Source organism: Phocoena phocoena, chromosome 4, assembly GCF_963924675.1.
Source record: "Phocoena phocoena chromosome 4, mPhoPho1.1, whole genome shotgun sequence".
In the NCBI taxonomy this organism is placed as follows: Eukaryota; Metazoa; Chordata; class Mammalia; order Artiodactyla; family Phocoenidae; genus Phocoena; species Phocoena phocoena.
The window spans coordinates 53747491-53819579 of record NC_089222.1 but is presented as its reverse complement, the minus strand read 5'-3'; positions in this window follow the sequence as shown (position 1 = coordinate 53819579).

Sequence of the window (72089 nt, the reverse complement as noted above, 5' to 3'; positions counted from 1 at the left end):
ACCTCAGCACACCATTTTTTTTTCTAGTTAAGTCGATAACTTTCACCTTTTCACTTAAAAGATGAAAAAAAGGCAAGCATTTTACAGCTTTTCTTTGGTATATCCAAATTGTCAGCATCATTACTCTTAATAATGGCACGTTGGGGCTATTATTAAGTAAAATAAGGGTTACTTAAACACAATCGCTGTGATACCAAGACAGTCAATAGGTTTGATAACCAAGATGGCTACTAAGTGACTAACAAGTGGTATATGCTGGACAAAGGGATGATTCATGTCCCTGGCAGGACAGGGGGGATGGTGTGAGATTTCATCATGCTACTCGGAAAGGTGCAAAATTTAAAACTTATGAATTGTTTATTTCTGGAATTGTCCATGATATGTTTAGACCAAGGTTGACCTTGGGCAACTGAAACTGCAAAAAGTGAAATTGGGATAAAGGGGGACCATTGTACTTTCAAATATTAAAATATTTTGGCAAAATAATTGATAAGGAAATGTTAAGAAAAGATTAAAGGTAAGATTCTAAAGGTATAGTTTTTTGTAAATGAACTAGCTTAAATAGATAATTCACTTTTTGCATTCACAAGCAAGTAATGGAACGGGTAAATAATGGGGTAGGACAGACAGTTCATCTGGATGCTGGCTACTGTTATTTTGATCACTTAGGATGAATTAATTAATGGATTAATGAACACATTTAGTCTAGATCTCACTGCCAATAGCCTCATGCTTAACTTCTTGTAGTATTTTAGCCCTTGAGGAGTTCCACAGGGATCATGGCGGTTATGATGGTAAAGAGGAATAGTTATGGAACATAATTTGGGTTCAGGGTTATTAATTTTCTATTATTACAGCATCCATCAGAATAATAGAACTGTAAGCGATCTCATCAAGGTCAAGGATAGCAATAAGCTGAGATGGAAACTAGATGTTAACACTGTTTTAACTGAGGATACTTAAAAGATTAATCATTCCAACCCTAAGTATTGAACAAATCTCAGCATAAATATATAGATGGACAAATAATCCTTTCCTTTAACCAATTCTACATTAGGAGAAAATTCTCTGCCTTACAATTTAGGTAAAGGAAAAATAAACCCTTACAGTATATGATCATGCAAATAGCCAAGAAATGAGTCAAATGCATTATCAACATCTAACGTCAACACAGAGAGAGCCAAAGTGCTAATGGAAGTTGCATTTACTCCTTGGCATATTAAGTGCTTCAAGGGTGCCCAGTGTTCTCATAGACCATCAAATGAGAAAATTTCAGGGTAGTAGAGACAGTATGTGCATGGACTGAACTGGGAAATACTGACAGATGCCTAATGATCATAGCTGGCCTGCTGACTGTTCATCAGCCACCCTAGAAAAGCCAGAGGTGTCCCATCTAGAGCAGCTGCTAAACCAAAAGAAAGCATAACTGGAGTTCAAGAGCTCAGGTGTAATACAATCAGAAAATTTTAGAGCTGGAAAGGCTCTAATAGACCATGTAGTTCAGTGTCCACAAATCTGTAGGTCATTGTTGTACCTCAGTGATTCCATGAATTTCTTGAAATTACATGTAAAGTTACATGTATACATGCCTAAGAACCACTGATCTAGTTCAATTGTTTCATTTAACAGATGAGGAAACAGTTCCATTGAAATTGAACCACAACTCACTAGTCCTAAATTGGAGATAGCATCTCTTGAGTCCCAGCTATTTGATTTTGCTATCACACCAAGTTGTCTAATATTATCAGTAAGTATTAAAAATCTTAACTGCAGCAGAAAAAGATAGACAGCCGGAATCCCTAATCCCTGATTCTCAAAAGATTCAATGTCTTCTGTGTAATCACTCAATAAGCTCTCCATGAGCCTATTTATACTGCCATTCCTTGTAAACACACCAAATATAACCTGTGTGATGTCTGCTTTCTGGCAGCCTTTGCAGTTGAAACAATATCTGACGTAAGTAGCTCATGAAACCAAAAGTAAGTCTGCCAGAATATGCAAGGGAGAAAACAGAGGATACAATTTTGGCTGAGAACAGATCCAGTCCTGCTTCACTTGCAAGCAGGCAGTACAGTCAGGTCAGAATCTCAGGCAGGTGTCTGGAGGCTGCACACACAGAAGGGACAGATGTTAGGGGGACGAGTGGGCCTTTCCTCCTTCGGCAGGTAAGGGCTCAGAGTGAGATAACTTGGCTTATCAAAGTAAGTGTGGCTTTACTAGTATCTGCATTGGTGAAAACAGGATATATTAGTTGTAGCAGACCAGAAACTCCAAACTCTTAACTCTCTTAATGGAGAACATCAAGGGAATATGTCTTTTTTTTCTACCTTCTCTGAATTTCTCTTATTTTTTGTTCTTATTATAAATGGAAAATATTGTTAATTGAAATTGAGAGGTAAATCAGGTCCCTGTTAAAACATCAATGGAAATATAAGAATTCCAGATTGTATCATTTATCTCCTCAGTTAATAGGATATTAAATACTATCAAGTTCAGAAAAAGGATTTGATTAAAAGGTCCCTATGTTTTTTTTCTCAGATAGAAAATTCTGTGCAAAAAATTGAAAAAATTAAAAAGGTTTTGAGAGACTATAAGTGTGCAAGGACAAGGCTACATAGTTACTTACACTGCCTTGTATATAAATGATTCTCAACAAATGTTTGTTAAACTGAATTGAATTGGTGTATAAACCATCTAACAAATGGTCACCCTGATGGTTCCCATTGGAAGAAGAATTGCCCCCCTTATTAATGCACTAAGGCTATTTTTTTAAATTGGCTTTCGTTAAGCAACTCCATATATATTTTGATCAATCTTTCAGTTATTCCAAAATGGCTCTCAATTTACAACTAGATGCCAGGACTTTTATATGTTCAATAAATTAACAAGATTTTCTCTCAATGTTGCTGTTATTTAAAAAAAACGATATCTTTCCAGTAAGGTATTTTGGCTAATGAACAAGAATCTCTCATTAAATTAATAACACCATTAGATTCACTTTCAGATGGTTTAACAGTGGTCTCCGGAGTCTAATAACACATTGCTGACTTAGGCACGTTGCCAACAGACTGAACATGAATTTGTACAAAGTAAATCTCCATCTCAAATCTAAACAAAGTGTTTCCCCCTGCTAAACCTGCTTCTTTCTCTATATTTATTGTGATTAGGAGCATTATAATTTATCTAGTCCCCAGTCCAAAAAGTTGACTAAACTTTCCTCTCCCTCACCTAAAACATGCACTGAATAAGGATATCCAATCAAATATATCTTATAAACGTCTATCAAATTCATGCCTTCCTTTTTCCCATGGTCATTACCTTGTTGGGGGCCCTCAACACTGTGAGCCTGAACTGACAGGTCCTCTCTACCTTTAACTGCTCCCATTCTAGTTTTCCTGGAATATGACATCAGAATTAGTTTTCTAAAAAGTAAATCTGATCATTTCTTCCTCCTGCTTAAAACCTATCAGCAACTTCCTATTGCATCCAAGTACACACATTTTTGCCTTAAAATACAAGGCTTTTGGTAATTAAATCTTGGTGTTCTTTCTATTCTTATCTCCAGCAACCCATAGCATCTCCCACAGGCTCTTTAAACCACCTGGCTAGAGATCTTGTCAAGTTTCCTTATGTCAGCTTCATTTCTTATTCCCTTAACTTTTAGCATATACCATACCCAGTCCAGGAAGTGCCCTGACACTTTTTCCATCTGGTACAGAAGCTAACCTTCCTTCAAGGTTAATTAAGGCTGCGAAAAAAAACATACCTGTCTGCCCCATGTGAAGTTAATTCTTTGCTCTCCAATCTAGCACACTTCTCCATATTTCTAGCATAGAACTTTTAAAACAATATTTTATGAAATATACATACTGAAGTCAAATATATTATCTGAACACAATGAAAGTTAATTAAAAATCAATACCAAAAAGATATCTAGAATCCTGAAATACCACACTTCTAAACTTCCCATGGGTCAGTAGAGGAATAACAAGGGAAATTATAAAACATTTTATACTAAAAGATTATAATACATGTTATATAAAGTACAAGAAATGGAGTGACATCCGTGAAAATCAGAGTGAAACTCCAAAAATTCTCCTCCTTAAAGCAACAAGAGAACTAGAAAAAATTGTTAGAATCAACTTTTTCAGAACTCTAGAAATTAACCAAACACTTGCAACATTCTGGGGAGTTTTTATTCAAGAGAAGTAACTGATCTCAGTAAAAATAGTGATCTTTGTGGGATTTGAATTTGCCCTAGTCCCTTACCCCATTAGTTGAAAATTAATACTGTAGTTCACATTTGTGGTGAATACCAACAAACCAGCAACTGCTACAAAAAGCAGAATGGGGCTGGAGCATCTTAAAAATCTCATTCCCAGAAAAATGGCATGATTTGGCCTATTTAGTGGTTTCTAAAAGACCTACTTCAAGCTTACCTGTATTTAACCTAAAGCACCTAATGGGAAAAGACTTTTTCCCAAAGGCATTTGTTGAAAATAATGACAGGCAATTTTTTTTAAACTTTACAGTTGTCTGAGGCAGTGCATAAGAGTGGGGCAAACAATTTTATACATGTAATATATATATATATATATATTATATATATATATAATCTCTTCAAGGCCACATACTATACCAAGCAAATTTTTGTGCCCACAGATGCTAATAAAATGCTCAAGACATAGTAAGTATAAATGTTGGCTGAGGAAATAAGTGAATGAATGAATGAAAAGATACAGAAGAACTAAGATCCCTCTTCTGTTGTATATGTAACTGGTTTGATCATGATTTTTTTTTCTTTTTTTACATATTAGAACTTTCAGAATGTACTTGTTCCCACATCCTTAGATACAATTAAATAAAACTCATTGTTTTCTAGGGCTGCCATAACAAAGAACCACAGATTTAATGCCTTAAACAATAGAAATTTATTTCCTCACAGTTTTGGAGGCTAGAAGTCTGAGATCAAGAAAGAATGAGCAGGGTTGGTTCCTTCTGAGGGCTGTGTAGAAGAATCTGCTCAAGGCATCTCTCCTTGGCTTTTGATGGCTGTCTTCTCTGTGTCTTTACATGGTCTTACCTCTCCCTCTGGCCATGTCTATGTCCAAATTTCCTCTTTTTACAAGCATATCAATTGATTTGGTTTAGGGCCCACCCTAATGACCTCATTTTAATCTAATCACCTCTCTAAAGACCTTATCTCCAAATAAGGTCACATTCTGAGATACTGGCAGTTAGGACTTGAACGTGAATTTTTGGGGAAACACAATTCAACCCGTAACACATATCCTCACTCATATAAAAAGGGTGAGTTATGGTTACGTTCTTCAGTCTTTTCAGAATGTTTCCAAATAATAAGCCAGATTTTTCAGAATATTTTCTATTACCTTTAAAACATTATATCAAGAAGAAATCCCTAAGGTCTCTAGCAGTGGTTTTGAAACCCAGTTGTTACATCAAAGTTGGCACTAGAGCTGAAGGAAGAACAACTGGACTAATATTAGTCCTGGCTCAGACATTAAACATTGAATTTACCCTGGGCACAGGCCTTAAATAATCTGTGCTTCAGGGATATCAGCTCGGTGCTTTGCGACCATCTAGAGGGGTGGGATAAGGAGGGTGGGAGGGAGATGCAAGAGGGAGGGGATATGGGGATATATATACACGTATGAACATAGTTCATTCACTTTGTTATACAGCAGAAACTAACACAACATTGTAAAGCAATTATACTCCAATAAAGGTGTTAAAAAATAAATAAATAAAATGGAAAGGACACTGGATGCCTATCAACTAATCATAATTTATGAATCTTGTTAGGATCCTAATCTAAGCAAAGAGAATCAAAATATTCATGAGACAATTGGGAAATCTGAACATTCACTGGATATTTAACAATACTAAGAAATTATTATAAATTTTTTAGGAGTGATGATGGTATTGTGCTTATGGTTTAATAAGAATTCCTTATCTTTTATAGATAGGTGCTAACTTATTTACTAATAAAATGATATGATGTCTGTCAAAAAAAAAAAAAATCTGTGCTTCAGTTCTTCACCTGGAAAAGGAAGTGTCTGGGCTGAATCCCTCTGCAATCCCACAAGCCCAAAGACTCTGATTCTACCTGGTCTTATTTTGCCACAGCAACTGGCACTGTTGGAGGTGACCTAGAAATAACATAAGAGTACTTATTTAAATGAAGAGATTAATATAAATTCAGTCGAGTTTGGAAATGTTTGCACAGCTGAAGACCATGAACCTTCCAGACTTCTTAGACAAATTCCATCCGTTCTCTGAGGACAAACTGCCTTTGGAATTATAAATGCACACAGATGTTGCTTTCAGCGCAAAAAAATACCTACGGTAAGTATCGCTCATGGCAGTGCCTTAAGCTACTCCAAAGTTATTTTCATCAAGATTGAGTATTCCAGCTGTCTTCATTTTCTCAAAAATTAGTCTTAGAAAAATAGAACTTATCACAACAGGTTACAGAATTTAAGTTATATATTAATTTATAAAAATTATCTTGGGGGCTTCCCTGGTGGCGCAGTGGTTGAGAGTCCGCCTGTGATGCAGGGGACATGGGTTCGTGCCCCGGTCCGGGAAGATCCCACATGCCGCAGAGCAGCTGGGCCCGTGAGCCATGGCAGCTGAGCCTGTGCGTCCAGAGCCTGTGCTCCGCAACGGGAGAGGCCACAACAGTGAGAGGCCCGCATACCACAAAAAAAAAAAAAAAAAAATTATCTTGGATTCTATGATACAATTCAAAGCAATTTACTAAATGGTATCCAGGTACTCTGAAATAGTAAATTTTTAAAGTATATATTTTTTAAATACGCCAAGTGACAACAGAATCAAGACAATGAAATGATCTTTATTGACACAGGAAAAACAAGAATGCATGTAGAAAAGAATTCATTTCTTTTGATAAAAGTACTTCTATAAATTGCATACAGAGTATAATGATCAAAAGTTTTGGGAAACTCTTTTTGTTGAAAGAGAATGACTCATACAAACATTTCCTTTGAGAAATAATCATGGCATATTACAACACAAACCTATCATATATGTTAGGACAATTTGAAGCAATATCAATGCTGGAAATAAAAAAAAAAAACCAGTACTTCAGAAGATTGTTTAAAACACAAAAGACTCCTTAGAAGGGACATCTACTTAAATTATCAGCTGAGACTAATTCTTGAGGATATCAGATATATATTAAACTGGTATTAATTTATTTAAGCATATAATAGATGTTAGAGAGTAACAAGTGAGCTGACATCGAAAATCAACTGTCTCAATAACCAATATTGGACAATAATAATAATGACAAATAGTTTAAAGAGTACTACCAAAATGAAACTTTTAAGAAAAGTAGAGTGTGTTTGGGCTTTTTTTTATAACTATGATAATGAACAGCGTGAGTCTAAGATGGTGCTTTGAATACCTTAAGCTTCTAAGACTTACAAATTTTACTGCGACTGCGGCTGTTCTGGATAGCCAAAAGGTACTACAGAGCACGGGGCAGATGGCTATATAATCATGGCCTACAGTTACGAGATTTAGTAATTGATATAATGGTGAAAAGTGATACAGGGTTGAAAAAAGAACACCAGCAATGTTAATGCACGTTACGGTGATCTGAGATTCATAATGTACTTTCTGAGAGTATACTGATCACCCAAAATTGATAAAGTAATTTCTTCCATTGAAGCAATATCCCATTCTACAAGTAATTTCTTACAAGATACTGAGTGTCTCAATGTTCTTATGTGGTTCATTCACTTCTATGGCTATGTGCTCCCAGAAAATGATTTATTGTTTCTGGCGACAGCTCTGGAAAATATAGGTACTACTTTATATACCTATATAATATTTTAAAAGTAAATATTTCTCCTTTTCCTCCCATGATGTAAACCCCACTGCAAATTTTAATTAAGAGTCGAAGTGGTACTAAATATGTGTGAATCTAAAGTATGAAGAGATTAAATGGCCAGCTTATTTTGCTAATCATGAAATAGAAACCCACCAACTCCCACTTCACTTAATAAGACACCCAGAAAAGGCTCTGAGAGGGCTGCTCTCTGAATAGAAGGGCTCTTCCCACCTGTAGGATGAGAGCTGACATTCCCCTCTACTTAATTAGTTCATTCCATTATTTTCAATTCACCTATGCTTTCCCTCCTTTTACTCTCCAGAGGCTTTTCAAATTATAAGACTGCCGCTTTCCTCTAATCTTGAAACCAGGAGTTCTTGACTTTTTAAAAAAATCATCCTTGAGATATAATTCACATACAATAAAATTCACCCATTTGAAATGCCCGAAGCAATGTTTTTTTAGTATATTCACAAAGTTGTGCAATAATCACCACAGTCAATTTTAGAACATTTTTATCCTTCCAAAAAGAAATCCCATACTTATTTTCAGTCACTCCCATTCCCACTCTCCCACCACTAGGAAACCAATAATCTACTTTGTCTCTATAGATTTACCAATTCTGGACTTTTCATATAAAAGGAATCACACAGTATGTGGTCTTTTGTGACTGGCTTCTTTGACTTACCACATATATATTTTCAAAGTTCAACCATGTGGTAGAATGTATCAATACTTCAATCCTTTATTGCCAAATAATATTCTACTGTATAGATATACCACATTTTATTTATCATGCATCAGCTGATGAACAATTGGGTTGTTTCCACATTTAGGCTATTATGAAAAATACTGAACATTCATGTCCGTATCTTCGTGTGGATAGACATGATCTCATCTCTCCTGGATATATGGCTAGCAGTGAAATTTCTGTGTCATACAGAAAGTCTATGTTTAATTTAAGGAACTGCCAAACATTTTCAAAACAGCTGCACCAGTTTACATTCCACTCATCAATATATGATGGTTCCAATTTTCTACATCCTCACCAACACATACCATTATCTGAGTCATACTAGTGGATATAAAGTGGTATGTTATTGTGGTTATGATTTGCATTTTCCTAATGTGTAATGATGTCAAGCATCCTTTCGTGTGCTTATTGGCCATTTGCATATCTTCTTTGGAGAAATGTCTATTCAGATTCTTTGCCCATTTTTAATTGGGTTACTTATCTTTTTAGCATTGAGTTTAAGAGTTCTTTATATCTTTTAGATACAAATCCTTTTTCAGATATATGATTTGCAAAAATTTTCTCCCATCATATGGATTTTTTCACTTTTTTGATGGTATAATCTGTAACACCAAGTTTGATGTAATCTATTCTTTCTTTTGTCATTTGTGCTTCTGGTGTCATATCTTTAAAAAAAAAAACTGCAGAGCCCAGGTCATGAAGTTTTCTTCGTATTTTTTTTCCTAAGAGTTCTATAGTTTTAGCTTTTACATTTAGGTCTATGACACATTTTAACTTAATTTTTTTGTACGGTATGAGGTAGGGCTATGCAACTTCATTCTCTGCATGTGGATATACAGTTGTCTCAGTACCAGTTGAAAAACTCTTCTTTCCTCCTTGAATTGTTTTGGTACTCTTGTCAAAAAGCAACTGACCAAAAATTTGTGTTTAATAATACAGAAAGAATTTAAGGAAAAAGATGACTTGAAAATTTCTAAAATCATAATCTGATGAGATTTATCCAGTAACCAACAATGGGTCGAGAAATGGCTGGTCAACATCCAGATGACAGATACAATGTGGCAATGCAGACTCTATCCACATCAGTAACAAAGTTGATAATGTGTTAGGAGGGGGAAAGGCTGAAGTATCACAGGTAGGCAATAATATCATGTGTTTATTACATCATGTCATGACCAAAGTCAAGTAGGTGGCTGTGATTTTATGTGATTCATCTAGTTTGAAGATGTTATAAAGAGCAGCCTCAAAGGGTGATGTGGGGTGTTTATAGGTGTGAATGGCAGGAACTAAGCAGGATGTGAGAACTAATTGCTCAGTAGGCTGGCTCAGAATAGGGTTTAGATCCAGTAGAGGCTGTGAATCAAGAAATGAAATTGAGTTATTTGTAGTGAGGTGGATGGACCTAGAGTCTGTCATACAGAGTGAAGTAAGTCAGAAAGAGAAAAACAAACACCATACGCTAACACATACATATGGAATCTTAAAAAAAAAAACTGTTTATGAAGAACGTAGGGGCAGGACAGGAATAAAGACGCAGATGTAGAGGATGGACTTGAGGACATGGGGAGGGGGAAGGGTAAGCTGGGATGAAGTGAGAGAGTGGCATAGACTTATATATACCTACCAAATGTAAAATAGATAGCTAGTGGGAAGAAGCCGCATAGCACAGGGAGATCAGCTCGGTGCTTTGTGACCACCCAGAGGGGTGGGATAGGGAGGGTGGGAGGGAGACGCAAGAGGGAGGAGATATGGGGATATATGTATATGTATAGCTGATTCACCTTGTTATAAAGCAGAAACTAACACACCATTGTAAAGCAATTATACTCCAATAAAGACGTTTAGAAAAAAAATGACACTGTCAAAAAAAAAAAGAAATGAAGGAAGAAACCAAGCCAGGCAGACAAGGCAAATATGACAAAAGTTTGGGGAATGCCATCAGATTGTAAAGAAATAGACTAAGAATTTACCCCAGGTACTCTAGATGAGAAGTTGAGAACAGTCTCTGCTCTTAGGGTAGAAAGAGGCTTTTTACATACTGCGTTCTTATTAAGAACTGGCTTATGAATTTGTAGGGATTTAGGCAGTATATCAATGCCTACAACTAAGAAGCACTTACTGAATCCTTGCTGTATCCCAGGTATGCTTCCAGTTGCTTTGCATATATTAACTCACCCGATTCTCATGAGTACCATAGTAGGTTAATCCTATTATATTAATAGAAGAGGTGACAAAACTAAGATTTAAAAAGGTTAAGTATCTTACCTAAGTCTCACAGCTATAAAACAGCTGAAACTAGATTTAAAACCAGATCTAGCTAACTCCAAATTATGTGGTCTTTTGATTAAAATGGTGAAGATGAAGAAAAACTGCATTCAGATCAAGCTTAGTCTTCTACTTAAGTAATAAAACGTGGTATGCGGCTTGCGTGCTAGAGGTTCACAGGGCTTCTAATCTTCATTGGTTACTAGTATTACCATCCAACTAATCATCTATATATGAAACTTCTGAGCTATCTCTGATTTCTTCTCCCAACATGTCACTTCTATCTGACATCCATTTTCCATTCCATTCTCAACGGATCTATTTCAAGTAATCATCTCTCCTAAACTTGATAATTGTAGTATCTTCCAAACTAATCTTTCTACCTGTTAGCTTCCCTTATACAAATCCAAGTGATTCACTACTGCAAAACTAATCCTGAGATGCAGTTCAGATCATAGTATATCTACGTTCAAAAATACTCAATATTCTCCCATCATGTTCACCAAATCAAATAGAGCTAATTGACCTTCACGTTCCTGGCTTCCACAATGTAGCCATGACTTCCCATTCCAGCCTAGACATTTTAGCTGCCTACAGCTAAACTGTATCGTTTACTATTGTTGAAAACTACTCCATACTTCCAAACTTAATGCATTTATTTATTCTTTTCTCTGGGCATGGAATGCCTCCCCACATGTCTGCCCAGTGAAATCCAATCCATCTCAAATGCCACCTCTTCCAGGAAAACTATCCCAATTCCCTCAAAACAATAATTCCTTCCTCTTTTAATTACATTTTCTTATATAGCTCATATAACTCTAAATTATTATATCTTTGTGGATTTTCCTAATCTCCCTTTCTAGACTTCAAGTTCTCTGAAAGCAACAATGCCTGTGTATTACTCTTGTCTGAATTCCAAAACACTTAGCAGTTGCTTTGAAATTATGGCCATTAAAAAAAATCATTGGATTAAATTATTAAAGTTGAAAAAAATATAGTGGTGTATTAATCAGAACTATCTTGGTTGCAAATGACATATGCTCCATCTAACTTAGACCAAAAGAGAATTGTTTGGAGTTCATATGAACAAACTATGGAAAAGGAATGATAGGGCTATCTTCCAAATATCACAGATACAGGGATTTGTATCATGTTGCTATTCTTCTCTTATGGGTTGGCTTCATACCTACCTATTAAAGACTGACTTTGTCTTCCTTGCCAGAGACATGGCCACTAGCAGCTTCCCAATTTCCATCCTCTAAGCTTCAGGACCAGAGAAAAGGAATCTTCTGTAACACTCAACTCTACACCTGCAACTGTTTAAAGCAATACCAGAAAAAAAGTCTCTGACTGGCCCAGCTTGATTCACAGATTCACTGAACTTTTGACAGTGGTCAAACTTGAGCATAAGAAGGTAGTAGCTCCTGTTAAAGACGTCATGGATAAAGTAAGGCATCCATGTGTGTATGAGTTTTTTAGAGTGCTTTCTCAGAAAATGAGAGAAGGGGTTTATATAGACAAATATTTAATGTCTACTATAAGTAGTGAAAGGTTACAGTGGTAATAACTAGTTACTGCTTCACAGTTGAGTTTAAAAAAAAAAAAGGGAAAGAAAATTTTAGTCTATCAGTATATAAATAGCATTTTGGAACAAATGGTATCATTTGTTTTCCCATTTCTCATATTACTGTTCTTTCTCGAGCATTCCTAAGTGGGCAGGTTCAGATTTTGCATAGTTTATGTAGAAGTAAGACTATGTACAACTGTTGATAAATTTCCCAGATTGATATGGAAAAGAAAAAGGCTGCTTATCATAACTATATGGGAATCCAGTATTCCATGATGGTTAAAACAGTGTTACTGAATATAAATTTCAGCCTTTCTCATGTAGATTATTTTTTTCTACTTCCTTGCATCATATTTATCTCTCCTACTTTTATTGTTGGAAGGATCCACCATGTATCTTGCAGAGCATCATATGCACAGGACATCAAGAATCATAGTCTCAAATAACTATAATGGCCAGCAAGGCAACATAAATGAGTAGGAAATAAGGTGATCTGAAAAGTGTCTACTCTTGAAATGGGCAGCTGCTATGCTACTCCAGCCAACTGAGGGAAGGCAGATGAGTGTTGTTAAATCAGGTGGTTCCTTATATTAAAAAATTCCAGAAAGTCAGGGTTATACATGAAACCCCTTGATTTTTATTTGTGAGCCACCAACTGAAATATTTTTCAAATGCTTTACAGACCAAACAGAGCAAATCTGCAGGTGAAACCTGACCTGCCAGTGTAATCTTCTGTAGATATGTTCAACAAGTACTCATTGAATGAATGCTTATGTACAAAACTAACGAGTTGAAAATCAAATCATGGTTTTCTATTAATTACATTCCAATAGTAGAGACTACTTTCTCCAGAAGAAAATGTTGGCCTCAGTCCACTAAAACACTGCTTAAAATTTTAACATTTACATAAGAATCATTCTTCTTTTATTAATGGGAAGCATAGGAAAATCTAATTTTAAAAATGACCCCTGAAGACATTAGTCAAATGGATAATCGATTCACTCTTATAGATGCCTTCTCATATGGTATTAAAAGGATCACACAGCCAGCATTTATTGGCATTCTTGTTTATTTCTTGTTACTTAAATAACAAGAAGTTTAAATGTTTAAACTGCTCAACTTCATCCTTTTCAAGAAGGCATTTATAACTGCTATCAGCCAAACTGATACCTCTTTCTTTGAATTTCTATAGCCCTTATTTGCTGTATGTCATTTAATAATATTTCCAGGCTTCAAGGAGTTTCTTGACTAATAGAAGTGAAATATCTATACAGTGAAGCAATGGAAAGAACAACAAATTTGTTATTAGGAGATCCAGTCAGATTCAAATTCATTAATTGTGAATTAATTGTGAATATCAGAAAATTGGATTTCAGAGCAAAGAATAATACGAAGGATAAGGGGTTTTATAATGATAAAGGGGTTAACCCCTAATCAAGAAAACATAATAATCCTAAAGATTTATACATCTAATAAGGGAATATCAACATATGCCAGACAAAAATTAATAGAACTTTAGGAGAAATAAATAAATCCATAATTACAGTCAGAGATTAATCACAAAGCAGAAAAAATCAAAATAGAAATATAAAACAATAATGAAAATCAATTATTCTCTGAGAAAAATCAGAACAATTGATAAACATCTAAAATGATGACAAAAAAAGGAGACTCAATACAAATTAACAGTATCATTAGATAAGATGGAAAACCTAACAAGAAGACAGCAACTACCAGAGTTCATTCAAGAAAAATAGAAAACCCTGTACAGACCTATAGCTATTAAAGATATTGAATTTGTAGTTACAAACTTCTCTCACAAAGAAAATAAGATCAAAGAAGATCTAAATAAATGGAGAGAAAAATCCATGTTTATGTACAGGACAACTCAATATTGTCAAGAGGTCATTCTTTCCCTACTTGATCTACAGACTCAATCCCAATCAAAATCAACAAACTGATTCTAAAGTTTATATGGAGAGGAAAAAGACCCAGAATAGCCAACACAATATTGAAGGAGAGGAACAAAGTTGGAGAACTGACACTACCCAACTTCAAAACTTAACTATAAAGCTAGAATAATAAAGACGGTGTGGTACTGGTAAAAGAACAGACAAGTAGATCAATGGAACAAAACAGAGAGCCCATAAATAGACCCAGATAAATACAGTCAACTGATTTTTGAAATAGGTGAAAGGCAATATATAGTGGAGAAAAGATAGTCTTTTCAACAAATAGTGCTGGAACAGCTGACCGTCCACAGGCAAAAAAAAAAAAAAAAAAAATTAATCTAGACACAGAACTTACACACTTCACAAAAACTAACACAAAATGGATCACAGACCTAAATGTAAAACACAAAAGTATAAAAAAAGTAGAAGATAACATAGGAGAAAACCAAAGAAACTAAGAAAACTCCACACCCAGATACCTTAACTTGTGAATTCTGTCACACATTTAAGGATGAAATAATATCAATTCTACACAAATCCATCTAGAAATTGAAGAGAAGGGAATACCTTCCCAGTGATTCTATGAGGCCAACATTACACTGATACCAAAACCAGGCAAAGACTTAAAATAAAACTACAGAACAATAGCCCTTATGAACACAGGTAAAAGGATCCTAAAAATAAAATTAGCACATCTAATCCAACATTGCACAAGAAGGGGAATACATCATTACAAAGTGGGGATTATCCTAAGAATGCTAGGTTAATTAAACATGCAAAAATCAATGTATTTCATCATATTAACAAAAAGAAAAAAGTATATAAATCATTTTAATAGTCAAAGAAAAAGCATCTGTCAAAATCCAACATCATTTTCTAATAAAAATTTTCAGAAAACTAATAATAGAAGTCAACTTCCTCAACCTGATAAAGGGAATCTGAAAAAGCTACATCTATCATCATATAAGTCTGTGTGAAAATCTGAATGATCACCAACAAAACAAGAATGTCCACTCTCACCACCTCTATTCAACATGGTACTGCAACTTCTAGCCAATAAAATGAGAAAAATAAGTAAAAGGCGTTTAAAATTAGATAACACAATAACAATATCTTTGTTTATAGATAACATGATCATCTATGTTGAAAAACTGCTAGAATCTATAAAAAAGCCATTAGCACCAAAAAATGAGTTTAGGAAGTTGCAGGATACAATATATTTATTTAATATAATATTGGAAATTTTTATATATTTTTATATAATAAAAATATTTTATATTTTTATTATATAAATATTTTTTATATAATAAAATATATATAATAAAATATATATATATATATTATATATATATATATTATAAAAGTTTTCTGATCCCAATAATATATATATATATATAATAAAAGTTTTCTGATCCCAATAATATATTATATATATATAAATATATTTATATATATTATATTATATTTATATATATTATATTTATATAATAAATAAATATATAATATATATATAATATATATAATATAATATATAATATTATATTATATATATATAATATAATATATTATATTATATTTATATATATTATATTTATATATATATTTATATATATATATATAATACATAATATATATATATTATATATATAATATATAAATATATATATATTTTATATATATATATATAATATATAATATATAAATATATATATATATACTATATATATATAATATATAATATATAAATATATATATATTTTATATATTTTATATATTTATATATATTTATATATATTTTATATATTTATATATATTTTATATATATATTTTATATATATAATATTATATATTATATATATATTATATTTATATATTATATATATATAATATATAAATATATATATATTTATATATATATTATATATATATAATATAAATATATATATATATAATATAAAAATATAAAAATATTTTTTATATAATAAAATATATATATATATAATATATATATATATATTATAAAAGTTTTCTGATCCCAATAATATAATATATATATATAATATTTTATTATATAAAATATTTTTATATAAAAATATTTTATATTTTTATATAATAAATTATTATATATTTAATATAATATTGGAAAAATTAATTTTGTTTGTATATACTAGAAATAAACAACAGAAACTGAAATAAAAACAATACCATTTACAATCATATTAAAAATATGAAGTACTTAGGGGAAAATCTGGCAAAATTGGGCAAGACCTGTACATTGAAAACTTTATTTATAAAAGATGACCTAAACAAACAAAGGGATAAACTTTGTTCGTGGGTCAGAAGACTCAGTAGTGTTATCAATTCTCCCCCAAATTAATCTATAGATTCAACATAATTCTAACCAAAATTCCATCAGGCTGTCTTAAAAAAATTGAAAAACTAATTCTAAAATTCATGTGTGAACTCAAAGGACTTAGAATAGCCAAAGCAACTCTGAAAAATTTGAAAGTCAATCCTACCTGATTTCAAATCTTATTATAAAGCTACAGTAATCAAGACAGTATACTATTGGTACAAAAATAAGTGAATCAATGGAATAGAATAGAGATTCCAAAAACAGATCCAAATTACATGAATAAAATATTCTGGAAAAGGTAATTCAGTAGAGAAAAGATTTTAAGCAAATGGTGCTAGAAAAATTATAAATTTATTTGCAAAAAAAAGGATTCTAATCCATACTTTACACCATATATAAAAATTAAATCAAGGTGGATCACAGCCTTAGCATAAAATCTGGGACTAAAAATTAAAGAAAAAAAAATAAAGAGAAAGTGACCTTAGATGAGGTTAGATATGACACCAAAAGCACGATTCATAAAAGAATAAAATGACAAACTAGATATCATCAAAAAATAACTTCTATTATTCAAAAGACACTGTTTAGGAGAACAAAAAGACAAGTCACAAAAGAGAAGAAAATAGCTGGAAATCATATAACTGATGAAGGACTTGTATATAGAACATACAGAGTACTTTGAAAACTCAACAATAGGAAAACATACAATCCAATAAATTTTAGCAAAAGATTTAAGCAGAAACATCACCAAAGAAGATATGTGGATGGCAAATAAGCAAACGAAAAGATGCTAAAATCATTAATCATTAGGGAAAAACACATTAAAATGGCAAGATATTACCACTACAAACCTATCAGAATGATTGAAGTTTAAAAGACTAACCATACCAAGTGTTGGCAAGAATGTGGAAGGACTGGAACTTACATACATTGCTGATTGGAATGTGAAATGGTCAATTTTGGAAACCAGTTTGACAGGTTCTTGAAAAGTTAAACATATATCTGCCATTTAACTCACAGGTATTTACCCAAAATAAAAGAAAGCATATAACCATACAAAGATTTGTACACAAATGTTCATAGGGCTTTACTTAGGATAGCAAAAAAACTACAAACAGAAAGACCTGCATGTGAATGGAATTGTAACTATTGTCACAAATAACACAGATGAATCTCAAAATTACATTGGATGAAAGAATAAAAGAGTTCATACCATAAAATTCCATTTATATAAAACTGTCAAAAATGCAAACCAATACAGAGTGATAGAAGGCAGAGCAGCTGTTACTTGGTGATGCAAAGAAAGAGATCAAGAGAAGTGGGAGGGAGGGATTACAAAGAGGCATGGGGAAATGTCTGGGGATGATGCATATGTCCACTATCCTGATGGCTATGAGGCTTGGCAATGTATAAACAAATCCAATCTTATCAAATTATATATTTTAAGTAGGCATTGCACATCGTGTGTTAATTATATCTCAAACTGTTAAAAGAGAGAGAGAGATACATCCCTTGCCAATCTAAGAACACGTGATAGAAGAATTTTGAAAGAGCTTTTTCTCTTGATTACCATAATCAAAAGCAAATGTTAAATCTAAAATGAAGTAACAGACCACAATTTTCTCCAAGTCATCCATCCTCTACCAAAATTCCTAGCACAAACAGTAGTAAAACAACATTTAGAATGTTAAAATAAGGCTAAAGGTCCTCTGACTCATGATAATGGACAGACTTTCTCATGGAATCCCTCCAATATCGAATGACATGAATAAAAACCAGTTCTCCATCTGGATCAATGATACAACAGTTTCTGAAACATTCTTACTTTAAGTCTTTGATCATGTTGTCTCCCCAACATGGAATTCTTGCCCCTGACTTCTTTTGCTCCATCCAAATGCCTATGATTCCTTCAAAACACATCCCAAATGCCATCTCTTCTATTAAAGTGCTCCTTGATGAATATAATCCTTCATTCCAGGAGTGGGAAAACTACAGCCTGGCCAGCTGCCTGTTTTTGTAGAAGTTTTACTGGAACACAGCCATACCCATGAATTTAGGTATTATCTATCTATGGCCTCTTTCATGATACAATGGCAGAGTTGTGCACTTATGACAGAGACTGTATGGCCCACAAAACCACATATTTACTATCTGGCCTTTTATAGGCAAAGTTTTCTGATCCCAGTTTTATTCCTTTAAATTCTCACATTTCATACCTCTCTTAAGCAGCATTCATTATATTATTCATCTTCTTAACTTATGTTTAAGATCTTTAAGGGCAGGGAGTCAATTGTACAAGCACCATGCTGTGCTTTGCGGCAGTTCTCAATAAACATCTGTTAAATCAGACAATTTATGAATGAAATGAGTTAAATCAACAGCAGATACTCACTAGGAATAGCTTTTAATTGTGGAATAATAAGAGTGCACTGCTTTCATCAGGTTAGGCTATGATACTGCAATAACCTTTGCCTTTAGCTCAAAGAATTTCAGAGTTGGAATAGGCTTTAAAGCTCATCAGATCCAATCTACTCTTTTTTACCTGAAAAAACTGAGGTCCAGAGAGTTTAAGCGATTAGCCAAGGATAAATTAAATATTGTTAGAACAAAGACTAAAACTCATGTATGCTAGAGATAATGGAACAGACAGGTCCATGGTCAGGCTTCAAGAGATAGGCTAACTCCCTCAAAATTGTATAGCTGCAAAATTTTGTGTATGTGTATGTAAACATCTTCTTGGAAAGGATTTTTTATATATTCTCATCAGAGTCAAAAAAAGTTCATAATTGCAAAATGGTTAAGAAAAAACAAAACTAAGGAAAAGATATTCTTTGGAGAATTACTGACTGTTATCATCTAGTTAAGTAACAAAGCCATGACTGGCCCACAGGTCTAATCATCCCTATATTCTTTATTATATCCAAGGCAGAAGCCAATACACATTCTACCACTTTAAACAGCCACTGTGAGTAGCAATTCAAGCAATCCAGGTATCCCTCTTTATTTTCCCCTAAGGATACTTCAGTGTATAAGTACTTCTGCAGTACTTATCAAAACAATCAAATCAAGATTGTGTGTGTGTGTGTTTAGCAGGGGGGTGAGGGTGGGAGTTAATGTGAAAGTAAAAAGGTGTATATTTCCTATTTTAAGTAATATTCCAAGGAGGTTATTCGGTATGCGTGAAGAAAAATAATTTAATGAGAGATGTCAAATAATTTATTATCATTATCATTCTATTTTCAGAAAATCTCTGTCAAAAAATCTACCAATAAAATGAATCAATGAGACTGATAATACAAGTACAAACTCAGCATTACATAAAGTTTCTGTAGATAATGATACTTTCAAGAGTGATACTTGTATCAAAGAGTGATACTTTCATGTAAACTAAATACTAATGTGCACTGCCTCTAAATAGTAGCATTACTATTGCCAAACTTATCAGACCACACTTAAAATTGAGCTTAAAAACCTGTTTGTTACACTACTTAAAACAAAACAAAATAAAACAAAACACTTACTTGAAAGTTCTACTGAATGGAAATTAGCAGTAAGAGAATTGGTTAAGGAGATGAAAAACAATATAAACATACAAAAATTTCATTCATTTACTCAAAAAAGTATAAAATACTTAGAACTATTGTTGACAAGAATGGTCACAGAACCTTTATGAACAAAAAACTAAAATCTTATTAGAGGATAATGGAAAAATAGTTAATGTTTTTGAATAAGAATTCTAAATATTATTTTTAAAGTAAGTCTCTCAATGTTACTATGTATATTTAATGAATTCCCTATTAGAATCCCAATTTTTGTCCTTTATCAAATAAAATTATCTTAAATTTATATGGAGGAATAGATGCCCAAAATTTGAGGAAAAAAAAAGTTTTGGAAGTCCCAGCCACGGGAATCAGAGAAGAAAAAGAAATAAAAGGAATACAGATTGGAAAAGAAGTAAACCTGTCACTGTTTGCAGATGACATGGTACTATACATACAGAATCCTAAAAATGCCAGCAGAAAACTACTAGAGCTAATCAATGAATTTGGTAAAGTTGCAGGATACAAAATTAATGCACAGAAATCTCTTGCATTCCTATACACTAATGATGAAAAATCTGAAAGAGAAATTATGGAAACACTCCCATTTACCATTGCAACAAAAAGAATAAAATACCTAGGAATAAACCTACCTAGGGAAACAAAAGACCTGTATGCAGAAAACTATAAGACACTGATAAAAGAAATTAAAGATGATACCAACAGATGGAGAGATATACCATGTTCTTGGATCGGAAGAATCAATATTGTGAAAATGACTATACTACTCAAAGCAATCTACAGATTCAATGCAACCGCTATCAAATTACCAATGGCATATTTTATGGAACTAGAACAAATCATCTTAAAATTTGTATGGAGACACAAAAGACCCCGAATAGCCAAAGCAGTCTTGAGGGAAAAAAACGGAGCTGGAGGAATCAGACTCCCTGACTTCAGACTATACAAAAAGCTACAGTAATCAAGACAATATGTTACTGGCACAAAAACAGAAACACAGATCAATGGAACAGGATAGAAAGCCCAGAGATAAACCCATGCACATATGGTCAACTAATCTATGACAAAGGAGGCGAGGATATACAATGGAGAAAAGACAGTCTCTTCAATAAGTGGTGCTGAGAAAACTGGACAGCTACCTGTAAAAGAATGAAATTAGAACACTCCCGAACACCATACACAAAAATAAACTCAAAATGGATTTGAGACCTAAATGTAAGACTGGACACTATAAAACTCTTAGAGGAAAACATAGGAAGAACACTCTTTGACATAAATCACAACGAGATCTTTTTTGATCCACCTCTGAGAGTAATGGGAATTAAAACAAAAATAAAGAAATGGGACCTAATGAAGCTTCAAAGCTTTTGCACAGCAAAGGAAACCATAAACAAGACAACCCTCAGAATGGGAGAAAATATTTGCAAATGAATCAACGGACAAAGGATTAATCTCCAAAATTTACAAGCAGCTCATGCAACTCAATATCAAAAAACAAACAACCCAATCCAAAAATGGGCGGAAGACCTAAATAGACATTTCTCCAAAGAAGACATACAGATGGCCAAGAAGCACATGAAAAGCTGCTCAACATCACTAATTATTAGAGAAATGCAAATCAAAACTACAATGAGGTATCACCTCACACCAGTTAGAATGGGCATCATCAGAAAATCTACAAACAACAAATGCTGGAGAGGGCGTGGAGAAAAGGGAACCCTCTTGCACTGTTGGTGGGAATGTAAATTGATACAGCCACTATAGAGAACAGTAAGGAGGTTCCTTAAAAAACTAAAAATAGAATTACCATATGATCCAGCAATCCCACTACTGGGCATGTACCCAGAGAAAACCATAATTCAAAAAGACACATGCAAAAAAAAAAAAAAGACACATGCACCCCAATGTTCATTGCAGCACTATTTACAATAGCCAGGACATGGAAGTAACCTAAATCCCCATTGACCAACAAATGGATAAAGAAGTTGTGGTACATATATACAATGGAATATTACTCAGTCATAAAAAGGAACGAAATTGAGTCATTTGTTAAGACATGGATGGATCTAGAGACTGTCATACAGAGTGAAGTAAGTCAGAAAGAGAAAAACAAATATCGTATATTAATACACGTATGTGGAACCTAGAAAAATGTTACAGGTGAACCAGTTTCCAGGGCAGAAGTTGAGACACAGATGTAGAGAACAAATGTATGGACACCAAGTGGGGAAAACCACTCTGGGGTGGGGATGGTGGGGTGCTGAATTGGGTGATTGGGATTGACATGTAAACACTGATATGTATAAAACTGATGACTGATAAGAAACTGCAGTACAAGAAAACAAACAAACAAAAAAAAACCAACAACATCAAAAAAAATGTTGCTGGAAGCCTCTATTATCAAATCATGGACTTAACAACAAAGTGCATCAGATAATATGATTATTATCAGATAGATAATCTCCCCAATAATGAGACCAAGGATTTGAGAAAGGGGTCAATGGTTTAAGAAATGGTACTGGCAAAACTAAATATATGTCTTGAGGAAAATCAAATTAGATTACAATTTTACATCATATCTTTAAAAATTTAGGATTAAAGACTTGAATATAAAAGGATAAAACAATAAAAATCCCATAAGAAAATACAGCACATTCTATGTATAATAAAGAGTTTTGAAAGACTTTCATGATCAAGAATGAATTTATTATAAAATTATCAAAGTAAACATATATTTATTCAAAGCTTTGAAACTTTTGTATGGCAAAAGATATTATGAACAAAATCAACAAACTATAAATTTAGGGAAAATATTAAATAAAGAGAGTAAACTCTATGTTATAAAGAATTCTTAAAACTTGGTAAGGCAGATATGAACACCCAGTAGAAAAATTAGCAATTAAGGGGCTATTTACATAAAAGAAAATTCAAATTTGAGGGGGAAAAAACATTAAACAGAAGCTCAAACGCAGAGATTTGTAAATTAAAATAACAATGAACTGTCATTTCACACCTATCAGACTGGCAAACACTTAAAAGACAGATTACAACCATTATTAGTGTAGATGAGCCAAAAAGTGTAGTCTCATACATAGCTATGATAAATGTTAAAAAAAAAAAAGACATTTAAAACAAAATCTGGCATTTCTGTAAAATATATGTTAAATGTTAAAAATATATTTATTTTTAATTACCCATGAATACTATCATTGAATATCTTTTCAACTGATATCTAATACACATTTATTAATATATTTTAATGAGGTTATTTATGAACAATATATTTTTATAGAATTAGAGGGAAAGAAGATATCCCAAATTATATCTGATTTCTAAAACTGACTTATTTTTTTATCACGGTTTGAACAAGTAATAATACAAACATTATTTTTTCTATATCTATTAGGAATAGTTTAAATGTCAATCTTAATAGACTCTAGGTATTTGTGTAACCACAGTACGTAAGAGAGTACTGCTTTTCTGATGCTTAAATTCTCGGAAACACTGTTAGAGACTGTCATCAGGGGGAAGTCTTGTTTTCCAGAGGCTAAATTTAAATTAACATAAATCTTACAATTGTACATTTCTATGAATAAATATATCTCAGAAGACACAATTCAAAACAAAATTCCACCTTCTAATTCAGTCATAAGTTTCTGAAAACACAACCAAACAACATTTGTAAAATATAATGTTAAAGATAATTTTGTTTTATATCATAAGTAGATCACAGTTTTCACATATAAAATGGAAAATAATAAGCCATATTTTACTTTAAATAGCCAATAATTAGGGTATTTTTCTCTTCAGCTAAATATAGAAACCACTCAATTCCTCATTAAACTCCTCCTGCATAGATATATATAATCAATGACCTTACTCCATTAAATGTATGAAACCTCTTTACTTTTTTACCACCTTCATACTACAGTTGTTCCTTAACAGTTTCCATTGAAATACTCATGGATAACAGTGAAAGAACTTGTATAGTTCCTTAGGAAAATTATTCACCTATTCTATGATGTTTCTAAACCAAGAATATTAAGTCTCTTTAGCTCACTGACTTTCCAGTTTTAATCCTTCCCCAGAGGAAATCTATGTGTGGGTAATTTTTGCTCTAGGGCACTTGCAGATTTGTTCCAGATAATAGGAAATGAACAGCTAGGTTACAGCATGCAAATTTCTGCTCTGGTAGCATGTTTCTTAATGCCATAGCTCTTATTATTTCAAAAACAAATTAAACAAGGGAGTTCTGTAGAAAGCCAATTAACCAATTTAGGCAGCAACTTAATACAAATCACTGCCCCTTACTTTCACCCAACATGATGTTTTGTGATTCTAAGATGTCAATGTTTAAGTGCACATCTGTAGCAAGTGACTGTTGAAAAGTGACTCGAGGTGCCTACACAAGCATTCCACTGGGATGCATATGGTAAATGTAAATTTTGATTTATTTTCACTTCCTACCTCTGTCATGTGGTTTCATTCTTTTAGTGTTGTATTATAAACAAAATTGGAAAAAATGTGTAGAAAGAGCACAGAGCTAAAAATCATCAGAATGAGATTATAATCCCAGGTTTATATCAAGGAAACTGTATTTGGTCCAAACACCAGTTACACAATGGAATGGCCATAAGGAAGGCTACTTCATAATTTCAAGACTTTATGCACATTTTGAAACAAAGTTAATGTATATGGATAATTTTGCTGTCTGTTTTTCTCTTTAATTATCACAGAACTTTAGTCCTGATTATGAGCCATTGGGGTCAATTTCAACAGGAAATATTTAGTGAGACCCAGCTCAAAAGACATCTGATCTTTGAGACTGCTACACTTTCCCTAGACAGAGTTTCTTCAGCACCTCCTCCTCAGTAATTCCCATTTAAAACACTTAGATTTGTTGAACCATGTTCAACCAATCTGGGTATAATTCATGAAACCACTTCAGTCAAAACATAAACATGTATCCAGTGGTCAGCAGAAAAAAATAAACACAACATAATAACTATTGACAATGACAAGTAAATAATGGTTTATAAGAACTAATTCATTTCTAAACTTTTATTTACTACTATTTAAAATTAACCTTAGCATTTCTATAACATGCAACATGTATAGTTTATTTCAAAGTTTATATAGTACAGAAACATTTTAAGAATTGTACTCATTTATGATCATTTATATTCCTAGAAAAAAATTTTAAGTGTAAAGTGAACGGACAACTTGAATAAACTTTTAGAAATTAAGACATTATAATGAAATATTAGAGACGAGATTAAATTATCTACAAAACAGATATAAGGGCTTCCCTGATGGCGCAGTGGTTGAGAATCTGCCTGCTAATGCAGGGGACACGTGTTCGAGCCCTGGTCTGGGAAGATCCCACATGCCGCGGAGCAACTAGGCCCGTGTGCCACAGCTACTGAGCCTGCGCGTCTGGAGCCTGTGCTCCGCAACAAGAGAGGCCGCGATAGTGAGAGGCCCGCGCACCGCGATGAAGAGTGGCCCCCGCTTGCCACAACTAAAGAAAACCCTCGCACAGAAACGAAGACCTAACACAGCCAAAAATTTTTTTTTAAATTAAGTAATTAATTAAAAAAAACAGATATAAAACTAAAGAAAAGAGAGGAAGACTGAAAATGAAAAGAGCAAAGTACCACAGGACAAATAAAAGCATTAAATGAAAATAGCCAAACACAGGAAAAATATATCATAACTGATCTCTATAAAGCTCTTAGATATTATGTACCTCTCCTGCTGTTCCCACTTCTTTCTATCAGTAATAACTGTGGTTTTTATGTCAAAAGAAGACTGTTCTATTTTTAGCCTTTGAATAACCATTAAAAAATCACAAGGACAGATATTTGGCAAAACCTGCTTACACTTTAATAAACTTGCATGGGGTCCTTGACAAGTAATGATGTTATTCTCATAAGGATTTGATTATTTCATTTACTAAGTATTATATTTGAAAAGAATGATAACACTTTTGTGTTAAGAATGTACAACTGAATAAGATGTGTTAATACTGTTGGTGTTGATTTGTAAGATCTGCCAACACAGTATATGTTTTCCCCTCACAGAGCTAGAGATATGTATTCTCTGGAATGGCATCTCTGGTATCTCTTAACCAGTTTCCTCGGCCCATCTCCCTGACTAAACCCCCTCATAACAGAGTTTCACTTTTTATCTTAATACCCCTGCACTTAGCATAAGGCGCTATATATTCTAGGGGACTCATTAAGTCTGTTTTTTGGATGAGCAGATGAGTGAATGGACTGATGGCCTAGGCTTACAAAGGGAAGAGGAGGAGGAAAGGGGGAAGAAATGCTCCATCCCCAGGCTGTAAATTCCTTGAAAAGAGCTCATTCTTATTCATATGTATCATTTTAGCAGTTAAGTGTGATATCTGGCATATATTAAATCTTCAAATAATGTTTGCAAAATGAATGAGTGCATGATTTGTTAGAATTTCCCTGAGCATGTGATTCTTACAAGTGTAAGTTTGTATCATTAATTAGAAACTTAGTTGGTGCTTTCATAGAATATTACTCTCTTCTGTTCTAACTTTAGCCCCTATAACTACTTTTTTATGAGACTAAAAGAAACATTTCACAAACTATACAAAATATTACTCATTATTTTTACAATCATCCCTTATATACCTTACTCATTCACTAATTTAATATTTTCTCTAAAATGTATTTTATATATGCTGTAACATATTGTCTACTTTGTTTTCTGCAAATAGTTCACTTTCTTTCCCTTTTAAATACTTTATGTTAAGAAATCTTACTTTAATTAAATCCGTTTATCTTTTCCCTAATGATGTGTTGCTTTGCTTTTAGAAATTGAAATTCCTTTCCCTTCCAGATGTTTGATATTCAATTTTACTTTTTCTAATGCAACGTGGCTTGATTTCTTTCTCACTCTGCTATTAACCAGTTGGAATTTATTTTGCTATGTACTGTGAGGTGAGGATTATTTTCCTAATCCCTATGAAATAGTCCAAACGCCATTTATTAAATATTATTTTGCAGGACTTCCCTGGTGACACAGTGGTTAAGAATCAGCCTGCCAATGCAGGGGAAACGAGTTCAAGCCCTGGTCCAGGAGGATCCCACATGCCGCGAAGCAACTAAGCCCGTGTGCCACAACTACTGAGCCTGTTCTCTAGAGCCCACAAGCCACAACTATGGAAGCCCGTGTGTCACAACTACTGAGCCCACATGCTGCAACTATTGAAGCTCGTGCGCCTAGAGCCCATGCTCCACAAGAGAAGCCACCACAATGAGAAGCCCACACACCACAATGAAGAGTAGCCCCCGCTCGCCACAACTAGAAAAAGCCCATGTGCAGCAACGGAGACCCAACACAGCCATAAATAAATAAATAAATAAATTTAAATAAATAAATAAAAATAATTATTTAATAAGATGACTTGTGAGCTCTTATAAATGGACGCACTGATCACCAAGAGCTGTCATGAGTTCTTTAAAAGGTCACACCAGATTTGAATTTTCTTTTATTTTTTAATTAGAATTACTAACCTGGAAAATTATAGACACATCAAAGTTGCTAACAGTAATATCAACACTCATTGAACACTTACTTTATGCCAAGAATTGAGTATTATCTTATTTAATCCTCACAATAATCCTATGAGGGAAAATATTGCCATTTTAAAGATAAAGAAATTGAAAAAAAAAAAAAGATGAGGAAATTGAGTCAAATAGACAGTAAAGCAACCTGCCAAAGGTCATGGAGTTAGTCAATTATGGGTGTAGTATTCAAACCCAGAACACTGCAGAGGTTTTGTTCTTTTTTTTTTTTTTTTTTTTCTGTACGTGGGCCTCTCACTGTTGTGGCCTCTCCCATTGCGGAGCACAGGCTCCGGATGCGCAGGCTCAGCAGCCATGGCTCACGGGCCCAGCCGCTCCGTGGCATGTGGGATCTTCCCGGACCGGGGCACGAACCCATGTCCCCTGCATCGGCAGGCGGACTCTCAACCACTGTGCCACTAGGGAAGCCCGAGGTTTTGTTCTATAACCACTATGCATATGGCCTCATATAAGTGGAAAAAATTTGATTAAGGTTCTCATGAAATTATTATAGAAAAGATGGAAAATATTAGGCTGGATGACCTTTCCGTTAGGTAGTTTCAAAGTTGGCTAAACATCTGCCCAAGACTCTGACTGATCAGTAGATCTTTATCAATGTAGAATGTTTCTAGTATCGTGCCTTGTGATTCTATATTTGGACCCAAACTATTAACAATATTGTTATCAGTGAACTGGGTGAAAACACAATAGGCTTATAAAATATTTTCAGATAGCATACATCTTGGAGTTATAACTCATCTTTTAGAAGGCAGAAAGAGTAACTTAAAAGGACCCAAAGTGTTTTAAGGAACAGCTTATATTTACATGTTGAAATATAAAAGAAACAAATACAAGGTTTCACCTTTAAGTTACAAAAATCATTTTGAACAGATAGAATGTAAAACAATAACCTGCCATCTTAAACTATCAAATTGATAGGCACCACAAATAAGAGCACTGTTGGAAGGCACTTGGGAACTTTTTATAAGATTTGAAAATATGCCTGTCCTTTGAACCACCAATCCTATTTCTAGGGATTGTTCATAAGAAAAAAATGCTGGAGAAGGTGTGGAGAAAAGGGAACCATTCTACACTGTTGGTGGGAATGTAAATTGGTGCAGCCACTATGGAGAACAGTATAGAGATTCCTTTAAAAACTAAAAACAGTTACCGTATGATCCAGCAATCTCACTCCTGGGCATATATCCAGAGAAAACTCTAATTAGAAAATATACATGCAACCCAATGTCCACAGCAACACTATTTACAACAGCCAAGACATGAAGCAACCTAAATGTCCATCGACAGATGAAAGGATAAAGAAGATGTGGTGTATATATATATATGTGTATATATATATATATATATATATATATATATACATATATATATATATATACACACACATACATACATACATACACACAATGGAATACTACTCAGCCATAAAAAAAGAAAGAAGGCCATTTGTAGCAACATGGATGGATCTGGAGATTATCATACTAAGTAAGTCAGAGAAAGATAAATATCATATGATATCACTTATATGTGGAATCTAAAATATGATACAAATGGACATATTTACAAAACAGAAATAGACTCACAGACAGGGGAAACAAATTTATGTTTCCAAAAGGGAAAGGGGGTAGAGGGATAAATTAGGAGTTAGGGATTAGGAGATACAAATTACTATATATAATATAGATAAACAACAAGGATCTACTGTTTAACACAGAGAACTATACTCAATATCTTGAGTATACTCAAGATACTCAATAACCTACAATAAAAAAGACTATATATATGTACATAAATTATGTAATTTAACATATATACACATAATTGTGTATGTGTATAAATTGTATATGTGTATAAAATTGAATCACTTTGCTGTACACCAGAATCTAACACAACAGTTAAAACAAATTACAGAATCAGTGAATGATGGGGCCATCTATACAATGGAATATTCTTCAGTCATTTAAAACGCCTCTGGAGACAAATGCTTGACACAGAAAGTTGTTCAATGAAGTAATCATTATAAACAGCATGCAAAATGGATTTCATTTTTGGAGGAAAAAATGAAAGAGAAAGGAAAGGAGGGAGAAAGTAAAAGGAGGGAGGACGACAGTGAAACAGAAAGAAATGGAAAGAAAAGAGGGAAAGTGAATCTACGAATAAACTTTTTTTTTCATTGTGTTCCATTCTAATAAATGCATTGTACATCTTCTTCCACATATAGAAGTGCTTAATTAAAACACAGATACAAGTACTTAATCGAAACATTTTCATGGAGCAATACTCACTTTTTCTGTGTATAAGGCTGTAAAATATTTTCTAATTTACTATTCTATTTCTTTTTTTAAATGCTAGTTGTAATTAACTAAGTTAACTTCACAGCTGACTTAATAGGTAGCATCCTGCAGTTTGCAGAAACACAGATCTAGAGAATGCCTGCAAGGATACACAATGATGTACTAATAGAGGCTATAATAAGTATAATTAGGAATTTCTTTTTTGCTTTTCTATTTTTTTAACTTCTATGATAAACAAATGAGAAATACAAGAATATTTTATGTAAGAAATAAAAAGTACTGTAGAGATAGTAATTGTAGAGACAGTAATTAATAGCAGTTCATGTGAAAAATATCTAGTTACTCTAATGGACCTCTAGCTTAAAAATAAGACAACAATGTGCATTAGGTGCCAGTAGAACTCGTATATTCTTAGCATTAAAACATACATACATACATGCATGCGTGCACATACACACACACACACACACACACACACACACACACACACACACACCATGTAAAACAAGGCAGGTTTATTTACACAAGGCTCTACTGGTCTTTGTATATTGAGATCCTTGTGTTCACTTCTGCATACCATGCTTCCACTGAAGAACCTCTACAGGAGAAACAGTATGATAGAGTCTGTAACTTATATAACATGAAGAACATCAAAGGATCAAAGGATCTGTAGCCTGATATCTTTTCAAATATCTGAAAGGATTTTATTTGAATAAAAATCACAGAATAGAAATAAAATTTAATGTATGGAAGTCATGGAAGAGGTAAATCTGGGTGGATTTTAGCTTTATATAAAGAGGAATTCTAACACTTATTTAAGAATGGTATGCACCGCCTCAAGTAGGAACTATGCTCTTTACAATGTTCCTCAACAATCTGACCCTTTATTTCAGAAAATTGATCTAAAATTTTTAGTACCTGTAGGCTAGTAATATATCCAGTTCCCAGATCTATGTCCCACCCTAGACAGATCTTTTTTGGGCTTTCTCACTGTACCTAAATGAACAGAACTAGCTCCCTTGGGAAGGTAATAAAGTGCCTATCAATGGCAGTGTTCAGACACACAAACGATAACCAGTAAGTGGGGATACTGTACAACAGAACTTCTACATCAGAGAGAACTGAACTAGCCAATCAGTACATTTTCTAAAATAAACAGATTTATATTTTACTGGAGAAAAATCTCCTTTGCTCATTAAAATTGACATAATTTCATAAGGATAAAATTAGGATTCCTAAGAGGGAGTTTATAGTGTAATTCCTAAATAAAAATATTTTGGCTCTATCATATGCATTTGTAATTCTGTGGGAGGTATTTTATGTGCTTACAAGCATATATGAATATATATTATGTCATTCCCTTCTTTATACACAGGAGTCTTAACACACACAGTGTTCTGTACTTTTTTTTCCACATAGTGATGAATCTTAGAGAATTTTTCATTTCAGTATTTAAATAGCTTCAACATTTTATATAGCTACATAGTACTCCATTTTATAGCAGTACCATTGTTCATTTGACCACTCCATGATTGATAGTTATTCAGGATGTTTCTGTTCTTTGCTATTACAAACCATGTTGTAACAAATAACCTTATAAACACATCATGCCCCATGTGTAAGTATACCTGCAGAGATATATATTAAATATATATAATAAATACTATATTAAAGGGAATATGTATTGGTAATTTTCATAAACATTAATAAATTGCTCTCCAAATGACTGACATTTTAGAATCCTGCCCACAATATGGGAGGGTCTGATTTCCCTAAGCTTCAACAACACAGCAATTCCACAGTGTTTTAATGTGAAAAGCCTTACATTTCAAGATAGAATATATAAACCATAAAGAAAAAATGTTCTAGAATCCAACAACACATTAAAAGGATCATACACCATGATCAAGTGGGATTTATCCCAGGGATGCAAGGATTCTTCAATATACGCAAATCAATCAATGTGATACACCATATTAACAAATTGAAAAAGAAAAACCATATGGCCATCTCAACAGATGCAAAAAAAGCTTTCTGTCCTACACAGTAGACAAAATTCAACACCCATTTATGATAAAAGCTCTCCAGAAAATGGGCATAGAGGGAATCTTCCTCAACATAATAAAGGTCATATATGACAAACCCATAGCAAACATCATTCTCAATTGTGAAAACCTGAAAGCATTTCCTCTAAGATCAGGAACAAGATAAGGATACCCACTTTCACCACTATTACTCAACATAGTTTTGGAAGTCCTAGCCATGGCAATCAGGGAAGAAAAAGAAATAAAAAGAATACAACTTGGAAAAGAAGAAGTAAAACTGTCACTGTTTGTAGATGACATGATACTATACATACAGAATCCTAAAGATGCCACCAGAAAACTACTAGAGCTAATCAATGAATTTGGTAAAGTTGCAGTATACAAAATTAATGCACAGAAATCTCTTGTATTCCTAAACACTAATGATGAAAACTCTGAAAGAGAAATTAAGGAAACACTCCCATTTATCACTGCAACAAAAAGAATAACATACCTAGGAACAAACTTACCTAGGGAGACAAAAGACCTGTATGCAGAAAACTACAAGACACTGATGAAAGAAATTAAAGATGAAACAAACAGTTGGAGAGATATACCATGTTCTTGGATTGGAGGAATTGATATTGTGAAAATGACTATATTACCCAAAGCAATCTACGGATTCAGTGCAATCCCTATCAAATTACCAATGGCACTTTTTACAGAAGTAGAACAAAGAAACTTAAAATGTGTATGGAGACACAAAAGACCCCGAATAGCCAAAACAGTCTTGAGGGAAAAAAACGGAGCTGGAGGAATCAGGCTCCCAGACTTCAGACTATACCACAAAGCTACAGTAATCAAGACAATATGGTACTGGCACAAAAACAGAAATATAGATCAATGGAACAGGATAGAAAGCCCAGAGATAAACCCATGCACATATGGTCAACTAATCTATGACAAAGGAGGCAAGGATAAAAATGGAGAAAAGACAGTCTCTTCAATAAGTGGTGCTGAGAAAACTGGACAGCTACCTGTAAAAGAATGAAATTAGAAAACTCCCTAACACCAATACACAAAAATAAACACAAAATGGATTAGAGACCTAAATGTAAGACTGGACACTATCAAACTCTTAGAGGAAAACATAGGAAGAACACTCTGACATAAATCACAGCAAGATCTTTTTTGATCCACCTCCTAGAGTAATGGAAATAAAAACAAAAATAAACAAATGGGACCTAATGAAACTTAAGACCTTTTGCACAGCAAAGGAAACTACAAACAAGACAAAAAGACAACCCTCAGAATGGGAGAAAACATTTGCAAATGAATCAATGGACAAAGGATTAATCTCCAAAATATATAAACAGCTCATACAGCTCAATATTAAAAAAACAAACAACCCAATCCAAAAATGGGCGGAAGACCTAAATAGACATTTCTCCAAAGAAGACATACAGATGGCCAAGAAACACATGAAAAGCTGCTCACCATCACTAATTATTAGAGAAATGCAAATCAAAACTACAATGAGGTATATCGCTTCATACTGTTTAGAATGGGCATCATCAGAAAATCTACAAACAACAAATGTTGGAGAGGGTGTGGAGAAAAGGGAACCCTCTTGCATTGTTGGTGGGAATGTAAACTGATACAGCAACTGTGGAGAACACTATGGAGGGCCCTTAAAAAACTAAAAGTAGAATTACCATATGATCCAGCAATCCCACTACTGGGCATATACCCAGAGAAAACCATAATTCAAAAAGACACATGCACCCCAATGTTCATTGCACCACTATTTACAATAGCCAGGACATGGAAGTAACCTAAATGCCCATCGACAGATGAATGGATAAAGAAGAAGTGGTACATATATGCAATGGAATATTACTCAGCCATAAAAAGGAACAAAATAGGGTCATTTGTAGAGATGTGGATGGATCTAGAGACTATCATACAGAGTGAAGTAAGTCAGAAAGAGAAAAACAAATATTGTATATTAATGCATATATGTGGAATCTAGAAAAATGGTACAGATGAACCAGTTTGCAGGGCAGAAATTGAGACACAAATGTAGAGAACAAACATATGGACACCAAGGGGGGAAAGTGGCGGGGGTGGTGGTTGTGTGATGAATTGGGAGATTGGGATTGACATATATACACTAATATGTATTAAATGGATTACTAATAAGAACCTGCTATATAAAAAAAGTGAATAAAATAAAATTCAAAAAAAATGTTCTAATATGTCCAACATTTATTAAGCTAAGAGAGTGCAGTGAACGATATACTAAAAGCAGCACTGGGAATTAAGACTTCACCAAAGTGCTGTGAAGAAATGAAGCAAATTATCACAAAAACACTAAACTAAAGAAGTGTATTTCACAATGGACACCCAGATATCCTGTGTGTGAAACCCAATCTCCGTTAATAAAACCCCTCAAACCCAAATTCTGTTAAGGTTGGTCCTGAAGGGACAGTCCTTACATGGGGTCATATGGCTTTAAACACAACTACTGCTTCCTAGGATTTTCTCATTGGGAGTCCTACTAATTATGCTTGACACACCATGCTGCTAGGTCACAGTAGACATATTCCAGAAAAATAGAAATACTGTATCCTTCCCTTGATCCTTTCCTTAATAGCACAAATGAAACACAATTACCAGCCAGCAGGATACAAGTTAAATGCAATGGGCAACTAGTAGTGGTCACCTAAATTCATTTTCCCTTGCTTCATAGTAACAGAGTTTTAGCTCAGTAGCCAAGCATACAGAGACTATACTTCCCAGCCTTCCTCGCAGCCATGTGTAGCCATGTGGCAAAGTTCCAACCAATGGAATGTGAAAATTTTCAGGCACTTTCTTAAAAGGAAATTGTTTGCCTTCTACTTATGCTTTCTCCTATTTCTCAAACTAGAATGCAGAAATGGTAGTGACCCAGATCTAACTTTGCAGACAAGGACAACTTCCTCCTAGACTACAAAGTAAAAAAATGTAACAAACTTGGGACTGGTAACCTTGTGAAACTAACCACTTTGACAACCTTGACTACCCTACCCTACTACTGCTATGTCAAGGAGAAATAAGGTTCTATCTTTTTTAACCCAATGGATATCTTTGTTACAGTAACTTTGTCTCTCAAATACACACACAAACAGATATACACAAACATATGCACATACACAAAGATTGGCCAAGGGAGGTATTAAGAAAAGGTAAAAAATTTTTAAGTACAAATAAAAGAAAAAAGGTGTGTGTAGGTTTAGGCATCAGGATATAAGACTACAACTAAGAAATAAAAATGAGTAAAAATTAATAAACAGAAAGAAAATAAAAAACTGACCAAAACAGAAGAATGACATCAGAAACAGATATTTTCTGTGCTCAGAAAATTGATGTTATTACAAAAGCATTAGAAAGAAAAATACACTGTACTTCAGACACCTTGTTTTATATTCAAATAATTACTTCTCACAAGCAGAAAAGCACAGTAACTCAAATATAATTAACTGTATTTGGAAATAATTAAATACATTTAAACTTACAGCGAATTATAAAACAAATATGTTATCTTAGCTTGATTAAATAATGACAAATAAGAATTTAGCAGAAAAGATACTGAAACTCACCCAGTAAACATTATTGAATATGTACTAGACAGACACTTGTGCTGGATTTGGGGATACAAAGGTGAATAAAACACAGTTCTTGTTTGGGAAAAGATCACTAGCAAATGTCACTAATTGTGTTGATATATAAAGGTAAACATTCTTCAGTTCAATTGTGTCAAAATTTATTATTAATTTTTTGAACAGTTATTTTTTAAAAACACACAGAGAATTATACATACACAATCTCTTTAATACAATGATCCTTCAAGAAAAAGTTTTCACTGTGTTTAAAAATGAGTTTCAAGACAAAAAAAATTTATTTTGAAATGTAATGAAAATTCACATTACATATACTTTAAAATTATTAATGCCTTTTTTTTTTTTTTTGCAGTATGCGGGCCTCTCACTGTTGTGGCCTCTCCTGTTGCGGAGCACAGGCTCCGGACGCGCAGGCTCAGCAGCCATGGCTCACGGGCCTAGCCGCTCCGCGGCATGTGGGATCTTCCCGGACCGGGGCATGAAGCCGTGTTCCCTGCAGCGGCAGGCAGACTCTCAACCACTGCGCCACCAGGGAAGCCCTATTAATGCCCTTTAATCATTAAAGCATTGTTCCAGAAGTAAGATATTGAAGTTTGTTAGGCCTTTATATATAAACCATCTGCTCAATAAAGACTGTAAAATGCTTAAAAATAACAGCATGTACTAAATTATACCTTTCTATTCTACATGAATTAATTCTAATTATTACAGGAAGGAAAATACTGGCAAACACCTTGCTATTTCATTCACATTTCACCTGAAAAGTGAATCATAGAATAGGATATCTTAAAGTGTTATCTACCTAAAAATGACAAATATTTAATCTAATGAAAAATAATCTATAATTAATCTAACAACATTCACGTGGAATTTGCCAAAATCAAACATTTTATTTGTTTTAACTCACTTTAATGCATTAAAATTCTGGAGTAACTAGCTGTTATATTAGATAAATTCTGTCAAGTGAAAACATAATTCTAACAATTTTATTCATTTTAAAAAACTGACGCTTATAAACTATCCTACCATTGTTATGTGAAGGAGAAATAAGCTTAGATCTTATTTAAGACAATGTAAATGGCTCACTGATGACAACCCCCCCCCAAAAAAAGTGCCAGAAATTACAATAATATAAGAAACTAAGGCAAAATTATACAAAAAAAGAAATGAAACTAACAACCAACTTTAAAATGATCATTTTAGAGTTTAACATATGAAGTTTTGTACTATGAAACCTGTTACTATGTAACTTTAAACTAAAAATTGTTACAGATATAGGTTAGAATAAGATACTACAATCTCATAAGTATTATTTCTTTAAATATAAAACACTTTTTAAAACCTTGAACATTAGTTTGTGGAATAAGCCTACAAACTAAAAACAATAAGATCTAAATCAAGAAAATAATAAAGGTTAAAACCAAGAAATAATATAGCTCAGAAATATGAGGTTTTCTGGAATTCCTTATTTTTTTCCACCAATACATATATCAGCATCCTAATTTCCAAATATACCTTCTAACCTCTAGTGATTACTTTTAAATTTATTTCTTTCTCAACTTTGCATTCTTCAGCAACTTTTACTTCTTCTTAAAAAGGCACCTGAGAGAGTAAATTTCAAAATTTGACTACAAAAAGAAAAAAATTGGAAGATAATTAATCATTAGTGTATAGCATTAAATTTAGTTTTTAGGATTCTCACAAAAAGAACTTCAGATATACCTACATATCAGGTATTCTTCACTCAACCTATTGGCTTTCTCCCCTTTGAATACGATAGCTATTTTTCAAAATAAAAGTGTATGTAAAATCATATCAGCTTATCTAATCACCCTTCAACTTGACTCCCAGGCTTCCTGTCAAGCTTGCCTATAAAAGTCCTTCTCAGATAGCTGAAATTTTTCATTATTCTTTTATCCTTTTCTCTCAATGTTCCAACACTGTTACTGTTTCCAACAAATGGAAGGCTTTTTACATAGTAGGACAAAAGCATACAGAGCAGAGATAGTTGAGACCTCTAAGCAGCCCTTCAGGTTCTTCCCCACAGGAGATAATGTGCTATAATGCAGATTTCACTGACTCTCTGCAGGATCTCACAAAATCTGCAAATCCCTCCTTGCAGACCCAGCAACAAAACCATATTTTCCTAATTGTCTCTTCTGTACAATTGTTTGTTTTATGTAGCATTCTTCTAAAGAAGGTGATTCACTGTGCACAAGTTATCAGAGGCTGAGCAATTACTTTTACTTTTAAACTCTGCATATTTCCAGGGCTAATTAAAGCCCAGAAATTTATAGACTGTTCACAGTAGCTTTGTAATATAACAGAACACTGACAATGAACCAAATGGGATAACAGAATTACCATGTTTATAAACCAGAATCTACTAGCACCTCTACGTTATCAGTCAATCAATTAAAAAGAAAACAAATAAACCTCAATTTTGTGGGACCCTTCCCTATTCTAACTCTGCAATATGAATTGACTTGTTTTAACTAACTTTGCTGTGTGTTAATACTTGTTCTAAATGGTCCCTTCACCTTTCCTTACTTTCACTTCAAGAGCATAGTGAGAACTATTGTCTCCTAATTCAAAGATGCATATACACTGACACTCACCTCTCTACCAACAACTGACTTAATTCTCTAAACTATCTCAGTCTTGTCAACTTTGAATCCAGATTTACCTTTATTTTTCAGAGCACCAGCCATTTTAAAGAGATTTCTACATTACTGAAGATTTTTCCATTTCATCTTAGCAATTTTTCATTGGTTTTCATAGTACTTCCATATTTTTATTCCTAAAAAATATTTTTTAAAAGTCCTTGGTATCCTCAATAAATATTTGTTAAATATTTTAAGAACTGCTCCATTATTAAAATAGCCCAAAAAATCATACAGAGAGGAAATTTTCCTTCTGATTTCAGTAGATGTGTGAAAATAAAATGATTATATATTCTGATTTGATTTCCATTTGGAAATATAGTGCTGTCTTTGTGTTGCGCTCTGAAGAATTTTCCACAAGTCAAGGATACATGCTCTAATAATCATTCCTTTATGCAAGTAAGGAACAACATTTAAGAAGAAATATTTAAAGAAAAAATATTTAAAAACAAAAATCAAGGTTTTTCTATGGGCAAACTAATATTTTTCTCATGCCTTCCATGTAAAACAATGGTATTAAATGAATAGAATATTAAAAATTAAAGCTGCTTTAACAATAAAACCCTGAGAAACAATAAATCATGCCTTGTTTCATGATGAATTCCTAAAATAGTCTAAATGGAATACAACCATAGAACACACAATTCATTATATCCATTTCAAATTATTCTTTTAATGAGATGTAAAATTCATAGACTATAATGCCAGATAAGCTATTTATTCTTTAAAGTAATTTTAACATATAGATATTAGAAACACAATAACTCACACACACAGTTATTGTCTTAGAAGTTCCCTCCCCCACCCCCCCCACCAGGGATCGAACCCATGCGCCCTGAAATGGAAGTGTGGAGTCCTAACCACTGGACTGCCAGGGAAGTCCCTCTTAGAAGTTCTTCAAAATACATGAGGGAATTGTGGTATAGAAAGTCTAATGCTATCAAAAAGCATCTTGTTAAATAAAAATGTAAACTAGTTTATTATCATATATTGTGACTATTTCCAGAAATAATCTTAACATTTAATTAATTTATTTTCAAAATAAGCCTGTGTAATAAAATTTATCATAAGGTTAGGAAAAGGGATGTTGAAGAAAGTTTCCTGAAAAATATATACTATTTTGAATAGCAATCTACTTTTGCACAAAGTAGTACTTTTTCCAACATGAATAAAAAGATCTTAAAGCAGGGAAAAATCCACATAACCTTATCAAGGGATCTAAGGACCAAGCATTTTGCTCAATAATCTTGTCCACAACACTATCCATCTTTTCCTACAAAATGAAAAATATTATTGAAAAGAATAATAAACTCAGATAGGTCCCATATAACCAATAGAATGTTTATAATATAATACTGACAAACTGTTGCTGTACTCTTGAAATCAATAAAAAATACATTATGAGTAAAAAATCAATACTTAATTCACGCAACCATCAGTATTAATACTTGTGTAAAACACTTCATTTTGCATACAACTGAGGTAAAACGCTTCATACTAGAAAAAACTTAACTAGTGAAAAAACTATAGTGAACGAGTAGTATTTCATTCCTTACATTCTATTTAGCATCTTTGCATGTATTTTCTAAAGTATATTTATGGCTCTCAAGTTGCATAAGGACCTCCTGTTAAGGTTCAGGGTAACTTAACAAAAGGAGCCATATGTACTTACCTTTTACAGTCACAATACATCCATCACAACTAAACTGAAGCTGCCAGACCAGTCATAGAGAACAAGGAGTTTTTCAGATTACAAAGAACAGGTAGGGGAAAATTCCAGGAATTAGCCAGCATGTAATTGAGGGGATGGGAGAAGAAAAGGAAAATCTAATCCTAAAAAGAATCTCTTCAATCAGCTAACTCAACTGAACAGAAAAGCCTCAAGAAAACAAACTTCCATTAATTTAAAGATTGAATATTTATGCAAACAACTTGAATGTCCAGCAACAGAGAAATAGTTAGATTTACTATGGCCAAGTCAGATGATATACCATGCAGTCATCAATAATTACACTTATAAAGTTAAAATAATATTTTAAAAATACTCTATACATGTTATGTTGAAAAAGCAGAATGTTAAAATATCTGGTATGATCTCAAAAATATAAGGATAAAATAAAAGAGAAAAAAAATCAGAAGTAAAAAATACCAAGATTTTAATAGGACATCGCTGGGTAGTGAATTATAGGTGACATTTTTTTCTATTTCTTTATATATTTCTAGGCTTTCTAAATGTTCTGCAATGACTATATTATTTTGATCACTAGAAAAAAGTTTATAAAATTTTTCAAAGAAAATATTCTCTGAAAGTCAATTTGAAACTAATGTAACAAATTAGAGTAATACTCTATTTTTAAATAGTTGTACAGTTGACACTACACTTGAACAACATGCGTTTGAACTACGTGGGTCCACTTATACCTGGATTATTTTCACTAAATACATACCACAGTACTACACAATACTCAGTTGGTTGAATCCACGGATACAGTACCATGGACATGGAAGGCCAACTGTAAAGTTAAAAGTGGAATTTCAATTGGTGGGGGGCAGAGGCGGGGTCAAGAGGAGGGATATGTGCCCCTGACCCTCAAGTTGTGCAAGGCTCACCTGTACTGTGCTCTCAGAAAATAACACAAGTAAACAAGTCTTATATACATGATCTATATTACCTGGATCTTTCTAACCAAACTTTTTCAAATAGAAGTAAATGCTAAATGCTTCCAATTTTTCACACACTGCTTTTATATATGAACAAAAAAGCCAGCCAAACACAAAACTGATCTTTGAGTTATTTCTCTTCCTTATGCAAGAGGAAAACACATTTAGGGCTCATATGATATGGAGAAGAAAAATCAAAAATAGTTCTTAGTATGCTTTATTCTGTATGCTTGATTCCAGATGCTATAACTCAATGCACTCTAGCATATCCACTTATTATGGGGGATTATTTATGGATGTTATTTGTGGAGGGAGAGGGGGAATTGCTTTTGGTTTTGTCTTGTTTCTTCATTTTGCTTTAGCAGCATGTGTTTATGTTCCTATAAAGTCAGATTATCTAGAGAGCGGGTTTCATTTTTTTAATCCTGGTATATGTTGCCATTATCCCACTAACATGTTGACCCAACTTTCCAAAAAATTAAATAATTTTTTCACATCACTTCATAATTACAGACCATGTACAATATAACATGCAGGTGGTTTTGAAAACATGAAAAAAAGGCAAGATTGTTGTCATTAGGTGCTGTACTACCACTTTGTAAAGCTTCAGTGGAATCCCATTTCAAAGACTGTATCCAAGTTAAGACACTATCTTTGAAGCTTAGAGTGGTATACTTGAAGATCACGAAGCACTTTAAAAATCAGCATTTTAAATTCCTGTTTTGAGGGTAAAACACTCAGTAATTCCATAACTGGGGTAAGAGTACCAAATGAATCCTGTGCAGACAGCAAGAATTCCAAATAAGCATTCTACCAAGTCACTGTCTACTGCACGTTCTTCACATGTAAACCTTATTTAACACCAATCCTGAGAAAACCAACTAAATAAACAGTCTTCATCTTCATTTTCCCCATTTCCCCACTATCCTCAAATCTGACATCTCCTCCACTTTAAAACACACTTGTCTCTTAACACCTCTTTCATTCCAGGCATCTAGCCCCAAATGTCACCCAGTGGTTCTATTACAAGAGGCCTCCTGTGGGCTTTTCTCCCTGAACAGCACTATAGATTCTGGATGAGCATCTCCAACACCTTTTGGACTTCACGGACCCATAAAGCTAAAAACAAAACAGAACAAAACAAAAAATATATATATATGAGAGTATTGATATAGGGTTATCAACTTTTTCTCAATAATGTTACTAGAAAGAGTAGGACAGATTTGATTATGGAATAAAATAGAGTGGAAAAACTCACTGCATAATCCTTATTTCCTCATTTTGTTAAAGACCAGTGGAAATTCCCTAAAAACCTTGGGAACCACTCTTCTGGACCATCCCTTCCTTAGAACCCTTCTCCCCTCACTCTCTTGCCCATTCCCTCAGGTTTTCCTCTGCCCTGGAAGAATAATGGCTCGCTAGTCTACCTTCATAGCCCCCTAAGAGATAAGAGAGGCTTGAAGAAAATATTAACTAAATTAGGAAGCAATCCTGAGTCGCTTAGTAGCTCCACTAGAATAATGTGAAATAAAGAATAAAAGTGCACTGAAAGTGCTTCTGCACATTTTAATAAAACAATGGGAAGGTCATTACTTGTAACAAAGTTGGTGTTTTTATTTTTAAACACCAATATGTGGATTTGGATAGTGGAAAAGGCCTGGATTGTAAGCCAGAACACCAACTTCTAGTCCCAGCTTGGTCTCATTTGAGTCAGACCTATGTGAGTCTGAGAAGGTCATTTAATACTTCTTTATAAATGAAAAGGGGTAAACTAGACGACCTCTTAAAGTAACTACACCTCTAAGAATAGGAATAATGTTCTCTAGAGAATACAATTAATTAAATGTAAAACAGTGTCAATTTTTGTATCCCAACACTTGTGCTTATTTATTAGTTTTACTTTAATTAGTTATATATTTCCAAAAAGGATGTGATGTGGCTTCTAATGAAGGACACATAAGACTGTTATAGCAAAAAAAAGTGACATTCTAAAAATATTACACTTCTTTTTTCAAGTTTACCAACCTCATTTTTCACACTCAACATTTTCAATATCAGTAGAAGAAGAAATAGAGTGAGCTGAAAATGGAGTAGGCAAAATAAACTTTTGAAAAAGCAAATCCTAAATATATGTTATAAGCTACTGCTATCTAATAATATTAGCATCAAACCATCATCTCTCGTCTATGTAATAAAATATAAATCAGAGTCTCAGATAAAAACAGTTTTGTAAATTAAAAAAAAAATAGGGGCTTCCCTGGTGGTGCAGTGGTTGAGAGTCCACCTGCCGATGTAGGGCACACAGGTTCGTGCCCCGGTCCGGGAAGATCCCACATGCCGCAAAGCGGCTGGGCCCATGAGCCATGGCCGCTGAGCCTGCGCGTCTGGAGCCTGTGCTCCGCAACGGGAGAGGCCACAACAGTGAGAGGCCCGCATACCGCCAAAAAAAAATTAAAATAAGACAAAACAATATCTTACCATTTAGTGGCTTTTATTTTCTCATTCCTCCAAGTACAATAAAAGTTCTGTGAAAGGCAAATCAGGGTATTCATTTTTCCTCTCAGCAAAGAATAGCTCTCAGTGTTTACTGAATTTAACTGAAATGACCTGAATTCTAGGCCCAAATTGTCTACAGTTATCTATTATCACTATAAAAATAAAAAATCCTGATTTCCTAGATCCGTCCCCAAACCATGTTTCAGGCCATATATCCCTATATTTATTTTGCGAAAAAACACAGCCAAGCTGATTTAATCTTTCTATTTCTCTACTTTTCCCCATGCCATCCCTACCGTGCAGTGTAACTCCTTGCCTTTAAGTGTCCCCAGAAGTGAACACGGCCCCAGCAGATGGCATTCCTGAGATCTACATGTGACCCATTTATAATTAAGTTCAGCTCCAGTTCTGTTATTGACCTTCCCTCACTCCTGTTTAGCTCTTCCTGCTTAATACAACTCTTGAACATCTTTTATACTCTCAGGCTTCCTGCTTCTTTACTCACAAAGTTCTCCTTATCTACTTATATCAAGTGTCTTTGGGGACTATCTCAAAACAGACCTCCCTTGTATGACCCTAGGAGTCATGGTCCTCCTCATTCCTGCCCCACTTACCCACCCACCCATTCATACCCTCCCAAGCACACCTACCCACCCCCTCCACCCATCCCCACACACAAACACACACAATGCGTGCGATATCTCAAAAAGGGGCCAAACTTGGCCCTATTGGCTATTCTCAAACAGTTTCAGGTAAGGAAATCCTCACTTCCTATCTATTAGTCTATCTTCTCCTTTCAGTGCACCAGCTTTGCTTAAGCAGCAAAAGGCAGTGAAGTTGTAAGATGAAGTTGTATCTTCAACCCCCAATCACACCTGATGTGAGCCTAGGCAACCTCTGCATGCCTGGCAAAGCTAAGTACAGGGATACTTATGAGTTTATAATCTATTTGGGGAAGTACATCTTCACAAGGGATGTGGGAGAGGAATTCGGGAACAGCTTTGGTTTGGGCTGTTATGTTACAGCACATTATAGGGTACTTAGCTTTTGTCATGAAGACAAATTTATTTAAAAAGTTTAATAAGGGGACTTCCATGGTGGCGCAGTGCTTAAGAATCCGCCTGCCAATGCAGGACACACGGGTTCGAGCCCTGGTCCGGGAAGATCCCACGTGCCGCAGAGCAAACAAGCCCGTGCGCCACAACTACTGAGCCTTTGCTCCAGAATCCACGAGCTGCAACTACTGAGCCCACGTGCTGCAACTACTGAAGCCCTCACGCCTAGAGCCCGTGCTCAACAAGAGAAGCCACCGCAATGAGAAGCCTGCACACTGCAACGAAGAATAGCCCCCGCTCGCCACAACTAGAGAAAGCCTGCTCACAGCAACGAAGACCAACACAGCCAAAAAAAATAAATTAAAAAAAAAAGTTTAATAAGCACACTCTGGGCAATATAATGATAGACAAGGAGGCAAAGAATAAAAGACGTTGTGTCTGACCATGTGACAGATAAAACATGGCAGGGGTGAGGGATGAAGATACATTGAAAATGGTGCTAATAAAGGCAGCCATATATACAAGGAATATAGGACCACAGTAGAGGGAGTGTGACTGGCTCTGGGGAAAAGGGGTGTGGACATTTACAAAAAGACATATGGCTGGATATACGAGCATCTGTCATTTAGGGAAGGGAGAAAGGCATTCCAGGCAGAGTGTCCACATGTGTGTAAAGATGGGAGCATAGAAGGAGGATTACTTATATCACAAAGTGTGTTTAGGATAAAGGACAGGACATGAGGATGGAGTCTTTAATGGAAGCCAGATTATAACTGGCTTTGTTCAGTGGCCTAAGAAGCTTAGCTTCATCCCAAAGGCAGTGAGGAGCCACCAAAGACGTTTCAGCAGAGGAGTGATAGTATTAGATGATCAGATATCAAACAACTGTTGGTGGATGGTGACTTGGAAAACCTTCCCGGTCTTTCACCCACAAAGAAAGCCCCTCACTAACTTTCCTTTGGGAACGAAAAGCCCCTTACAGCTTGACAAAGAACACAGAACAAAATGATTTCATCCTAACCCATATCTGATCTTTTCCAGGTCCCCTTCCCCATGTCTGGGGAGAATGAGAAAATGGGGAAAAGAAAAGGGAAATAGCATTTATTAAGTATTAGGTGCCAGGAAATGTACTAAGTGCTTCACATACATTGCAGTATTATCAATTTAACTCCAAAACAACCTTCTGAGGTAGGTAAAATCATTTCCATTTTAGAGAGGAGAAAGCAGAGGCCAACAAGTTGTCAAAAATCACAGAGTAATAGAATACCAAGGTAAAAAACTGGGATTTAAACCCAGACTTGACTAACTTCAAATATACTCATGTATGTAGGATAATGTAGTTTCCTCACATGCCATCTTAATTTATTCTTACAATAAGCCTTACATAGTCGAGTGTTACTAGTATCACTTTATAAATAAAGAAATTAAAATTCTGAAAGGTGGTCATACATAAGTGGGCCAAGGAGATGAGGTGCAAGAGAAAGACAAGGCAGATGTCCTAAAGACATTTTTAACTGCTTAAAAGTGAGCTACTGAAACAGATACCAAACTTGACAAGATTCTTCCTTAATCCCTCCACTATCCTTAACACTGCATTAATGAACATTGTTTTATTGGTTATGTTATTTTTGTCTATATTAAAGTGAAGGAATAACTATGTAGAAACAAAAATGTATATGTTATGAAAATAGGTAAAGATTGTTTTTCACTACCCCCCCAAAAACATGTAAACCAAAAAGAAGACATGAGAAATAGAGAAATTCTAATCAGAGATAGAAACTAGTAATAATGGCAAGTCCATTTTTATCAAACATTCATTTAAAAGTTTTGTAACTACTTTGTCCTAAACACACTCTGATGGGTTTTTTGTTTTTGTTTTTGTCATAAAAATGCTTAGAAGAGTTCAAACTGGATACATACTAAGAAGAGTTTAGATTATAATACAAACACACCAAGCTTCTATTATGTAGTCTTCTGCTTGCTTTAAAATTGAATTCTTAATAACAATGATATGAAAAATCACACAATTAGATTTTTACATTCGATACTGAGCAAGTAAGAGAACAGTTGCTTTTTTATAGATATACACCAGGCAGCAATGAAGTCAAGAGAAACTTTCTCCACTCAAGGGAAGAACTGGTGATGATGAGTCACTTGAATCTCACTAATGTCACTGTCTCTAATACTGGCAATAAATAAAACCCTCAGTACCAGCAGAATCCATACCAACATTCCCAAATTGAGGATGATACAGAAGTTAGAGACACATGGCAGCATACCATGCTAATCTTGGCAAAAGTAAAAACCAAGCCACCCTTTCTTTCTATACTTACACAATGTCAGTTTTCTTATTAACTTTAAAAGTGTTTGACATTTAATAACCATTAAAATAGATTTTTTTCATTCTAAGTGAAATTAAGGATTTGGGGGGGAATTACATCATTTTCAACTGCTGTAATAGAATAAATTTGACAAAATGAGCACGCTCACTCTCTGCCTTGCCCTTCCTGTGCACCCAACTCAAATTTAGTAAAGCAAATGAAAACAACATCTATAGTTATACATATATAATGCTGTTTTCACCTTGGAAAATTGATATGGAACATAATGAAGATGACAATAATCTGGACCTAATGCTTAACTATCACTACAATAATAATATTATGAAGATTATTCAGATAGCAAAGCAAAACTGAGAAGAGAAACAGGAAGGACTAATGGACAAGCAGCTATTACTAATTACAGTACAAATTTTCAATAGTATCTCCAAAACTCCAAAAATACTTTGTTGCTTGTATAGCTGAAAACCGTACAGAAGATAGCTATTTTTTACATTCAGAGTCACAAAGTTTCAAATAAGTGAAGTTAAAATATCTTGTAGGGGCTGCCCTCGTGGCGCAGTAGTTGAGAGTCCGCCTGCCGATGCAGGGGACGCGGGTTCGTGCCCCGGTACGGGAGGATCCCACATGCCACGGAGCGGCTGGCACGTGAGCCATGGCCACTGAGCCTGCGCGTCCGGAGCCTGTGCTCTGCAACGGGAGAGGCCACAACAGTGAGAGGCCTGCGTACCGCAAAAAAAAAAAAAAAAAAAAAAAAAAAATATATATATATATATATACATATATATTATTTTGTAAATTGCTAAAACTAAGATCTATGCAAACTGTAATTTAACAATACATTTACACTGTTCATATGACAATGAGAATAACATCCCAGATCATGATTGCTGAAAATACTTCTGAGAAAAACTATCAGGAAGGATTTCTGAGGCCCTAGTAATAGAATAATTATTCTCACATAATCTGATTAAACAAAATAAGAAAGTGAATGATCCTGACATAGCTGTAGACATGAACATTTAATAGCACTTTTGATAATACTGAAATATTATTTTTCTCCAACTCTGGGTTCCCCAGGAAGAGACAAGTCTGCTTGACTACTTAGGACCTTAAACAAGATCCCTCTTTCTATTTGCTCCCCCATTTTCTCTTTTTTGTCCGGGCAATTCCAGCACACATATAAGGATTAGTCACAAAGATGGATGGGACCACATGGTCCCTACCTTCAGGTGTATGAATGTCTAACCTTCCAAAACAAAGGGTTTTTTTGTTTGTTTTTTGTTTTAATTTATTTATTTTTGGTTGCATTGGGTCTTTGTTGCTGCACACAGGCTTTCTCTAGTTGCGAAGAGTGGGGGCTACTCTTCGTTGCGGTGCGTGGGCTTCTCATTGTGGTGGCTTCACTTGTTGCAGAGCCCAGGCTTCAGGTGCACGGGCTTCAGTAGTTGTGGCACCCAGGCTCAGTAGATGTGGCTCTTGGGCTCTACAGCACAGGCTCAGTAGTTGTGGCGCATGGGCTTAGTTGCTCTGCTGCATGTGGGATTTTCCTGGACGAGGGCTCGAACCCATGTCCCTTGCATTGGCAGGCAGTTTCTTAACCACTGCACCACTAGGGAAGTCCCAAAACAAAGGTTTTTGAAGACAACTTGAGATTAAGCCTTCAAAAACTTCTTTCACAGATGACTTGATCTGTTATAATTATTTTTTTTAATTTATTTAATTTATTTTATTTTTGGCTGCATTGGGTCTTCATTGCTGCACGCGGGCTTTCCCTAGTTGTGGTGAGCGGGGGCTACTCTTCGTTGCGGCGCGCGGGCTTCTCACGGGGTGGCTTCTCTTGCTGTGGAGCACAGGCTCTAGGTGCACAGGCTTCAGAAGTTGTGGCTCGTGAGTTCTAGAGTGCAGGCTCAGTAGTTGTGGCGCATGGGCTTAGTTGTTCCGCAGCATGTGGGATCTTCCCGGACCAGGGCTCGAACCCGTGTACCCTGCATTGGCAGGCAGATTCTTAACCACTGTGCCACTAGGGAAGCCCCGTTATAACTATTTTGATCATTTAAGCTCTCCTGCAGTGTAATGATAATATTTCACCTTTCTCTTACATGGTCCAAAATACAAAACAATGTAGCATTTGTGTAAAAAATCTCAAAAACTAGAAATAAGAAAGTGAATAATTCCTTTACTAGATTAAATTCCTATGATTTTTTTAGTATCTCTTTTGCAGGGTACTGTAAGAGGGTGATGAAATAGTTCTATATCTTGATTGTGGTGGTAACTGCATGAATCCACACATGAGAGAAAATGACAGAACTATATACATAAACTGTACCAATGTCCACTTCTGGGTTTTGATATCATACTATAGTTGTATAAGATATAACCAATGGGTGAAACTGGGTAAAGAGAACACAGGACCTCTCTGGTACTATCTTTGCAAATTCCTATTTATCTACACTTTCGTAAAAAAAAAAAAAAGCGGGGGCAGCTTCTCACAGAAATCATAATATCTCAATGCCAAAAGTATAGGAAAAACATAGATAGAGTAAAGAGGAAAATCATTCCCGCAAATTTAAAAGATCAGTGTGGGTAAACATCAGAACAGCAAGTAAACCAAAGCAGGTGGACAATGGTTATAACCTGAAGATTTGATGGGACTGATTATAAGCTTCTGAATACAAGCTTAATGGGACTAAACATGATGGGAATATGACAACCAAACTACTATCTGTATGTCAACCCATATCCTTTCCTGGGGTCTGAAAATATATTCTATAAAGACCTACTATATGCAAAAAATTATTTTGAAGTCTTAAATTTTATTTTAAAAACTACGTATTTTGCATTGGATGTCATATTCACAATCTTTTTATGATCTTAAACATTTAATTTACCATATAAGTGACTTAACTACTTCCTTCGAAAAAAATTGTTTAGTGTATTTGACATTCCAAGAAGATAGTCATGTTTACCTGTGGCTTGGAGCCTTCCAACATAGCTCAGAGTACCCCAGTTGGAGAATCATCATCTTATTTTACAGCTCCAAAGTGGTGATTTACAAATCATTCAGGCTGGCCTACTCTGAGGTAGACACTAGACCCCTGGTGATTAGGCTATCTTGGGGAAAATTCTTAGAAGAGGGATAACTGCTAGCACTCTATAATTTCAGCTGTGATTTACTGGAAAAGGGCTTATCCTAAGAACCAAGTACCTCCTGTAAACAGAGCCTCCCTGGGAAATATAACTCAAATGCTATCTCATCTCAACAAGAAGCAATAAAGCAAGCATTTTCACAAACATACACACACAAGAGTAGGTTTCCTGCATAATGGGCAGCTATTGTGCTTGAAAACACCTGGTTTTTAAAGTTTTCTGGGAATTTAGGAAAATTAAAGGAAAGGGTCCAAGACTACAAGCCTTCTTAAGTCATTCCCAAACAGATTCACATCTCTTGAGAAGGTCAGATAAAGGATGCTTTTATCACCTAAATGTAATTAAAAATTCAAACTGACTTCTACAACCAGCATTTCAGAGAAGCGTTACAGTGCACCAGAAGGTGTTTACTTTGGTTTGAGCACTCTCTGAGAGTTCTGAAGCCTAGCGGGGAATATGTTTCAGGTTTGGTTCAGAAAAGCTGAATGGTCCCCTCTGGAAGCTGACTAGGCCGTGAGTGCTTCTTAGAAGCAGGAGATGCTCCAAGAGGTTGTCAAATCATTGAGTGGTGTGTTAAATTGAAAATAAATAAATTTTTAAATCATTACTGTATACAGAGAGAGTATAATTTGTTTAAAAGTGTTTCTGCTTTGTGTTTTATTTTTTTCCTCCAGTAACTGTAAAAAGATAAGGAGACCCAAAGTATATTTAGGAATACATTATTTGAGGTTATTTTTTCACCAATGATAACTGGACTCAATGCACAGGAGTAAGAGAGCACAGCCTATGTAGAGTTATAAATTTACCAACAGAGGCTGGACCAATATAATAAAGCCCTAAAACTGAAGAAGTTCATGAATGATTTTCTATGCAAAGGTTGTAAAAAAGCAAAAAGCTATCTGTAATATAGAAAACATTCATATGTGATATTGTATGGAAATGGAAAAGTCAAAGGGTATAGAATTTTCATTATCTGTTTTTAAAGGATTCATAACTCTTCTAAAGTTTTTCATGACTGAACATCTAAAACGTAAAGTATCTGTAATATACTCCTAACCAAACTCGTAATTAATACTGAGAGCAAATTCCCATTATGAGTAAAACCCAACATTTAAAAAATTGAAACCACATTTATAAGCAAGTAGTTGGGGAAAAATTATGCTGAGCTCAAAATACAAGATTTCTATGAAAGATAAATCACCTTTCTTATCTGAATTGTTCAGATCAAAATATCAAAACAATTAAATCACAATTTTGGCTGACATCAATATCCCATGCAACAGTGCAAAACAGACAACCCTGATTTCGGGCATACTGCTTGCTTTTAACTGGCAAACAAATTGAACAATGAATCAAATTTTGCTAGAGAAAACATGAGGCACACTGCCAGATCACAGAGGTCAAGGAATTCATCAAGACTCGCTTTCTACACAACTGTATGTTTTTGGCTAAGGAAGAAAAGAAATCACCCATTCTCTCATATAAATACAAAAATACACTAACATAAGGACAGATATTTAACTGCTTCTACATCAAATGTGACTAGAAATCACATATAAAATGAATCACACTGATTTTATAGTTATATGTGCATGAATTTTTATGTATACATATCTTATATGTGTTCGTATGTGTAGACAGGATAAAAGGGCAGATTAAAGTTTTGTGTTTACAAGCCTAGTTCTTCCATGTTGCTATCTCATCTATTTCTTTGAATGTGCCATGTAAAATGTTACAGCATCATATTTTTGAGCTGTAGGAAGCCCTAAAATGATCTTGAGCTACCTGCTCATTTTTCAGTTAAAAAAACCAAAGGCCAGAGAAGACAAAGGACACAAAAACGAGCTGGGGACAGAACTGGGACTAGAATTCTGGGCCCCTGACTCCTAATCTTTCGCACCAAACAATCATGTCATATCCTAATGACATGGACTCCTGAAAACTCGCAAATATTGTCAAAAGAAACAATAATAGACTCCTATTGGTATATCATTTTATATTTATTTTCTTTTTAAGTACAGCGTTCTACTTTCAAAAATCCACTAAGGCTTCATGAGAAAATTATGATGTACTAGAATTTTCTACCCAGGCATATTTGGATTTCACACACTATTCACCTCTAATGTACATTCAGGATTAGTCAGCATCCTAAAGTCTTTACATCTATAATCACAATATAGAACTTTACTTAAGTGCAAATCATTGATTTATGAATTTTCATTCTCTAATTGACTAAATTTTTTTCATATATATATTTTTCTATGTATCTAAAGGAAATGCAACATTACAATTAAGGATATAGATGCTGTAACAGGATTGCCTGTCTCCACTACTTAGTACTATGTAACCTTGGGCAAGTTAATGTATGCCTTAGTTTCATTTGTAGAAATAATAGAACCCACCTAATAGGGTTTTGGTGATGATTAAATGAGTTAGTACATACAAACCAAAACAACAGTGCTGGCTCTTAGTAAATGCTCAAAAATTACTAACTTTTAGTCAGCTAATAGAGTAACATATTGGAGCTAAAGGAACATCAGAGACCATATAGAACAGGGATTGGCAAGCATTTTGTAAAGGGCGAGAGAGTAAATATTTTAGGCTTCTCAGCCACACCATCTCTGCCTCAACTACAAAACTATAATCTATGACAAATGCAGACACAGACAATAAACTGATGGATGTAGTTGTGTTCTAATAAGACTTCACTGTTCATGAAAACAGGTAGCAGGCTGGATTTGGCCTGAGGGCCAATGTTTGCAGCCTCCTGATGTAGAATAACAGCCACACTCTACTGAGAAAGTAAAGAACAGAGAGGTCAGTTGAGTAACAGAAAGTCAGCCAGCGAAGCACTGGCAGGTACATAACTAGAAGCAAGAATTCTACAGTTGGCTCAGTTCAATGTTCTTTCTACATCTCCACATAGGAGAGGCTTCATGAAATCTCCCTATCCCGATCTACAAACAGAAACAATTGCTCCCTTCCCTACTCTCACACAACATACAAGTTCGGCAGAAAACTGATAGATTTTGAAGAGTGATAAGTACACTGGAGTTCATTATGCTATTCTTTCTACTCTTGAGTGTCTGATAATTTCCACAATAAATTAAGAAAAGAAAATCAAAGCATTCAGTTCTCTTCATATGGCATTCATCAATTCTTCAGAATATTTGTGTACGTTCTTTTCTTTTCTACTAGAGACGGTAATTTGAAAGCAAGGATCATGTCATTTGCATCTTGGTATCACCATTTCTTGCCAAGACCTCACACAAAACCCTATTTTATAATTATGATTTAATAAACAAATGGTCCCTAAATAACTGAAGGAAAGTCATGTCAAACAAGGTACTATTTCCAACTGCAAAATTCTCTCCACCTTGTCCAGTGGCTTAGTATCCATGAGCAGTGTTGTCAAAATGCTCTTTCCTTACACCCAATTTGTTGCCAATCCAGTTTTCATTACATCATTCTCAAAATCCAACTGAAATCTATTCCTAGCTAACATCTCTTTCCAGGTCTAATACCACCCCTCCATAAGTAGATTCACCACCAGCAATAACACGGTTCTCTATTAGATCACACTTGGTACTTAAAAAGTAAGCTATCTCTTTGATAGGATAATAATATTTTTAGAACATTACTGTAGTTAGCCAGCAACAATGGAGGTAAGATTCAATGTTTTTACTGTCCTCACCATAGCCTCTCAGACTTCATGATATAATCTTGCTTACCTTACTTCCCCCTTCACCTCTAGCTACCTTCTATTTTATAATCTCAACTTTCTTTCTAAGTCTTCTCTCAAGCAGAAATTCGAGAAATTCTGAGAATCTCAAAGTATTTTCTCATCAAATACATCCGTGACCAAATGGGAAAAAGATACCATTTCCTACAAATTTCTTATGCACTGTGTGCCACTCATCACAATGAGAAGGAATCCAAAGAGAACATGCACACACCCCCACCTGCACCTGTGTCCACACAGTTTTCCTTCTCTCTTATTAGTATAAATAAATAGCCCATAAGCCTAGAAACAGATAACCTCTCCTGTTGCATCCTTAGAACACTGCTCCCCTCTCTCTCTCCTGCATCATCAATTTTCCATCTCTACTGACTCTTTCTCAGAAGCATAACATACTTTTTTTTTTTGCACATCTTTAAAACTCTTTATATCACATAGCCCTCCAACTAATGATCCATTTCTCTCCTTTCCATTTCAATAAAAATCTTCAAGGGATGTATACCATTACCCTCTAACTCCTCTTCTACTGCTTTGCCAAACATTCCAAACAAGGCTTCACCACCCACCACTCCAAGGAAACTGATATCATCAAGGTCGTCAATGATTTCCTTTGCTAAATCAACTCTCAGTCCTCATCTTTGACAATCTCCCTACTTTTTCAAACATTTCCTTCATTTGGCTTCTGTGATTCCACACTCCTGCCCTTCCCCTTACCTAGCATACAGCTAGGTCTTTTTCAGAATCTTTTGCTGGTAGCTCTTCATCTCTTAATGTTGAAGGCCCCCAAGGCTCAGTTGTTGGTCCTCTTCAGTTTTCTAACCCCACATATTTTCGATGAATCTACCCTATCTCTTTGCTTTTAAAACCAGTTGTAGGTTGAAGAATCCTAAATGCATATCGTTAGCCTGGCCTTCAGACCATCTGCTTGACATCCCCACTTGGACATTTAAAATGCATCTAACCCTTACTATGTCCAAAACCAAATTATTAATCTTCACCACCATGTCTTTCTCCTGCTATCTTCCCCATCTCAGTAAATGTAAATTCTATCTTTTCAATTGCTTAGGTGATTGAGTTCTCCCTAATTTCTTTGCTGTCACACTCCATATCTAATCTGTCAGCAAATCCTGTGGAACGTACTATCAAAGCACATCCAGCATATGAACTTTTCACCACCTCCACGGTCACCATCCTGGTCTAAGCCACCATCTCTGTCACATGGATTATCATAATTGCCCAATTGGCACCCCTACTTCTGCCCTGGCCTTCCTTCAATCTGTTCTCAACACAGTAGCAAGAGTAATGGAATTCAACAGTTCTGTTGGACTGTTCTGATCAAAACACTCCAAAGGCTTCCATATCACTTCAAGTAAACGCCAGAGTCATTACAACAGCTTACTAGACCATGCAGTACTATCTAACCTCTATTTCATTTAAGACCACATAACCTACTTTCCTCCTTCCTCTACGCCACTCCACTCCACTGGCTTCTTTGAACACACCAAAATGCAGGGCCTCTGCATTTTTATCTTCTCTGTGACTGGAAAACTCATGCCCCAAATATCACCTGGCTCACTGCCTCATCTGCTTCAAGTCTACTGAAATGTCACCTACTCTGGGGGCCTTCCCTTATAATCATATTTTAAACTGCTAAACACATGCACACACACCTTTTCTTGCTTTATGTTTCTTCATAGCACTTAGTACAGGTATACCTCATTTTACTGTGCTTCTCTTATTACTTCATAGATAATGCTTTTTTTTTTTACAAATTGAAGGTTTGTGGCAGCCCTGCATTATCAGATTATGGTTAGCATTTTTTTAGCAATAAAGCATTTTTTTTTTTAAGATATAATGCTATTGCACCCTTAATAGACTGCAGTATAGCATAACATAACTTTTTATATGCACTGGGAAACCAAAAAATTCCTGTGACTTCCTTCATTGCGATATTCCCTTCATTGTGATGGTCTGGAACCAAGCCCACAGTATCTCCAAGGTATTCCTGTACAGTATCACCTTCTATTTTTCTAGGTACTAAATATAATGTTTCTCTCCACTAGAATGTAAATTCCAAAAAGGCAGTACTTTATTCCAGTGCCAAAAACAATGCTTGGCACACAGTAAACACGATATTTGTTGACTGAATTAATAAATGAGTATTGAGCTCTCTATGTGAATCTGATAATGCTTTTGGAAACAATAATTGTACCATTTCACTCTTGTTGGTCCTATAATAGTCTATAATACTCTTTGTATGGTACCAGGAATCATAAGATCATTCTTGTGAAGAGGAATTTCTCTTACATTCCCTGTAAGTCCTGAGATCAGAGATTACTGCCAGTTGCAAAGATGAAAAACTTGAGTAGTTTGAGGTGAAAGTTTTGTGGTTTTTTTTAGAAGATGTTGGGGGTAGGAGTTTATTAATTTATTTATTTTTGCTGTGTTGGGTCTTCGTTTCTGTGCGAGGGCTTTCTCTAGTTGTGGCAAGCGGGGGCCACTCTTCACCGCAGTGCACGGGGCTCTCACTATCATGGCCTCTCTTGTTGCGGAGCACAGGCTCCAGACGCGCAGGCTCAGTAGTTGTGGCTCACGGGCCTAGTTGCTCCGCGGCATGTGGGATCTTCCCAGACCAGGGCTCGAACCTGTTTCCCCTGCATTAGCAGGCAGATTCTCAACCACTGAGCCACCAGGGAAGCCCTGAGGTGAAAGTATTTTTGAAAGATCTCTTCTTTCTATTAAGAATTCTTAAAGGGGAAAATAAAGAAAATGAGGAAAATTCTACTCAAATATCAAAGCCCAGTTTCAAACCTAACCTTTTCATTAATCCTTTCCTCCCCCATTCACCCAGAGCACTTGGTACCACTATCCCAGTGCTCACCATGGTCCCTTCTAGATATGCACTCTCTGGACGACAGGAACTGGATCTCTTTTCTCTCTTAGTCCTTCACCAGCTCTCCATGATTGACATTCAAAGAAATGTTAGTGGATTGAACTGAATGGAATGAATACTACAAGAACCTATGATGTAACTGCTTGTTTGTCAAGATGCAGTCCATCAACAGAAGCAACACCATGCTCTAAGTTCCTAAGGTTGGTTTCAAACAAACCCCTGTCCTCTGTACAGCATGGCCAACTGAGGCAACAGGACACACAGTCCAATAACTTAATCACACATACAGGTCCAGGATCCAATACTCTGCTCCTCAAGATGCACAAGCCACGGTAAGCAAAGTCTTGCTAAGGACGACAGAACAGGAAAGGATACAGTCTGTGTACTTGTTATCCTAACAGTGCGGGGCAAAAGAAGACAAGACACCAAAGGATGAGATACCCAATAAAGAGGAAAAATAAAAATAATAATAGTAAGTGTGGATAAAGAAAGGGGGAGGGAGGACTAAAGGATGAAGAGGATGGGAGAGTGAGACCGTGGGGGAGATGTGGTAGTAAGAGCCAGACACTAGGGTAGAAAGCAGCGCAGGCGCTAATCACAGGCTGCTCCTTCAACATTCTCTGCTAAACTTCCTAGAGCAAGCGACGGTGCGCGTCCTCAAGAGAGGCGTTCCACACGCGAGGGCGCCCCTCGGGCGAGCCATCCCTAAAGCAGGGTCAACAGCGCCGCTGTCTACCCCGGCGTGCGTGCGTGTGTGAACGTGTCAGAAACGGGCGCTCTGGAGCTGCGGGTCTCTGCACTTAGACGACCGGCTTCGGGAGATGGGCGGGGGCCGCGAGGCGGGGCCGCAGGCTGCTCCGGCCGGCGCGTGCCCGGGAGCGGCCGGAGCCCGGTGCCCCGCGCGCCGCCCCTCCAGGTCGCTCCCGCCCCGCCGCCGCCGCCCGAGCGCCCCTCCGCCCGGGGACCTGACACCCGATCGGCGCGCCGGGACCCACGCAGGGCTGCGGCCCGCGCCTCAGCCTCGCCAGTCCGGTCGTGGGGACGGGAGGGAGAGCCGGACGGCTGGGCCGAGGCCGCGCCGCCTCCGAGCGTCGAGCTGGTTGGGGCAAAACTTTGGAAACAGAAGGACTCGGATTACCTGAGCGGCGCGGGCGCGGGCGCGGGCTCGTCTGCGGTACGGCTGCCGGGCGCGGGCCGGGTTTTCAGCAGCCGTAAAGCGGGAGGAGCGCGCGAGCTCTCGCCGCCGAGCTGCTGCCCCGGCGCCTCCGCGGCGAGCGTCAGCCGCTTGGCAAGGAGCGGGCTGGGCTGAGTCATAATAAAAGACACGTTTGCCGAGCGAAGCGGGAAGGGGGCTTGAGGAGCCTTGTTAAATGGCAACAGGCTCAAGAATAGGGAAGGTTTTTTTTTTTTTTTAAATGGGCAAAACTGGAGAACTTGCCCCATGGTAGGAGAGAGATGAGCTTCTTTTATAATTTGAATATATTTTACAAGTACTTTTCTATATCTAATAAGACTTCTTAAAGATTACTTTTTTAAGTGCATTGCCTCCGGACAGGTAGCTAGCTGGGTATAGTGCTGAGCCTCGTCCCTTCCAGCCTCAGGACCTTATTCTGCAAGTTACTTGAGTTCGTACCTTTGTTTCTTTCATCCCTTGAACGGGGTAATAAAGGCATGTCCCTCGGGCGGGAGAATATTGAGAGGGTACTTGGCATTGTGCTTGCAGTTTGCACTTACTGAAGCTTAATTATGAGTGAAAAATAAAAGGGGGGATAAGTGAACAGCTTTAAAAGGAAGAAGACAGAAAAATAAGGCAAGGATTTTTTTTTTCACGAAGGATAAATGAGACAAATGTCTCAGTGGAAGAAAAGAAACTGGAACCTTCAAGAAGCAAATGAGGCCGAGAGATGTAGCTGAGATGGGAGAGGGAAAATGGTGGGGGGTGGGGAGAAAAACCAATAAAGCTAGGCCCAGTGGCCAGAAAGCTGAAGCTTCATGGGGGGGAAGGGAGGAGGAGTGTGTTTATTCGCTATTTAGAAAAGCATGACAAACTCCCTCTACTGAGGGAGATTTTTTTAAATATTTAAACAAACAACTGTTTAAAAATAAGCCCCAAATGAGGAGCCTTTGCTCCAATGAATGAGATTTGGCAGTTCTGCAAAATGAGGAAATTCTTCCCGTGCTGCCTCCTAGGGGGGTTGAGTCATCAAACCATAGCAAAAATTAGTGGGCTGGATTCCTGAAAGGCATGCCAGATGGATGCATTCTGCTTAGTTTTAATAACTGTATTATGCTCCCTCTGTATTGTCAATTTTGGAAGAAAGGAATCTGAATAAAGATTTGAGGAGTGAACTTGAAAATAAAAGCCAAACTGGTTACTTAATGTATGAGTATCCACCCACAATGAGCATGCAGTTAAAGATTCCAAGTAACAATTTCTCCCACTTTCATTCTCCCTCCCCTTTGCTTCTGCTTTCACTGTATTTCTACTTTTGTTATATTATTTTTGTACAATGGAACTGCCTAGGGGAAAGGTGGTTTTAATTAATACTAAGGAATGGAAGGAATTTTAGCTAGGCCTCTGTAAGTAGGGTCAAACTTTTTGAAAGGAAGATTTTTTCAGTTGAAGTTTTAATGAGAGTAAGGGTAAATTGACAGATGTGAAACCAGAAGTTGTTTTAGACAAACAAGAAAACAGTAATAGAACTGTTGTGCAAGAATCAAAAAGAAATCAGAAATGGTTCTAGTCCGTAATTAACTGTAAGCACCAAAGGCTAGAGGAAACTTTTTTCTATCAGATAAAGAAAAATGGGTGCTTTGCTCTACCACCCAGGCTTTCAAATAGAAATAAAAGAGAGAAAAAAAGAGAGGAGAAAGAAGAAAAAACAACACAGAAAAACAAAACAAAGAAAAACCTCTATCAGATTCTTGTAGAAGAATTTCTACAGATTTGCATTTTCCTAGGAGATCCCCCTACAGGGTAAAATACTTGTAGGTGCCTCTTTCGGTATAGAAGCACAAGCAAAATATTTGAGGAGATTAAATTTTGTAGAATTGGGGAAAACCCTAAATAAGATAAGAATCCCACTCTGTTTCTGTTTTGCTAAACCTTGGGGCTGAGGCAAACAGACTATCATTAAACCTGTATTAAAGTGAAACAAAGAGATAAAATCTCAAATGGTGTGAAGCCCTTACACTAAAAGGAGCAAGAAAACAAAATCAAAGCCCAAAAATAGAGAAAGAGATTAGGAAGATTTTCTAAGGGAACCTTTGAACTTTCTGCAATATGAATACCTATGACTTGCTTTAGACAAATAGGCAATATAAACTAAAGCTGAGAACCAAGAAGATCTGGTCAGTTCAGATAAAAAAGCCTTCCTTGCCTGAAATGTTTTGGTCTGAGGTAATTCCATTCACTTTAGGTAGAGACAAAAATTCCCCACATGATTTTGTGTGCCCATAAACACCTCAATCACCTGAATCCACTTGAATGCACTTTTTAGTTTGACTTCTCGCATTCTGTAAACTAAACCTTGACTCAAGGTCTTTTGAGCATTTTGTGAATTTATCCAAAAGTAAATTTAGACTAGTAAGCGTTTGCTTTTAAAACTTTTAAATCCATCGTTAATTAGTGTTAATAATGTAAAGCGTAGAGTGATCTGCTTTTCAAGGCGTTTTATAGATAGAACAGTTATAATTAAGTTATATCCATTTGATAACATTACAAGTCCCTTTTACACAACTGACTTTAACCTTAGTGTGTTAATATGATTTTTATTTAAGATTTCACATAAGATTATATTGGAAAGGATTGATTGTTTTGACTGCAAAAGACTGTATTGTTCTTTCTAACTTAAATCTTCAGGGTAGTAAGGATTTCATGTCACATTCTGAACACTGTTACAACATCATCTGTTGCTAAATCACCATGTAACAGAAGCACTAAACAGGTAGACAGCTTTAACAAATTCATAGTTTTCTAAACTAATTTCGTACACTAAAGACTGTATCAGAGCCAAAGTGAGATTCTCCAGCCAAATTTGAACTTTAGCTGAGAACACTGTGTTCCAAGATTGCTAGTTAATCCAGCTCAGTAGGGGAGGACAATCTTAAAGATACAGATCCTTGTTCTGCCCTGTCAACAACGCATATGTACTTATGGAATCTATTGTACATATTTTAGAATAGGTCTACATGAAAGTATTCAAACCTAAAAATCAGCACTCTGGTCACTTTAGACAATTGAGGTAGGTTGAAGAATGGTCACTTTATGGGTTTGGTTTTTGGACACTGTCACAACTAGAAATTCTCAGGTAATTAAAATTTTCATTGGAAAAACAAACAACTTTAGGAAATAGGCTTCTCATACATTTCTGACTGGAGTATAAAATATTTTACCCCCCTACAGAGAGCTCTTTAGTAACAATCAAAATTACAAACACCAGGATTATATTCCCCTGGAACCACAAAATTGCTTTTGGGAGTTGATGCTATAGGACTAATGCATGTACAGTATTATCCACTGTAATAACAAAAGTTTGGAAATAACCTAAAAGTCCATCTACGGGAGACTGGCAAAATTAATTATAATACATTCATTCAATAGAATGTACTATATGCAGTTGTTGGGGGAAAAATAAAGAAACAGAATGAGTAACTTTTCTGTAAACAGGTTTGGGAAATACAACAAGATATATAAAGTGAAAGAAAAACAACGTACAGAACAGTGTGTAAAATATAGTACCTTTTGTATAAAGAGGAGATATGGTTATATTTACTTGCACATGCATAAAGAAATTCTGGAAGGAAAATAAGAAACTAGCAATAGTTACTCATATAAAGGGGAGATCAAATGTGCTGACTGGACTGAGGATGGGGTAAAAAGAGACTTTCACTGCATACCTTTTTGTTTTCTTTTGGGGGGCTGTGTAAATATATTATCTGTTTGAAAAATCAGGTTTAAATAAAGGGAAAAAAAGCTAAATAGTATCCATAATGTGTAAAAAGATAAAGTTGTAAAAGTTATTTTGAAATTGAATAATCTCCCTGTCATCATCCCAAAGCACTGAAATTTACTATTAAGAATTCCTAACTAAACTATGAATTCTATTTACATCTGTTTTGACTATAAAGGTCTGTACTATTTGAAAATACCAGGTAAACCTTCACACACAAATAAAATTCATATTCATTTCTCTCTAATGATTTTAAATTTCCCAGTAATAGAGAAATTAATACATAAAGTACAGTGTATTTTATGGTAATAGACTGTCCATTTTCTTTTGCTGAAAATACTGGATAGTAAGTAGCAAGTACTAATATTTTAATTCTATAATGACTAAAAGAAAATACTTCTTACATTAAAGTACCTTTGTTCTGCAGACTCTCTGTAATTGTTAACTATATAAAGTCCCTGCTATTTCCAATGCTTTTCGAGAAATTAATGGCCTCAATGTGAGGAACTCAATGAAAAATAAGTAAATAAATTCAAATCACTCGGCTTACAGAGTGTTTTGAATTTTTGCAGAAATTTTTTGTGTAAAGAAAGTTACTTAGCTGAGAAAGTGGCAGCCAGGAGGTGTTGACAATGTGTGTATGACTTCTTGAATATTAAGCAGGGTGGCAGAAGCTGTTTGTTTCATTGATGTTGGTGTGCCCCATACATTTCTCAGCCTGCCATGCAGTTATATTAGTCACGTGACTGAGTTCTGACCAATGCAGTGTGGATGACAGTATGCCATGCTGTCTTTATTTGTTGAGCCGGATGGTTGGAGAAACTTTAGCAGAGGATTCTAAGTACTGTATCTCTCCATATCAAGTCAGCAAAAATAACCACACTCGATATGAGGCAATTTCATATCAAGGCAATGATTACACAGAGTGTAATCTGTGAAGCTGAAGAAGTAGAATGGGAACACTCAGGGAATTCAGAGATAATTGCAGGAGACAGCTACCACCTCCTGGTATTCATGCTCTGTACAATAACCTCCCTTTGAATATGGGCTGGATCTAGTGATACTTCTATTGAACAGAATAAAGCAGAAGTAATGAGATGTCACTTCCAAGATTAAGGTATAAAAAGACTATAGCTTCTCTCTAAGCATGCTTTCTTTCACTCTCTCCTGGGTTACTCATCTGGGGAGAGCCAGCTGACAAGCCATGAGGCAGTCCTGTGGGGAGAAAGTCTCCTGTGTCAGGGAAGTGAGGCCTGCCAAAAACCATATGAGAGAGATTGGAAGCTGATTTTTCCTCTCAGTCAAGCCTGCAGAAGTGACTGCTGTGCCTGCCAACAGTTTGAACGCCATCTCATGAGAAACTTTGATCCAGGGGCACCAAGTTAATATGTCCCCATTCCTGACCTGTAGAAGCTGGGAAATAATAAATGCTTTAAGGCACTAGTTTTTGGTAATTTGTTATGCAGCAGTAATAAATGCACTAGGAAAACAAAAGGGAAAAGATGGGAACTTAGAGAGTGACCATGTGTGATTGGGTTCTCAGTCCTCTGAGGAGGAACTATATTTTATGGTTACTCATAAAGGTGGAATGGACTCCCTCCCAATTATGGGTAGGATGTAGAAGCTGATAACACTACACACACCACGAGAATTTGAGAAAAAGTTGATGACACATACAAGGGAGCCCTGGGGAAAGAAGAGTAGGCTCAAGTAGGTTCATGCTGACTTGGGGGGAGGCAGAGGGAGTGATTGGGCCTCAAGAGTGACTCATAGGCGCTCTAGGGGTGTGGGTCTGGGGAAAAGTTCCTGTGCATGGGCTGGAGATTTGCAAGGTGTTAAATTGCCCACCGGAGTGAAAGGAGGAGGCACCCTGGGCTTTCTTATCAGCCTGCTCACAGATGGGGCCAAATAGGAAAGGGAGGGTGAGGCTTAAAGTCAGAAATCAAAGATCAAAAAGTGAGGTCAGAGCTCTTTGTTACAGGGTGTCTCCCAGCTATTGCTTGTACCTTAGGAGCTCAGAACAGGGTCCCCAGAAGAATGGTACTCTGACCTCTTAACAAGGGGCATGTTTGGCCGCAGCTGATACCTCTGAGAGAGCAACTCAAGACCAGTTTGGGGAGCAGCAAGAGAAAACTGAGACCTTATCTGCTGCTGCTCAAACCATGCTGACAGGGAAAAAGAAAGTCCCTTCTCTCCTCTTTTACTTTCCAAAATCCCTTTCATGCTGCCTGTGAGTAGAAATTCATCAGTGTCTCAGAAATGCAACCTATCCTAGCCCCAGCATCATGGAAGACACTGTGGAAGGGTGGATTTGGAGCAGAGTCCATGGGCAAACGCCCGGCACAGTCCTCACCTTTGTCATCTCAGCATCTGTGCACATCTCTCCTCACATTTTTTTCACTTCTATAGCAATAACTTCATGCTTCTGCATTTATTCAAACAGGAATACTCTTACCCTCTCCCCCCAAAAAGGAGACACAGACAAGAGCAGCAACATCACCCTTTTGATTTATTAGTTAGGTCAGTTCCTCTATGGGTTCAATCATAAACCCACCTTGGATACTCTATAACTGAACATGAAAGTAAAAGCACTAACAATCATCACCAAACTTTATTTAAAATAATAAGGACATAAGGAGGAAAGAGGAAAAATACTATATACAAAATGCTGGAGTCCTTGTTTTTGTAACCAGTCAGGAGAAAGTTGATAATTGTAACTTCCATTATCCATTGTACCTCAGCTGGTATCTCTGCTGGTTATGGTTATTAAGCTGGTAGAATGACTCAGATCTTTATTCCCGAAGAATTTAATGCTTTAAATGTCTTAAATAGCTATAAGCAAAACACTCTTAATATAATTTAGAGTCTTCTTTGAAATAGAATAAAATGATCATCTAATGATTAAGAAAAAAGAAGTCTACTAGAATACAGAATGGTTTGAATAACTTAATAAACGTTGCAAAAGGTAAAGACAAGATAACCCATCCCAAATATTACATAACACTTGCCCTCCAACTTTCTTAATATAGTATATATATTTGAGGTTTCATCACTTTCATGATTTTTCCATTAAGTATACGATATAACTATTGATGTAACTTTCATATCTTCCATACTAACATTCCAGTTTATGCAATAACTGGACATAACTTCTTTTTCCCCTGCCATATGTCCTTGCCTTTGGGAAAATGGTTTTCTCCACCCCAGATGAATTTGATAGAACTATCTAGGAAAGAGCCCTGACTCCAGGACCAGAGGCAAATTCTTTTTTTTCTTTTTTTAAGTTGTATTTAGCATTCAGGATTTCGTTTTTAAATTTTATTTATTTATTTTTGGCTGTGTTGGGTCTTCCCTTCTGTGCGAGGGCTTTCTCTAGTTGCAGCGAGCAGGGGCCACTCTCCATCGTGGTGTGTGGGCCTCTCACTGTCGCGGCCTCTCCTGTTGCGGAGCACAAGCTCCAGACACGCAGGCTCAGTAGTTATGGCTCACGGGCCTAGTTGCTCCGCAGCATGTGGGATCTTCCCAGACCAGGGCTCGAACCCGTGTACCCTGCATTGGCAGGCAGATTCTCAACCACTGTACCACCAGGGAAGCCCAGAGGCAAATTCTTGATCCATGAACACCAATTATAATTCATAAGTGACAAAGAGATGAGAATCTCCAGAGGAAAGCAGAGTTGAGACAGATATATCGGCCCTAGCCTCTGTGCACACCCTTAAGCCTCCCAAGCACATGAGCCATGTATACCCTATTTTCCTTAAAAATGTTTCAGTTGGATTTCTGTCATTTGCAACCAAGAGTCCAGAAATCAAAGCTTTCACTTACCACCCTTTTACTGGTTATTTCGTCATGCCTTCTAACTTATATTTTATTTATTTATTTTCTTGAATTTTATTTAATTTACTTTTTAGAAATCACGTTCTTATTAGTCATCCATTTTATACACATCAGTGTATACATGTCAATCCCAATCTCCCAATTCATCCCACCATCCCCACGCCCCCCGTGGCTTTCCCCCCTTGGTGTCCATACGTTTGTTCTCTACATCTGTGTCTCAATTTCTGCCCTGCAAACTGGTTCATCTGTACCATTTTTCTAGGTTCCACATATATGCGTTAATATACGATATTTCTTTTCCTCTTTCTGACTTAATTCACTCTGTATGACAGTCTCTAGATCCACCCATGTCTCAACAAATGACCCAATTTTGTTCCTTTTTATGGCTGAGTAATATTCCATTGTATATATGTACCACTTCTTCTTTATCCATTCATCTGTCGATGGGCATTTAGGTTGATTCCATGAGCTGGCTATTGTAAATAGTGCTGCAATAAATATTGGGGTACATGTGTCTTTTTGAATTATGGTTTTCTCTGTATATATGCCCAGTAGTGGGATTGCTGGATCATACGGTAAGTCTATTTTTAGTTTTTTAAGGAACCTCCATACTCTTCTCCATAGTGGCTGTATCAATTTACATTCCCACCAACAGTGCAAGAGGGTTGCATTTTCTCCACACTGTCTCCAGCATTTGTTGTTTGTAGATTTTCTGAAGATGCCCATTCTGACTGGTGTGAGGTGATACCTCATTGTAGTTTTGATTTGCATTTCTCTAATAAATAGTGATGTTGAGCGGCTTTTCATGTGCTTCTTGGCCATCTGTATGCTTTCTTTGGAGAAATGTCTATTTAGGGCCTCTGCACATTTTTGGATTGGGTTGTTTGCTTCTTTAATATTGAGCTGCATGAGCTGTTTATATATTTTGGAGATTAATTCTTTGTCCGTTGATTCGTTTGCAAATATTTTCTCCCATTCTGAGGGTCGTCTTTTCGTCTTATTTATGGTTTCCTTTGCTGTGCAAAAGCTTTGAAGTTTCATTAGGTCCCATTTCTTTATTTTTGTTTTAATTCCCATTACTCTCAGAGGTGGATCAAAAAAGATCTCGCTGTGAGTTATGTCAAAGAGTGTTCTTCCTATGTTTTCCTCTAAGAGTTTTATAGTGTCCAGTCTTACATTTAGGTCTCAAATCCATTTTGAGTTTATTTTTGTGTATGGTGTTAGGGTGTGTTCTAATTTCATTCTTTTACATGTAGCTGTCCAGTTTTCCCAGCACCACTTACTGAAGAGACTGTCTTTTCTCCATTGTATATTCTTGCCTCCTTTGTCATAGATTAGTTGACCATAGGTGTGTGGGTTTATCTCTGGGCTTTCCATCTTGTTTCATTGATCAATATTTCTGCTTTTGTGCCAGTACCATATTGTCTTGATTACTGTAGCTTTGTAGTATAGTGTGAAATCAGCGAGTCTGATTCCTCCAGCTCCGCTTTTTTCCCTCAAGACTGCTTTGGCTATTTGGAGTCTTTTGTGTCTCCATACAAATTTAAGATTTTTGTTCTAGTTCTGTAAAAAATGTCATTGGTAATTTGATAGGGATTGCATTGAATCTGTAGATTGCTTTCAGTAGTATAGTCATTTTCACAATATTGAGTCTTCCAATCCAAGAACATGGTATATCTCTCCATCTGTTGGTATCATCTTTAATTTCTTTCATCAGTGTCTTAAAGTTTTCTGCATACAGGTCTTTTGTCTGCCTACGCAGGTTTATTCCTAGGTATTTTATTCTTTTTGTTGCAATGGTGAATGGGATTGTTTCCTTAAATTCTCTTTCGGATCTTTCATTGTTAGTGTATAGGAATGCAAGAGACTTCTGTGCATTAATTTTGAATCCTGCAACTTTACCAAATTCAGTGATTAGCTCTAGTAGTTTTCCGGTGGCATCTTTGGGATTCTCTTTGTATAGTATCATATCATCTGCAAACTGTGACAGTGTTACTTCTTCTTTTCCAATTTGTATTCCTTTTATTTCTTTTTCTTCTCTGATTGCCGTGGCTAGGGCTTCCAAAACTATGTTGAAAAATAGTGGCAAGAGTGGGCATACTTGTCTTTTTCCTGAGCTTATAGGAAATACTCTCTGTTTTTCACCACTGAGAATGATGTTTGTTGTGGGCTTGTCATATATGGCCTTTATTATGTTGAGGTAGATTCCCTCTGTGCCCACTTTCTGGAGAGTTTTTATCATAAATGGGTGTTGAATTTGGTCAAAAGCTTTTTCTGCAGCGATTGAGATAATCATATGGTTTTTCTTCTTCAATTTGTTAATATGGTGTATCACATTAATTGATTTGGCTATATTGAAGAATCCTTGCATCCCTGGGATAAATCCCACCTGATTATGGTATATGATCCTTTTAATGTGCTGTTGGATTCTGTCTGCTAGTATTTTGTTGAGGATTTTTGCATCTACATTCATGAGTGATATTGGTCTGTAATTTTCTTTTTTTGTAGTATCTTTGTCTGGTTTTGGTATCAGGGTGATGGTGGCCTCATAGAATGAGTTTGGGAGTGTTCCTTTCTCTGCAATTTTTTGGAAGAGTTTGAGAAGGATGGGTGTTAACTCTTCTCTAAATGTTTGATTGAATTCACCTGTGAAGCCATCTGGTCCTGAACTTTTGTTTGTTGGAAGATTTTTGATCACAGTTTCAATTTTTTTTTTTTTTTTTTTTTGCGGTACACGGACCTCTCACTGTTGTGGCCTCTCTTATTACGGAGCACAGGCTCTGGACGCGCAGGCTCAGCCGCCATGGCTCACGGACCCAGCCACTCCACGGCATGGGGGATCTTCCCGGACTGGGGCACGAACCCGTGTCCCCTGCATTGGCAGGCGGACTCTCAACCACTGCACCACCAGGGAAGCCCCACAGTTTCAATTTCATTACTTGTGATTGTTCTGTTCATATTTTCTATTGCTTCCTGGTTCACTCTTGGAAGGTTATAGCTTTCTACAAATTTGTCCATTTCTTCCAGGTTATCCATTTTATTGCCATAGAGTTGCTTGTAGTAGTCTCTTAGGATGCTTTGTATTTCTGTGGTGTCTGTTGTAACTTCTCCGTTTTCATTTCTAAATTTATTGATTTGAGTCCTCTCCCCCTTTTTCTTCATGAATCTGGCTAATGGTTTATCAATTTTGTTTATCTTCTTAAAGAACCAGCTTTTAGTTTTATTGATCTTTGCTATTGTTTTCTTTGTTTCTATTTCATTTATTTCTGCTCTGATCTTTATGATTTCTTTCCTTCTGCTAACTTTAGGTTTTGTTTGTTCTTCTTTCTCTAGTTCCTTTAGGTGTAAGGTTAGATTGTTTATTTGACATGTTTCTTGAGGTAGGCTTGTATAGCTATAAATTTCCCTCTTAGAACTGCTTTTGCTTCATCCCATAGGTTTTGGGTCATCGTGTTTTCATCGTGATTTGTCTCTAGGTATTTTTTGATTTCCTCTTTGATTTATTCAGTGATCTCTTGATTATTTAGTAAGATATTGTTTAGCCTCCATGTGTTTGTGTTTTTTACGTTTTTTTCCCTGTAATTCATTTCTAATCTCATAGCATTGTGGTCAGAAAAGATGCTTGATATGATTTCAATTTTCTTAAATTTACAAAACTCTGTCATGTGGTCACCCTTAACTACAAGATATCTGGAAACTATAATCTTTAGTTGGGCAAATATGTGGCCACTTAAACGTTATTATAATACATGGAAAGAAGATAGTGAAAATAAGAGACAACAAGGAATCTACTGCAGATCTCAACAGAGCCAGAGCCTTCAACAACATTCATTTGCTTATTTGTATTAATTACTTTAGACTTAGAGTATGAGAAAAGAAGGGGAGGAAAATGGAAGTTAGGTCATTATGCTCCTTATGTTCTCTTTTTATCCCTTTTTGTAAGTATTAGATGAAATACAGATACATAAAATGTATCCTGAAGATTTCCATAGTGGGAATGCTATCTATTATAACATTTTTAATGTTAGTATTAGTAGTATAGATAGATGTGATAGATTGAGTTATTATATTTAGGTATTAATTTCCTCATCTTTGTAGGAAAATTTTACATCCCTACAATTGCTGCAATTACTATCTCAATCCCAATTTTTAGTCCTTAGCTAGTTCTTAGACCCACAACTCATTGGCTGAAAAAGAGGCATCTCAAGAAGAATAACTCAACAACATCACAGCAAATGTATACAGCCATGATTCCTCCATCATTATTTAAAAGTATCTATGGCTATTTACTTAGATAAACGTACTCTGGGGAAAGAGAAATGCACTTATTGAAGAATTTTGGCTAAAGGGTCTGAATTTATGCTGGACCCAGAGTCCCATCTTGGTTCCCTCAATTAGAATAGGAGATCTGGTTAATAATCATAGCATATTGACAGGTCCTATGAGGGGAAACCTCACTGTCATCAGTTCAGATGTGGGTGTAACCAGAACACTTTGTATATGGAGGGTCATTGTGACGCAAAAATGTTTGCTTTTGACTTGTTCTAAAATATCCATCCAGTAGATGATGAAATGCAAAGAGAAACTCACTATTAAGACATTTCTAACACTAATGTCTAAGTTAAAGGTTCAGGCAGGATTCCCCAACATTCTGCAGAATGAAATTTTAACTGCAGACATATTTGCTGGATGAATCTTGGACTCATACAATAACCCCAGAGTGTGGTCCATGGGGAAATAATTCCCCTGGTTAGGGTAAATTTTCAGCAATTGTTTTATATCCTTAGTATTGAGGCCTCCAGAAATACTTGCCTGAACTGCCCTGCAAATAGGAATTATAAGGGGCCAAAAGTTGGAAGATCTGGTGGAGAGAGTGTGGGTACTGGAGCTACAAATATCTGCATTAGAATCCTCTTTCACTTCTCACTAGTTGTAGGACCTATAGTTGATAAATTTTTTGTGTTACACTTTTCCTATTCAAATTACTCTGTCATTTCTCTCTTTCAATAGGACTAAGATGGATATACCATCTGTAAGAGAAAGCTATCCAGAATTCAGAAACAGCTCCTGGCATACTACTACTGAACTCAGATAGAAACTGAGCTGACCTGAGAGCATCAAATAACCAAGTAGTAAAAATTATCAATCTTGACCTATCAAGTCATAAAATTGGGCGAACCCTGTAGCAATCTGTTGTAAGATGGAAGTGGTCTATCAACGTTCAGGCTCACATACGTCCAGACAACATAAGTAACCTATAAGAACAAATGGCCCAGACTCCCATGTCAGCTGCAACTGCTGCATTAACAGCTCTCCTTCAGCTTCTTGGGAGGGGTTCTCCATTACCAGCTGAGAGAGGAGGGAAGTTTGGACTTGATTCATGAATGGATTTTCTTGGCATATGGTTGCAAGCTGAAAATAAACTTTTTTTTTTAACCTACATCTCCTACTCCAGAATGGTCCTGAAGGAGGTAAGGGGAAATCCTCTCAAAGGGCAGAGCTTCAGCCAGGGCATCTGGTCATTTACCTTGTGTAGAGAGAGAAGTGGTCCAAAGTAAGGGTATAACTGGACGCTTAGGCAGTGCTGAATGGGTTAGCCGTTTGGTCAGAAGTCTGAAAGGAGCACAGTTGGAAGACTGGGGCCTGCGTTTAGAGCTATGACAGCGGGCATACAGTGTGAGCATCTTTGTTTAGCATGCTAACGACCCTCCCACCCCCCGCTTCCATCCTTTTTTGCCATTTCTCATTAAAGCACCAGATCATTTGTACTGCAGAATTTCTCACATTTTCCACTGGACTGATTATATCAGTGTGGTATTAATTAACATGTTCCTTCACAGTCACGTCTTTACAGTAATCTGACAGTGGATACAGACTTGATTAGCTCAGCTTTGTTTTCTCTCCCTCTCTTTCTCTTTTGGATAATAAACCACAAAAGATGATATTATGTGTACTACCTATTTCATCTTATCAAGAAGAACATAATATGATTGTCCTACTTTTGAAACTGTGCACCTCAGATTGGGATTGAACCCACATGTCCGGACTTGAACCCAGCCAAAACCCAGATTGGGACTTGAATCCACATGGTTGGGACTCGAACCTGACCAAAACCCACAGTCTTCCAACTGAGATCACACACTTGGTTTCAGGACTTAATGAAGCTCAGGTTCTTGATGTCTCATTGAAGAAAGAATTCAGTGAGAGACAAAGTGATAGGTAAGAAGTGGATTTATTTAGAGAGAAACACACTCCACAGACAGAGTGTGGGCCAACTCAGAATGTGAGAAAGGCACCAGGGTATGGGGTTGTTAGTTTTTATGGGAGTGGGTAATTTCATAAGCTAATGAGTGGGAGGATTATTCCAGC